General features: G+C 39.1%; 1 protein-coding gene across 1 annotated transcript; it reads left to right on the top strand.

The window, feature by feature from the left end:
* Positions 1-3908: 3908 nt before the first annotated feature.
* Positions 3909-59056, top strand: Mdh2 (malate dehydrogenase 2). The gene is made up of 7 exons (XM_083128606.1): positions 3909-4088; positions 39463-39657; positions 44709-44876; positions 46910-47035; positions 52397-52534; positions 54530-54721; positions 58681-59056. Exons 1-7 carry the CDS (start codon positions 4011-4013, stop codon positions 58807-58809), a joined length of 1026 nt encoding a protein of 341 aa, XP_082984732.1. The 5' UTR covers positions 3909-4010; the 3' UTR covers positions 58810-59056.
* Positions 59057-62771: the final 3715 nt, after the last annotated feature.

Below are 62771 nucleotides of genomic sequence, written 5' to 3'. Positions count from 1 at the left end.
TTTATTTACAGTACTTCTTGGACAAATTATATTATATTTTCAGATGGTTTCATTGTGCTTTTACACCCGCACCAAAATAACTTTGGACCTCATAACAAAAGCACATCACATAAATGTATAGATTCAATATTGTACAAAGAATTACATGCTAATTGTTTATACTTACGGAGGAAAGAAATAATTTCAAATGTGAACCCACATGTCTCGTATATCCAGAAAAATAGAGAATAAAGGTATGTCCAAAACTATTGACAGTCGTACCTTGTTTTGTTCTGTGAAAACCAGGCTACGAGCACATGCAATTAGAGAACAAATTTGCTCTGATCAGCTGGAACAAAAAAGAAAAAAAGAGACAAAAAACAGTTTGTCCAATATAAAATCTTTGTCATATTTTGAAACACTGCACTACCATATGTTTTTCAATGTTCTCCATGCTGAAGTTCTTCCAGTCGTCTGAGAGTAGGTGCTTGTATACCTGAAGTCCTGAATGCAGTAGCAGTTCGGCATCTTTGACACAATCCCAGAGGAAGTTAACCGGAACCATATCTGGTTTCGAGCCACCACCTGTTTTTCCGTAAAGCGCTGTTGTCACTTTTGCCTGCAGTGTTTAGACATCCATTCATTCACTGCCAGGTTACACTCCCAAGGTCTTTATATCGTATAAAAAAGTAGCACAATACGATAACACAACCTAGCAAAGATAACGCAACCGCAACTTCGAGTTCAAAAATCTCTCAAGGAACTGAATTAGCAACATCTCATTTAGTTCACGTGGAGTTGACGAGAGCTGTCGTTTCTTGGGCGAACGCTATTGGTGGGAAAGGTTTCAAGGGACGATTTATTGGACTCCACGTGGACCTGACATGTGGTGGTTAGGGGGAAAACTGATCTTTCGGAACTTTCTTTGAAGTAAAGTGAGGTTTTAATCAGAACGACAAGTATACAGTCGCAGACACTTCTGGATTGTAACAATCCCATTAACGTCCATAGCGAACCTTCTCTCCATATTCCAGGAAGTTATTTGTGCAAACTTCATCAATGCAGCTGCTGCTTATTCCCAAGGCAGGTTTGGGTCTCCCGGAGGCATAGTGGTATCGTTGACACCTTGTAACAAAGAGGTCGTAGGTTCGATATCCATTTGAGGCACATATTGGTTTGGATTCCACTTTCAACTGTAGATCCAGTTCCGATTAGTGCATAAAGTGTGCTAGAAAGACTCTACCTCAAAACTCAAATTGCAGTCAGGCTCGCAGTGGTTTTCTCTCCTTTAGGAGTAGCCTCTATGCTAGGGCAGTTATAGTTTCCGGAGCAACCCCTCCCCTTTCACCTAACTTGTGTCAATGGGGGAAATAGACGAAGTGATGGTCAGTTGCTGCCTTTCCTCCTACTCATCACAGCACACACTCGAAACAGCCAATCAGATGAGGGAATTCTTGGAATCTTCCCGAACTCTTACACTGTTGGAGGCCTACCCTGCTTCAACAATTGAATGATTTTGTAGCTAGATTCCATCCCAAAACACCCTGTATGTTTGTGTGGTATACTACACCTACGATCCATTTAATCCTCTGGGAAGTACAGCATTCAACAACGGAGAACGCCTCATCCTGTCAGTTCACTCCATATTTTTCCAATTTTGTGATGCAGGTTGGAAGATGGCAGGAATTTGGACAGATGTTGACACCACTTGCTGTTGCATTGTATCTTTTTCTGCTTGGATTAGTTCTAGGTCCAATCCCGATTAGCCTTTCTGTGCATATAGTGGCCTTAACAATTCAAATTCATTCAAGGCCTGTTCAAGGAAATGTGGTGGAAATGCAGGGTCTTTCTTAATAAAAATTATTTTTAACCTTATGGGAAAGGCTTAAAATGCATTTTTCAGGTCAAAATAGGGCTTTTAGGCTTAGGCATTTGCAGGAATTTGTAGTTCATTTAGGCATTTTAGTTCCTATAGAATTTCAGTAGAGGCTTACTGTGTACATGAAACAAAGATCTCTAAATAGCATACATCTAGCACATAGCAAAAAAAAACAGAGAAAAGGTATGGACCTAGAAATTCGTTCCATATACATCCCATCTTACATTTTCTTGTGTAAAAACCAGATGGACATAACTCCAATTTATCAAATTTACAGGAGAGAGGGAACAATGTATTCATAGGAATATGTCACTCTTATTTTTCTTTTTAAGAAAGTCATCATTATACTGGAGATATGTGACTCCACCTTACTGCTAAGGATTGTTTGGTTATTCAGAGGAGTTTATTTAAACAAAACTGAAAACTGTATTTTCGGAGTTACATTCATTTGGTTCTCATGGGCTCCCTGCTACCTTGACGGGCAGGCCATGATAGCCTCAATGGGCCTGGAGTTGTGCATCGGCTGAGTTGCAGTTGGAAGTCCTGTTGTGCCATATTGGGATGGTAGAGCTTGTACAGTGGGATCCATAAGTATTTCCGTGCAAATTGTCCATGATTATTTTCATTAATTTTTCTCTTGCATCCTATGTGTTTTTAAGTGATGGATTTTTATGTATGCTGTTGTCAACAGCTTGTTTTGAGTTTTCTTTTAATTCTTGAAGCTCTTATTGGGTCAAGTAAAGTCAACGAACATGGTGATGGACAATTTGCACAGTAATACTAATGGATCCCACTACAGTAGGTATGAGTTATCCTTATCTAATATGTGAAAAATAGAAGTTCAATTGCTCAGTATTGTATCTGTCTGTGCAGTGAGTAAGAGTTTTGTTGACATACTCCATAGATCTGCTACAGTTGATGGCAGCGGTAGACTTGCTGGCATTTCCATTATCATCTTTGATATTTTCCTCTGCTGGTGAGTGTGTGTATCAGAAAGTACTATGTGTACATTTGTCCTTTTAACAGCTTGCTGTCAAGGTTTTTTTCTTCTTTTTAGCAGTTAAATGAATTCATCCATACATTTAATGGAAACACGGTCTGCATACAACGTTTTGCAAAACCAAGTACTCCCTCTGTCCCATAATTATAGTCCGGTATGCCAAAATGGTAGTACAGGAATGACAGAGGAAGAGGCAGATGGAAAGCACAATTTGTACTGATCCTTGAGTAATAAAGTTGTATGACTCATTCCCGTGTTTCATGTTCTTCTTCTGTATACACCAATGTCACAGTTTGAATATTGGGCAATTATTATGAGACAACAAACAAAGGTGTACTGGACAATAATTATGGGACAGAGGGAGTATATGCCCTCTGAAAATTGTGTTATTACAGTACTGGTTATAATATAATGCCATTAGTGGAGTGGTGTGGGTGCACTCACACATGTTTTGCCCGTTTTTTTGGCCTCTATGTTAAGCCTTGTCTACCAAGAGAATATAAGCTCTCTTTGCCCTTTAATTTTTGGCGCCCAATCGTCTCCACTAAATCCTGTTTATAATTACTTGGTCATCGTCTTGGGAGGGCACGTGCCCTCATGACCCTCCCACTAAATTCGTCAATGCCTACTACATGATTTCTTATCTGAAAGGGAAAAAATGTTGATAAGGGGAAATTTTGCCCCTTGTAAAGGGAAACTATGCCCTCAGATTACGGCAACACTGCTTATAAACCATAACTGTATTGCATATAAGAATTCCGAAATCTCGTCCGTCTGCTTTCGGGATCATCATTCATTCAGGGTCTCCCTTTTTTGACAACACTAGAACAACCATGCGTTCTGACGTCATCTTGAATCATCTAATTGTTACGATAAATGCCTAAGTTTTTAGGGTAAGCTAGCTATATTTAGTTTTATTAGCATAAATAATAAATTTTCAATATATTTATGCTAATAGAACTAAACCTAACGTAATAACTTTTTTCTTTGAGCATTTCTCGTCTGACGTCAGAACACAAGGTTGCAGAAATGTTGTACGATAAGGGAGGCCCCACGATTCAAGGTCTTGTGCTTGGTCTTTTCAGGTTCTCTTTGCTGCTAGACCGCTGTTGGGCCACATCTTCTTCGGTGAAAGTTCTGTAGCATTACATAATGTTTTCACGTACATTTAAACCACAAACAGTAGCGGCAGTTTCCAATACTCTGAAGAACTTCTCAACAACCTCACAGGTATTTAGACCGTACTTTTTATTCCTTAGGTTCGTTCAAGTTTAATTGTCCGTACGTTAAGTAATTTAACATGTTATATAATTCTGTTAACCCACGTAACCGAATTTTAAGAAGTCCTTTGGTTAATATTAATATTGCAGACGTTGAAATACAAATCACGGGCAACTTTTTTTCTCGACTGATGCTGAAAGAGCTAGGAAAAGGTCACTTTCAAGGTTATTCTTGCAAATTTATCTATCGTGCTTATCGTTTGGAAGTGCATAATGGGGTCCTTTTTTGCGAAAAAGACAAAGTTCACTTACAATCGTTGAATGCGCGTATGAATTGCAAATATAATTGCGATTCTATTCATTAGCAAATGTTCTACGAAAGACGAATTTAGTAAGTAGGATATAAAGGACTGAAGGTTAGCATGTTCACGTACATTCTGCTTCGTCTTGTACTTAATCCCAGTGGAACTTGTTCTAAAGAAGATTCCTACCCGGTGAAAAGAAATGTAACAGAAAATCACATGGTAGACTGTTTTAGGTGTTTGGTAACAGTCTGGGTACTACTTTACTATAGGGGTGACACCTATAAATAATTTATTTCGCACTTTTCTACATTGCTAACGTACTATTCTGCATTGCGGAACATTTCTTGGGTGAAATAATAAATTTCTGACGAAAATAATGTCTATTTCTTACATTTACGAGTACATACTGTTACTCGTTATCGTACTGGTTCATCGTGCGTTGAGTGTTTTGTCGATTTATGCAGTGGCGTAACCGTGTTCACCGGAAAATACCTAGTTTGACGTTAGCCCCAAAAACCATTCATGTTAGCCCCACAAACCATTTTCCCTAAGGTTAGGTTAGGCAAGCAATTAAAAATACGGTAAAATTTTCGTATCCCCAAAACGTATTTCTTCAATTTTACAGGAGAAATTACTTACCGAAATGGGTTTATTTATACTTTAGGAAGGTCTTGGAAGTTTGCTTTCAACTCGTTGAAATTTTTTTGCCGATAAATCATGTAATTTTCGACATTAATGTCGCTCCGATGCATGAAAGCTGTTCCCTTGATGTCCGTCTACTACGTGAACCAAATATTGGCGAGCGTTTCATGACGTAACAACCGGTCAGTGTTTCCAAATGCGCGGTTTTGTAACTGTGTAACAGTTCTAGAACGTAAATAAACGCGAGTTACTGTTCATCATTTCTGATTACGAACTTGCGACAACATGAAGTGCACAGGATCAGTGGCGTGCTCAATGTGAGGTTGATGGGGGTGATAACCCCCCCCTTTCGCCCAGTATCTCTAAGGCTATTTATGAATGGTTCGTGGGCTATTTATGTATGGTTCGTGGGGCTATCCGTGAATGGTTCGTGGGGCTATCTGTGAATGGTTCATGGGGCTATCCGTGAATGGTTCGTGGGGCTATCCATGAATGGTTCGTGGGGCTATTTATGAATGGTTCGTGGGGCTATTTATGAATGGTTCGTGGGGCTATCCGTGAATGGTTCGTGGGGCTATCCGTGAATCGTTCGTGGGGCTAGCGCCAATGGTTCGTGGGGCTATCCGAGAATGGTGTGTGGGGCTACGAATATTTTTTTCGAAACCAATTTTTAACTATTGAAACCTTTGCGTGGCCCTACTAACCTATCCACGCGCCAATGGTTCGTGGGGCTAGCGCCAATGGTTTGTGGGGCTATCTTTTTCACTATTGAAACCTTTGGGTGGCCCTACTAACCTATCCACGCGCCAGTGGTTTGTGGGGCTAGCGCCAATGGTTCGTGGGTCTATATTTTTAACTATTGAAACCTTTGCGTGGCCCTACTAACCTATCCACGTGCCAATGGTTCGTGGGGCTAGCGCGAATGGTTCGTGGGGCTATCTTCTTAACTATTGAAACCTTTGCGTGGCCCTACTAACCTATCCACGCGCCAATGGTTCGTGGGGCTATATTTTTAACTATTGAAACCTTTGCGTGGCCCTACTAACCTATCCACGCGCCAATGGTTCGTGGGGCTATATTTTTAACTATTGAAACCTTTGCGTGGCCCTACTAACCTATCCACGCGCCAATGGTTCGTGGGGCTAGCGCCAATGGTTCGTGGGGCTATCTTTTTCACTATTGAAACCTTTGCGTGGCCCTACTAACCTATCCACGCACCAATGGTTCGTGGGGCTAGCGCCAATGGTTCGTGGGGCTATCTTTTTCACTATTGAAACCTTTGCGTGGCCCTACTAACCTATCCACGCGCCAATGGTTTCAGTTGCTTTGTTTTATTTCAATCACTTATCGCACAACACTCTTGCTACCTTGCGTTCTGACGTCAGCAGACTGAAGTTTATTTTTAGGCTAAAGGCCTATGTTATGCATATCATTAAAATTTCAGTAACCACCAAACGTCTCTAATTCCCTTATTTTCGTATTTTCCACATTCATACTTACGTATTCTCCATACTAGTACCTAGATATTTTGCTATGAAGAAGGTCGCAACACTGCATAACCACTGATCATGGACTACGCTAGTCAAGATTTCTCCGCCATATCGCGTGTAACGCAAGCAAAAGCGAAGAAAATAAAAATACTCCATATTTCGAAAATTGAGATTATTTGCCTGCAAAAAACGAAACGCGAAATAGAAGAATCCTTACGAATGCAGAATATGTAAGTATCAATGTGAAAAATACGAAAATAAGGGAATTAGAGACGTTTGGTGGTTACCGAAATTTTAATAAAAATACTAGACATGTCATGTTACAGTGAAAACACTGCAAGTTTGAAACACTGACTATGGGGTTTACTGCATCTAACACACGGAACATTGTGCTCTCGTGCAGAAAGCAATTGGCGGCAGCAAAAACAGCATGTCTGACAGAGATTTTCGTAGAAAACAACATGCATTCGCATTAAAATGGATCAAAACTACATACTTGAACTTCCACAATGCTACAGAAAATGATTTCCATAAGTACTTTCTCCTGTAAAAAGGAAAGAAATCTGTCACCCCTATAGTAAAGTGTTACTGCAGTCTGTTATAGGGAAAACACATTTCTTCAATTTTACAGGAGAAAGTACTTACAGAACTGAGTTTCTGTAAACTTTTGAAAGGTCGCGTGTAAGTGTTTTCTGCCTTCTTTCAATTTATTTGGCCGGTAAAACATGTATTTTTCGACATTAATATGTCTGCGATGCACAAAAGCTCTTGCCTCCATTACCTTCGACTACATGAACCAAATGTTCCGTGCGTTCGATGACATAACCCCTGGTCCGTGTTTTCAACGACGCCATTGTTTTCCCAGAACATGATAATTTTAACTATATTTGCATAACCTAACCTAACCTTTCTGTGAATGGTTCGTGGGGCTACTTATGAATGGTGTGTGTATTTATGAATAGTTTGTGGGGCTATCCGTGAATGGTGTGTGGGGCTATGCGTGCATGGTTCGTGGGGGTTTTGAAACCCGGAAAAAAATCTTTCAGGACAGTAGGATTTTTTTGGTTAAGATGGTTTGAAACACTGCATACCCACAGATGATAGACATAGCTAGTAAAGCTTTGCCCTCCATATTGTGAGTAACAGAAGTGAAAAAGCAACTAACAATAAATGTTCGTAATGTGAAAAATTACCATTATCTGAGTGAAAAAAGCAAAATCCCACCTTAAATAATGTTTCGCAATGCATAATAGGTAAGTACGAATGTAAAAAAAAAACTAAATGGATGAGTGAAATGTGTTTTCCCTATAACAGACTGGTACCCTGTATTTTTTCTTATTTTTGTGGAAAATTTGCATGGTGTGTGAGGAGAGATGCATTTTTTTAGTTAGTTGCGAAAATATTTCATTCACTCGGTTTGACACAGTAGAAAATTAGGTAACAGTTTGTGTTTGTTAACACATACTGCGGCATTTTAGCGATCACTTAATATTTTGTTCAATATATGCTATCGTGGTTAGGCTAGGCAGGTTAGGTTTGGTTCCCTTAGCATTAAAATAAAGTCCCTAAGTGCATTCTACTAGGGTTCCGATTTACTTTTACATCCAATTTTCAAGTTGTTTTTTTCAACATAAATAACTTTTTTTTAGTCCAAACAGCGCTCATTACTTGAAGGAAGGTTCAAATTTTGTGTGACAATAATTTCCAAAATTCTACGATAATTAGTCTTTATGCTAGGAGAAATCATAAAACAATCGAACTGGTTACCAAAAACTCTTCTAATTTACTTTGGGTAACACTTCCGAATGTTGGATGGTTTTTTCGTAAGTTTTATACGAGTACTGGAAGTGTTTTAGAATACTAGAAACTATTAACCTCTTAACTGGGTATGACGTAATACTCCGTTCTGGCTCTACTGATTTATAATGGGCATGACGGGATACTACGTTCTCATGTTCTTACTGCTGATATCTGTTGCGTATGACGAGATACTTCGTAAAATTACTTTCTTCTTTGTTTCACCAGATGGCTCTGACTTCCAGACTGTTGTAACCGTTAGAGTTAGCGGGAAGCAACGAACACAGCCCGACATTCAGTTCTATTGCGTATGCAATAATGGCTCAGGCAAATCGGAAGCGACGGAGTGTTTTTCCTGCTGAGGAAATCCGAGATATATTGTAGTTGTAAATCTCGCATATTGTAAAAAGTACAACAAGGACCAATAAAAGAATAAACAATACCTAAATGGTATGCCATGGAGCACAGAAATATTAACTAAAATATTGGTTTACGAAATTCATCAATTTATCAACAAAAATTCCCAGGGCAGATTGGGCTTTCGACGAGGAAATTACCCAGTTAAGAGGTTAAGAGAAGTAAATTTGAGGCTTGGAGAAACTAATGGATTTGGAGAGTAGGTTAACAGTAGCACCAATGCTTCCTAGTGAACAGCCATTCACTGTTTCCATTTACTGGTATCTTAATGACTATTGTGAAAGGAATTCTTTAATAATGCAGGTTTTTGTTAATTTAAAGAGTCCGCTTTATTATAAATGTCAGAGCTGAGAGAACATGTTCTTCCTTTTGCATGGAGGTCTGCTACTAGAATTGATGAATCAATCATGTTATAGCTGAAATCTAACATCAAAATAAGAGAAAGTGTAGTGATTTCAAATCATTTAAGGTCCTCTTTAAGGAAAAGTATCAGTTTGTAGCAAGTTGTGATTTGGAACGAAAAAGGAATTCCTGAAATATTCACAAGAACACTCAATGTGGAACATACATAGATTTTTTTTTAATCAACAAGATTTCAATGGTTTTACGTAATATAAAAGTGGTTCCAGTGTTAGGAAACCACAAATAACTGAGATACTTGATCGCAAAGTATGAACCGCGTTAGCACAAGAAACTACTTTTTCCCGTAAAAAAATCCCAAACAGCAGCAAAACTAAAACTCCTGGCGTATCCTGACATTACTACCACCCCAAATTTTAACTGTTTGCCTAACCTAACCTTACCGTGAATGGTTCGTGGGGCTACCCTTGCATGATGTCAGTGCCAAATTTTAACTGCGCCGTCCACCCACTGTACTCCCTCGAGAATTATGCTCGCTGCCGTATTTTTAACTTCATCCACACATTCCTGCGATATCGTCCACTGCATTTAACACATTTCTTTTTTCGGGTCAACAAACCATCCTCCTGCAACTCGTGGATATACACCTCTGGCTCCTGGCCGAAGAACGCCACGATACTGAAAATGTCGATACACTCCCCAATATGCATTTTCAATGAATAGCACCTACCACACTAAGAATGCACGCCTACCTTGCAAACAAAATCCCAGTACAATGTGACATGAACTGAAACATCGTCTGCAGTAAATCTCACACGGCCTGACGTAACACCAGGATTGCCAATCTTCAATCTCAGATATTTCCAACTCAGCTCCCAAGTTACAGAACACAAATAACGTAACAACGTTCCTTCATATCACATTCAGATGGCAACAATGAAAATGTCATAAATAGTCCCATCAAGAAACACTCATTACTCCACTATAATACATCTAAAGCTAAAAACAACACAAATTGTTCGTATAGAACATAATCGTCATAAATGACACAAAAATCACCTTATTGCGGGGGTATGGACCGTCGACTGTACTGACCTTTTCTTGCATTGTCAACTAGGGGACCCAGGTTCAGTCTCTGGAGGAGTTGGATCACACTTTAACTGTTGGGCCAGTCATGATTGGGCTTACAGGAGCAAAGGGTGGACTTGAACCTCTTGAGGATGGCAGAGAATGTACAGTCTGTCCTTGTACCAAGTGACAGCAATTATAATATTTATTGTATTACAGACATTTGTTGTACTTTTTGTTAGTTCACATACATATGAAGTAGCTAATCAGTGGTGATTTATTCATTCTAGTTTTTTTTTTTTTTACTTTTAACCACTGTTATTTAAAAGAGATTTACCTACGTTTAGGAGGCTGCATCTGCCTCAGTCTTCAGGGTAGCGCGTGTAAATGGTCACCTTGGAAGACCTTCATGTGACCTTGACATGGTCATCTTAAGAAGTTGAGCCTGGCCACTGATAATCCTACCTGGCAACTTTGTATTTAGAGGTCTTTGTGACCGACAGACGGAGTGGAGAGTAGGCCACCAAGAATAATCCTCCAAGGCAACCATTTAGACACGCTACCCTGAAGACGGGGGCAGATGCAAGCTCCGAAACGTAGGTAAATCTCTTTTAAATAACAGTGGTTAAAAGTCCAAAAAACTAGAATATGAAGTAGTTGCAAAAAAGCCTGCTTTTTAAAATGGACTTTTTTTGTCAATAGAAAGCAGACTTTTTACCAATTACAGCTAACCTATTTCACATGAAGTTACTGTTATGAGTTTACAGGTTTGTAGTGACATATTTTACAATTAGCTACAAAGATTTACATGAAGAAGCAGCCAAGAGACTGATATTGGCCAATCCCAGTGGACACACATTGCATAATGGTTCATATACAGTTTTAACCCTAGATTACCGAGGGGGGAGGGGACTTGCAGGCCCACCACCTCTATTTTTTAGATTTTTCAACTGTTTGATTATTACATTAAATTACGTTTTCTGTAGGATGTTGCCAATATTTCTGTATTACATTTGGTCATAGAAACATGAATGTAATGTAAATAGGAGGCAAAATGTACTTGGTGACCTTTTCAGGTGCCATCTTTGAATGCACCTCATTCAAGACACTCATGCCGTTGACTGTACAATTGGTTGGTAATGATGGTAATTATTGCATTTAATAAACTGCACTTCTACAGACAAAAAGCATCAATAAAAACTAGAACTGAGTGTACTGATACCATGAAAAATTCATGCTGATACTTGTATAATTCCAATATAAAATAACAAGGCTACTTACGGAGTCATACTAACTCGTCACATCACTATGCACATATCTAGGAATGTAATTTGGGGAGCCAAGTGTCTCAGAAATATAATAATAAAAGTGTTTCTATTTGATACGTTAATATAATTATAGGTCAATTCGTAATAATATGTAAATTAATTATTTGGTACTTAATTACTGCAATTCGTACGGAGTAATGTTGTATGTAACCACAGACTAAGAAACTGAGCAAAGACAACATTTTGATCTTTGTTTCTTGACTAAAAAATATTGTTATTATCTAAATAGTAAAAATATGCTATAAAATCGGAGATAAAACATCTAATATTCATCATTTACCTTACGTGTAGTTAAGACTGCTAAAATTTGTGTAAAAACAACTGTCATGGCAAGGATATTAATGCCGAAGAAGTAAGAAATTGAATATTTATTGATTAACAATTAACAAAAAGAATGATGGTACGTCCATTGAAAAGTAACAGTTCCTGATAAATATTTTATGTACATTATTGTAAGAGTAGTGGTGTACATAAATCTTTAGAGGCCTCCCCGATAGTGTAGTGGTAACAGTCACCTTGTGATAGATCCCGGGTTCAATACTCAATTGAGTTCGGGTCCCACTTTAAAATGTAAGTCCAGTCACGATTATCCTTTGTGTGCATAAAGTGGACTTGAAACAAAAACTCAGTCTTCCTTAGTACTGTCATTCAAAGCCGTATGTTCCCAATCTAATCTCAGCGGAAATAAATAACTCTCACTGGCAGATACTGCCAGTCACACACAAGACTGAAACAGAAGGGAGGTGGACAAGAAGAAATTGCTGAATCCTCTTCCCGCTAGATAAAACAAGGGTAATATCACAGCTACCTTCATCCTTCTTTTCCAAGATCTCGGCAACTACCTGACCTGGCATTAGCATGGCGGGAGGTTTAAACACATCCACCTATCTTACCACCACAAGCTTCAAGCAAGAATTGCTATTGAATGGTGTATTTCCCACAGACGAAACATTTGACTTGAGTCACTAGCAACAGTTTGCGACAAAACATTGAAGGTCCCGGGTATTTGGTCTCGAAGGAGCACAATGCGACAAAATGCTCTGCCCATCTGCAAATCCCTTGTTCTCAGCGGACCACCTGCACGTGACTTATCACTGTATTGTTTGACAGTACATGTTATATGTAAGTTTGACAGTGCGGTCATGGTTAAAATAGAGCTTGATCCAGAACAGCTAATTGTTCTTGTCCAAGTGAAGCCTCTGCTGTACGATTATTCATCGACTGAGCACAATAATGAGGACAAATTTGATGCATTATGGAATGAAGTGGCACAGGAGATGAATTACATTACGGGAGAAAAATAGGCTTATTAGAAATTATCTTGTAATGTATGAAACACATCTTAAATTGTACAAGAAAAACAATCTTCAGGTCAGTTTGATATTTATTGCTCGAATAACTATGTGGTTGCAGTACGTGAATTAAACTTTTTCCTTTCTTGGTGGGGAGTAGCGTTTAAAGTGAGCCAAATGCACCGGAACTCCATTCTGGCAAAACTCTGTTCCTGCATTGATTAATGCACATACAAAAGTCCTTTCTTCGTTGCATTAATTCTTGTAAAGAATAGATGAAAGGAATAAAATAAAGTTTTTACTATATTTGTCTCCTGTCGGAAATGTAGAAAAAAATAATATATTGCGGTGAGTGCTATTCGTTTCAGATGCAAATTAGAACCTAATTTTCTGAAATGACAGATGTGTTTATACATTTATTTTGGATTCAATAATTATAGTAATGTGCTTTTTTCAGGCAGTACTCAACAGCATGCCGTACCACTAACCTGTATATGAGAGAATGAAACTAAAATAATTTTATTCTAACAAAAGAAGTATGTGTGTGTGAGTACATGTATGCATGATCATTAATATACCACAATATTTAGAGCAGTTCTTATGATACACAATAACAAATAACAACAACAAACCAACTCATACCGAAAACTTCCTTTCCACAACAACGCACTGATAACAATAATTAATATTTGAGTAGAACAGGTGCACGGGTTCAGGAACCGAAAATGAGGCTCTGTGAGGCTTGCCTTAATGGATTTCTCTCGTAAGGCATGAGCCTCATTTTCTTGCAGTGTTGCCAACTCGAACAAGGCGTAGCCTTTTACGGTGTATGTTAATGGATTTCTCTCGTAAGGCATGAGCCTCATTTTCTCGCAGTGTTGCCAACTCGAACAAGGCGTAGCCTTTTACGGTGTATGTGAACGGTTTGCTCTCGTAAGGCATGAGCCTCATTTTCTCGCAGTGTTGCCAACTCGGCGTAGCCTTTTATGGTGTATGTTAACGGTTTGCTCTCGTAAGGCATGAGCCTTATTTTCTCGCAGTGTTGCCAACTCGGCGTAGTTTTTTACGGTGTATGTTAACGGTTTGCTCTCGTAAGGCATGAGCCTCATTTTCTCGCAGTGTTGCCAACTCGGCGTAGCCTTTTATGGTGTATGTTAACCTCACTAGTGTTGCCAACTCACCCCACGAAAATTTCACCAACTGATATTTTGAAGCTTTTCACGGTGTATGTTAACCTCACCAGCGTTGCCAACTCGGGCGAGGCGTAGTTTTTTACGGTGTATGTTAACCTCACCAGTGTTTCCAACTCGTCGTAGCTTTTCACGGTGTATAATTTTTTAGCTTTTTTTTGTGTGTGAGTGTACATGTGTTCGGGCGAGGCGTAGCCTTTTACGGTGTATGTTAACCTCACCACTGTTTCCAACTCGTCGTAGCCTTTCACGGTGTATGTTAACCTCACCAGCGTTGCCAACTCGGGCGAGGCGTAGCCTTTTACGGTGTATGTTAACCTCACCAGTGTTGCCAACTCACCCCACGAAAATTTCACCAACTGATATTTTGAAGCTTTTCACGGTGTATGTTAACCTCACCAGTGTTGCCAACCTCTTACTTGAAAAAGTCACCAAGGTTTTTGTTTTTGGGTCTAACCTAGCCTAAAGCAAGGAGCTGGCAACCTTGCTTGAGGCTTAGCCAATTTATATACTGGCGTAACATACACTGGGCAATAGAGCCGGCAACAAATATATACTGCCGTAAAAGAGATGGATGGATGGCAACACAGTATGTGTGCGTGTGTGTGTGTATAATATGTAGCATTATTAACTAGATTGTGTTGGCAACCCACCTGCAACTAAAAAAGATATGCCAATGTTGTTGTAAGATAAAGGGAGAGACCTATCGTGATTTTTGTAAACCTCTCTCGCGGAAACACGTGCTATACACACGTGCGCGCGCTGGCGCCTCTTATTATTTTCGTATTGTGAGGCAAACAAACAAATAAATAATTGTTGTTTTTTAGGATGCCTGGCCCCTATAACCTCGCCAGGGTGCGTGGTGCCCAACCCAAAAAGGTTCTAACGGCTGCGGCTTTGTACAGCCTTCGAACGTAGAATTGATTGACGTGGGGGCGAATCTCTTCCGGAATGTTTTTTAATTTGTACATCTGACTATACATGCTGTTTATCATCAATTTAGCTGTATTCTGTTTGTCGTCTATTTCGAGCAGTTTGCCCGGCACAAAAATTGATGTTTATCGCGGCGTTATGAATCCAACAGGATACACGTGGAGACCTGCTTTTGTGCAGCCGGTGAGATTTGTGCTCTCGCGATAAACATCAATTTTTGTTCTGCCCAGCACTGTATAGTAGAAAAATATACTAATAGGCAATAAAATCTGAAGAATATTCGTGTCTAGCAAAAATAAGCTAAATAGAATTACACATGCATACAATATTTATTGTGCTTTTTCTATCTACAATCATATTTTTCTTATATATTTTTTTATTTTTTTTATAGGGTTGATTAAAGCACATATTTGAGGAAGACAACACTACCCATATATAAATAAACCCCTCAAACTAACACCAATTAGAATTAGCTTACAAAATTTTTCTCATAAGGCATTTTTTGTTTTGTAAACACTCTACCACCAACAGATCACATATAAATAAACATACCCCAAAAAAATGCGCTCCATGAAAAATTGCCCTGTGTGCAAAAAAACTATATCGAGCAAAAATTTTGCAAGACATTGTCGCACCTGCGTGCCAGGCAAGCATTTGGCTGCCACCGAACTGTGTTCCGGATGCAATAAACATATTACAATTGCATATGCCAAGAAGCATAAGCTTACTTGTTTAAGCAAAAGTACATCTGGGGCTCAACCGTCGACCAGCTCAACCAAGAGGAAAGCGGAAGCCGACTCGCCACCATCCGCCAAGCGCATCAAGACTGTGGCGAAAGCGAACCAGTCTGCTTTCCAGCGTTTGTTAGAGGACTTTCCTTTTACTTCGGAGGGTTCATGCGACGTGCGTAGTTTTTTTGGAGAACGTGCAAGCCCAAATTATTTCCATCCTCAGCGATACGCTTGCAACGCACTCCACCAAATTCTACGCATCGCTTCGTTGCTGGTACAAAAAGCCGTCTGATGAAATTTACAGCTTCTGCCACAACACCAAGGCGAAGACGCTGCATCTGGCGGATGTCGACAACCTCGAGGATATTTACAACAAGTTTGCCGAGGAGCTGGTGGCAAAGCAGGAGGAACATCAAGCCAAGGGCTCGGGGGGTTCGCTGTGTGGCGAGCCTCACGAACTGCGCGTCAAACTTTGCAAGTTTGTGCCTCTCTCTGCCTCCAGCTACGTCCCCTTACCACCTGCTATTGTGAAAAAGAAGGCCGTCCTGAACATTCAGAACAGTGACGCCAAGTGCTTCATATGGTGTGTGCTTGCAGCGTTGCACCCTGTCGACCGGAAAAACCAACCACGCCGAGTTAACCACTACCTACCCTACGAGCCAGAGCTGGAAGATGCGATGGCTGGAATCGACTACCCGGTGGAGGTCTCGGATATTCGCAAGTTCGAGACCCGTACACACAACCCTCGGTTGGCCATAAACGTTTACGGTCTCACCGACAAAAATGTGGTGTACCCCATCCGGGTGAGCGGCGTAGACGACGACGGTGCGCAGGAAATTCACCTTCTGCTCATCAAGGATGAAACTCGCCATCACTACACCCTCATCCGTTCCCTCTCTCGACTTGTTTCGAGCCAACGGAGCAAAGACAAAACCCACATAGAAGTTTGTCGCAGGTGCTTGTCTAAATTTCGTAATCAAAAACAGCAGAATTATCACCGCATCAGAGGTTCCAACATCGCTGCCGACAAGCTCGCTAACCACAAGCTCTACTGCAATGCCAACGAACCGGGGGTGGCAGACTTGCCCAAACCTGGCACCGTGGAGCGTTTCCACATGCACGGTGCCATGGTGGAGCACCCTGCTATCATCATCGCGGATTTCGAGGCCTTCCTCAAACCCCTGTCTACTTGCGATCCCGATCCCGAAGTTTCTTCCACTACCCCTTACCAACTCCACGAGGCATCCAGTTTCGCATACGTTGTGGTGCGACGAGACCAGCACATCGCCCCCGAGCCTTATGTGTACCGTGGTCCCGACGCAGCCAAACACTTCCTCGAGAGGATGGTTGACGAGGCCATCGAAATAGGGAAGGTATTGTTGGCCCCCAAGTCTATGCTCCCACTGTCCCGCGACGATCAACGTAGACATGACGAGGCCATCGCTTGCCCTGTCTGCGTCAAGGAGTACACCACCAAAAACCATAAAGTCCGTCACCACGATCACTTTAATGGTAGGTACGTTGGTCCTTGGTGCAACGATTGCAACCGCAGGGCCTGGGACCCGCGCTTCATCCCTGTGTTTTTTCACAACGGCTCGGGGTACGACTTTCACCACCTGATCAAGCATCTTGGGTACGACAATGCAAGAATCAACGTCCTGGCACAAAACGAGGAGCGTTACATCAGTGTGAGCAAATGGGTTCGAATCCCGGGAGCAGACTCTACCGTCGAGCTTCGCTTCCTCGACTCCCTGAGGTTCCTCCCGGCCAGCCTCGATGCCCTTGCAGGGAAGCTGAGCAACGAGCAAATGCTCATTACCTCTGCGAATTTTCCAAACTTGGACGCCGGTCTCTTCAGGCGTAAGGGGGTCTACCCCTACGAATACATCACCGACTCTACCAAGTTTGCGGAGACGTCGCTACCTCCCCAGGCGAAGTTCTACAGCCAGCTACGAGGCTCGAACATCACCGACGAAGAATATCACCACGCCCAGTCCATGTGGCACGAGCTGGGTTGTCGAACTCTCGGAGACTACCACGACGCCTACCTCAAACTTGATGTGACGCTCCTCGCCGACGTGTTCCAGACGTTCCGGGCGACCGCAATGAACATCTACCACCTGGATCCCGCCTACTTCTATAGTCTCCCCGGACTGGCGTGGTCAGCCATGTTTCTGGTGACGAAAATCGAGCTGGAACTTCTTTCGGACGTGGACATGATGCTGTTTGTAGAACGTGCCGTGCGGGGTGGAATGGTCCAGGTGTCGCAACGGCACGCGCGCGCCAACAACCATCACATGGCTACTGGCTACGACTCCACCCAACCGTCGAGCTACATCATGCACACGGACGTGAATAACTTGTACGGGCACTCCATGAAGCAAAAACTCCCCTTTAGAGGGTTTGAGTGGGCTGATTCTTCCCAATTCGACGTCGAAAGCTTCGACGATTTGAAACATGGGTTCTTCGCCGAGGTGGACCTTGAGTTCTCCGAGAAGCTGCAGGATTTGTTCTGCGATCTTCCCCCTGCACCCGAGTTCAAGTGTCCACCCGATTCCAACCAGAAGAAGCTCGTCATGGATTTCGAACCCAAGAAGAATTACGTCCTGCACTACAAGAATCTCCGGTGGTTGATGCAGCGAGGGGTCACAGTCCACACAGTTCACCGCATCCTCAAGTTCGAGCATTCTCCATGGTTGCGTCCATATATCGAGCTCAACACCAAACACCGCACCGCAGCCACGTCCGAGCTTGATAAGGATTTCTTCAAGCTCATGAATAATGCGGTGTTTGGCAAAACCATGGAGAATGTACGGAATCGCGTGGACATAAAATTGGTGACGAGGAAAGAGCGATGTCGTCAGCTTGTCGCGAGTCCATTGTTCAAGTCTCGAACAATCTATAACGAGCAGCTGGCTCTGATTCACATGAAGCAAGGTGTGGTGAAACTCACCAAGCCCATCTACGTCGGAGCCACGGTTCTGGATCTGAGCAAGCTCCACATGTTCGAGACGTACTACGACATATTACGTCCACACTACGGTCACAACATCTCGCTTCTCTACACGGACACGGACAGCTTGGTGTACCACGTTCGCTCAGCCGACGCATACGGGGATATGGTCACAGTTCCATTTTTGGTTAAGCTCTTCGACACCTCAGGCTATCCTCAGCCGAACCAGTACAATATCCTGGCCCGCAACAAGAAGGTGCCTGGCAAACTCAAAGATGAGAAGGACGGAGACGTGATTCTTGAGTTTGCAGGTCTTCGCGCCAAGGCCTATACCATCAAAGCCGAGGGCAGCGTTACCAAGAAGGCCAAGGGTGTCGGCAGAGAGGTGGTTCGGGAGCATCTCACATTCGAGGACTTTGTGGATTGCCTCAAGACCAGGTCGTCGGTTCTAAGAGCAGAACAGCGCATCCAGAGCGTCGACCATGTGTTGACCACCAACAAGGTGAGGAAGATTGCCCTGGATCCCAACGACGATAAGAGGTGCGTCCTCGAGTGTGGTATTCACACACTGCCGTGGGGGCACTATCGCTTAGCAGAAAGCAAAACCTGCAACATATGCCCATCTTCAACAGAAGATTCATAAAACAAAAAAAAAACAAAAAAAATCATTTTGTTAGTCATTACAAAAAAACTTTGACCGTATTCTTAAATAACCAGCATACCTATGAATCTCTTTGGTTTCCGAAAACAAACCAACATGGAGACTGTACACCACACGACGACAGATCATGAATTTCTACCTTCCATGTTAACTAAACTCAACGGTCTACTGATTGTTCACCTTAACAGCATTTGGACGAAATTGGATGACGATGTAGGCAAGATGTTTTACGTCTTCAACAACAATTTACATTTTTACGAAATTCCGATCGATGGAAAACTTCAAATCACCGTGAATCCGGAAAACGTAGGCGAAATCAAAATATCTACCGGCAAGAACATTTTTCGAATCAAGCACGACAAGATGCTTTCTAACATTACGTACGATGTTTCTGCAGGAGATTATCTTTACGTGGAACTCCTAGGAGATTACGACAAACTCATTCCTCTCTTCGTAGAATTACGAATCGTCTATCCTATTATAAATAACCGTTAACCAAAATGCCTAACGATATTTTCGGCAACACTAAGCGTGTAGACCACGCAGAAGAGATTCTCATGTTGGACGTCCGAATTAAAAAGTTGAGGAGCGATTTGATCGCTTTGCAGGAGACCTTAAACAAAAGTTTAGAGTCGGAGATCGCTACGCTCCAAACGCAATGTCTCGACCCCATTCTGAAAATCGATTCCGAACTGAAAACGCTCATAAAAAATTATGTCGACGTACCTTCTTACGACAACGTTCAAAATATACAGTTGAGCGTGGATAAGCTTCAAAATGATTTGCTCAAATTGCAGCAATTTCAATCGAAAAATGAAGATTTGGAAAAATTGAAACTCGAAATCGAAGAACGAACTTCGGCAATCGAAAAGAATTTCTCTGAACTTCAAACCGTCGTGAAAGATATTGATGTAGAACGCTTGCACGTCGTTGTTTCCAAATTACAAGAAGAATTCGCCAGCACGTTGGAAGAAATTAAATCCAAGTTACAAACTTTGGAAGATACCATGACGAACCTACCATCGTCAGACGAACTGCAGGTCATCGGCAAAAGCGTCGCGAACATAAAAATTCAATTGGAGGCTTATCAAGATTTCGAACACATTCAAACCACCATCGCTACGCTTCAGGCGTCTCTGGAGTTGATCAACGAAGAAATTAAAAATATTCACGCTGAAGCCAGTGCGTTGACGAGCATACAAGACACGTTGAGCACGGTTCAGCAGAAGATCGAATATTTAGAAAATTTGAACGTCGAAACGAACCTTGCTCATTTTCATCACGTACTGGACAACATACAGGGTGACTTGGAAGCGTTACGGACGAGCGTACCTTCGAGCGAAGATTTGGAAAAATTGAAAACGGCGGTGACGGCACTATCCGATTCGAGCGACATCAAAAGTTCATTGAGCGATCTCGAGAGTAGGGTGGCCAATCTCCCCACCTCAAAAGAATTACACGCTTTGAAAAGGAGCATATCACGTATGCTGAAACGACTGGAAACGGAAACGGCGAACGTGGAACAAATTCGAGACGAAATCAGTTCGCTGGTGTCGACGCTGCCCACTTCGCAGAGCGTCGTCGACCTTCACACACAGTTTACCGAGATGCGAAGCATCGTGAACGATCTTACCGAGAAAAGTTCGAAATTGAATCAAGTCGAGAACCTTCAGAGTATCGTCGTCAACATCAGAGATCAAGTTGGAGTGCTGGAATCCACGCAGGAATCGACGCTGGCCTCTTTCGGTGCCAAATTACAAGAACTCAACGAAAACTACAAGCAGTTGAACGTGGAAGTGAAAATCAAACCGTCATTTTCTACAGTAACGGATACCATCGTCGAACATTTGTTACCCGTACAAAATACACTGGGACAGCTTCACAGCAACCTCGTTAGCGTCGATACTAAATTCGCTAAACTGCATTCTCTGCAAGCCATCGAAATCAACAGAGAATCTCCACGTTCGTCGAAGGTAACAAACTGTACATGTTACATCCTTATCATCCGTACTACAAGTTTCTCCTCGATGGCACGATTCAGATAAATGAATTTTCGTACTGGTCTCACGGCAGAAAAGCTAGCGTTCCCACCATGACCCTGATATCGAATCGCGGTGTCCAGAAAGCAGGAAACATTCCTCTGGCACGTTGGAACGAAACGCGCAACATATATGAAATACACGAAGACGAAGATCTCACCGTTTTTGACGTGAGTGCCGGCGATAAGCTGATCATTCAAAACACGAGCGAAGTGCCACCCTCTTTGAATCCCGTCACGCTGGTGCTTCTCTTCAAACGTAATCTCTAAAAAATGTCTAGGCAAGCCATCGTCGAAGAATTGCATAAACCTGCACGCCGCAACTACGAACGTTTGGCGGTGGTGACCAAGGGAATCGACGACCTCTGGCAAAGTGACCTCGTGGAGATGAGTAGCGGCAATCTAAAAAACGTACATAAATTGAACAAGGGCAACAAGTACCTCCTCACCGTCATAGACACGTTTTCGAAATTCGCATGGGCTCTACCTTTGAAAGCCAAAACGGGGACATGCGTCACGGAAGCATTCAAGACAATTTTTCGCGAAAGCGGCAGACGACCTCGGTTTTTGCAAACGGACAACGGTAAAGAATTTTACAATGCCGTATTCCAAAAGTTTATTCAAAAACACGACATTCGACATTACTCAACCTTCAGTCACATCAAAGCCAGCATCGTGGAAAGATTTAATCGAACCTTGAAAACACACATGTGGAAACGATTCACGCTTCGAGGAAATTACAAATGGGTCGACATACTGTCGGAACTCGTCGACACCTATAATGATACGGTACACAGAACGATAGGCATGAAGCCAGCTGACGTTACGAAATCCGACGAGCAGCGTTTAATTTCTACAGTTTACTGTCCAAAGTACACTCCCACGACTACCAAGAAATCAAAATTCAAAATTGGAGACCAGGTGAGGATCAGCAAATTCAAACGCACCTTCGAGAAGGGATTCACAAAAAATTGGAGCACGGAACTTTTTACGGTGGTTCGAGTTTTACCCGGAAACCGACACACGTATATAATAAAAGATAGTCGCGGCGAGATTTTGAAAGGAAGATTTTACGAAGAGGAACTCTCTAAAACAAAACATCCTAACACGTACCTCATCGAGAAAGTATTGCGTAGAAAAGGTGACAAACTGTTTGTCAAATGGCTGGGACTTCCGGAAAAAAGTTGGATCGACGCGAACGAAGTGATCTTGTGAGTACGTGGAACGTGGTGAAGCGTCTACCGGATTCGGAAAGTCAAACAAAAAAAAAGAACGGCGAGTTGCTTCCCGACAGCATCCGCTGCCTGATCGTAGGTCCTTCGGGGTGTGGGAAAACAACACTGCTCGTGGACAATTTTCTCCTCGCACCGAATTGGTTAGATTGGAAGAACAGGCACCTCTACATATTTTCGAAAAGTTTGGAGCAATCCAAATACCAGCAACTGATAAAACTGTACAAAGGTCTGGACATTGCAACGTTTGCTTCGGAAATAAAACCACTCGACGATTGTCGTAAAAATTCAGTCGTTGTGTTCGACGATGTTATCCTGGAAAATCAAAATGAAATTCGCAATTTTTTCACGCAAGGTCGTCACAAAGGAATAGATTGCTTCTTCCTAGCTCAAACGTTTTCCAAAATTCCAAAACAGTTAGTACGCGACAACGCTAATTTCATATGTTTGTTTCGTCAAGATCACACCAACCTCAAGCACGCGTACGATGACTACGTAGGCGGAGACATGAACTACAATCAATTTTCGGAACGCTGCTGCTCCCACTGTTGGAACAGTGACGATTTCGGATTCGCGACGATCGACATGACGAGGAAACCCAACGACGGAAAATACAGAAACAAAATCAACGACTTTCTAAACGTTGCAACGTTGTGAGAAACGACGTGTATAAATAACATTATGACGAAACGAAAAATCGAAGACGAAAATCTCAAGCTTCGCGATTACCTCGCGAAACGCTTCAAAGGTTGGAAATCCGAGAATCGCGGATTCTACGAAGAGAAGAAACGTCAAGATCAACCTGTGATCGACGCTATCAGCGATCTAGGTAAAGAAATTAAAGGCGTCACGGAACAAAATAAAAATTTGATCAACGAACTCGTACCACTTGCAGCTAAAAGTTACACCGTACCCACGCCCATTTCGAGCATTCCTTCGACGCCGTTCGAACTGAAGGACGTACCGGCACAACGTCGAGCCATAGGTAGCACGCCGTCGTCTTTGGATAAGATCGAGTTGGGACCTTTGGCACGAGACTACCTGAGCACGGGGAAATTTGACAAAGATGAAGTGTTCGGATTGTATCCGAGCATGGAGAGCAACGAAGGCGGCGGTGTGGTTTGGAAGATTGGAAAATCAAAGGTGACCTTCGAAGGCAACGACATTAAAGTTAATTTAGGCGAGAAGGATAGTTGGAACAGGTATCCGGGTACGGTGGGACTGTGGGAACTCGTTGCCAAAAAGCAGCCGAAAGATTACACCGACGAAGATTACCAGAGTTATAAGGAAATTCTAATCATGACGGATGCCTTATACCAAAACAACGACGCTACGCAGAATAGGGTGAAATCCAGCAGCGGCGAGAAGTACAGGAATCTCATCAAACCGATATGGAACCAGGTCAAAACAGGCAGCGGCGTCAAACTCTACAACACCCTGCCCAAAGAGTTTGTGTGGGTGGACGACGTGCGCAAGCTCATAGACCGATTGTTGGTTATTGCAGGAGAGGAGAATACAGGCAATCGTAATTTCTACAACGAGAAGGTTGGCATCGTGGACATGATCAGCACCAAATTTTCCAATTTCATCGTGAACGACGACAAAGGCATAGGTTACCTCATCAAAATCATCAACACGCTGCCTCCAAGATTCTGGAACGTGGCCGAAGGAAAGGGACTCGTGAACGACATCATCAACAAGTTACCTTTCGAGATGCATTTACCCGGCTACCAGTACTGCGGACCGGGTACCAAACTCGAGAAAAGATTGAAGAGAGGAGACAAGGGTGTAAATCCGTTGGACGCCGCATGCAAAGATCACGACATCGCCTACAACACCACTCGCACCGATCTGGACGCACGTCACGAAGCAGACAGAAAATTAGAGCACGCAGCTTTCGAAAGATTCGTTAGCAGAGACGCTTCGCTGGGAGAAAGAGTTGCAGCACTGGGCACCACCATCGCCATGAACACGAAACAAAAATTTGGATGGGGTGTGTAGAAATAAAAAAAATTCTCGAATCGTGAAAAAAATTTCTTCAGTATATAAATAACACTACGTAAAAAAAAAACTCCAGTTGTGCTTGCCATATAAAAAATGTGTAAACAATCACTAGACGCCCAAGCATTAAAACAAATGCTAAATTCATCAGTCGAATATGTAAAAATTCGGGAATTGGAAGTGGACAAACCTTACACGATAACTTCCGGTTCAATTGTTTCTACCCAGTATGGTCCCAAGGCGCGTCTGTTGCTCAACGCACAATACAGTCTATTTTTACCAGATCGATACGCTGACATGTTATCCGACGAGAAGCTAGCTATTTTAATCGAGAACAAAACTCGAATCGTGTACAAGGGTACAAAGGAACTTCTTGGTAAAAAAAACAAAGCACGTAATAGAATTTGTGTAACGGTTCTGCGCGGAGTATATTCTTGAAAAAAAAAATTACACGGAACAAAAAAAATCTCAGAACATTTATATATAAATAACATACCGAAAAAAAATTACACAAAAAAAAATCCTAGAACATATATATAAATAACATACCATGAAGATAACATATAGAGCATCAACATGAAGCCCAAAGGTGACGTGTACCAGATACCATACTCCAATCTGAAAAATCTAGGTGCCCTCGATGGTTTACTCACCAAGAAACAACGCGAGAAGAAACGTTCTTGCTTGACGAAAGGACACGGAATGAAATTACTTCTCAGCACACCTCAATTGAGACGCTTGCAGCGTTCGCGGAAACAGCAAAAGATCGGAGGTTTCATATTCAGCATCCCGGCCATCCTAGCGGCATTGGGGGCTGTTGGAAGTTTGGCCGGGGGTAGCGCCGCCATCGCGAAAACCGTCATCGACTCGAAGAAAAACAAGGCGGAATTGGAAGAACAGAAACGTCACAACCTGGCTATGGAGAAGAAAGGGAAAGGTATAACCAAAAAACAAAAAAGCAACCTCGATGCTTTGAAGAAATATAAAAAAAAGAAGCCCTGTCCAACTTCGATATTGAATCTCTGATCGAACTGTTGGGAATAAGGAACTTTAGGGGTGTTTTCATGTCCGATTCTCTACCCTCTGCTGTGAAGAAAAAAGAGTATGGCGTGGTCAACCTGGACAGTTACAAAAATCCTGGTACACATTGGATATGCTACCTCAAAATTGACGATAACAAAGCATTTGTTTTCGATTCGTTCGGTGGCACACCACCTGCCAGGTTGGTGAAGTATCTCAGTGTTGCCAACCTCTACTACAATGACAAACGCATCCAGGGTTTCACCGATGTTAACTGCGGCCACCTATGCCTTTCCGTTCTCGCATACATGTCTAAAATAAATAACCCGTCGGTGGAACATTTTCAGAAAGCATTGTGGAATCTTAAACACAATGGGCGTGTCCCATCTCACGAGCGAATCTTCAATCTTGAAACTCACACTGCACGACGACATCGTCTACCCTAAATCCGTAGCTCTGCGCGCATTTTACAGCATGTACCTCATACCTAACGTCACGCAGCACAACAACAAAATTAGCGTCGGAAGCGAACACATCGTCGTCACGCCAGGCCAATACAATCTTTCCACTTTGCAAGCTCAGTTACCCAAAGGCACGTATTTTTCTCAAAATTCGGTCACGCACAGAGTGGAAATCGTGTCGGCGACGGAAACCGTGGACCTGGGTACCATGGGTGAACTTTTAGGTTTCGAGAACAACACAAAACTCGAAGCTGGCATCAAACATACGGCAACCAACATTCCTAAATTTTTGGCCATAGAGACTCTAAACGTTCACTGCAACGTGGCGGAAGGCATGATCACGAAATCTTCGGACGGGGGGTTGCTGGGAAGTCACAAGCAGACAGGAATCATAGCTACGTTCAAACCCAGTTCCGAATTCATGGAACCGATCATCTACACACCCTCTTCGCCAATCTATTTTCCAGTATGCCGCAACCGCATAGACGACATAGAGTTGGTGGTGACAAACGAGAAAGGAGACGTGGTGGATTTCGCAGGTGCAACAACCACTGCCATCGTGGAGATCAACGTATAATAAATAACACGCATAGTAAAAATGGAGCAAATCGAAAGTTACGAATTGCAATCTTTTCCTCCCAACCGTCGCACGTTCGCCAATCTCAACGAAGCGAACAGGGAGATTGAATACGACGTGGACGTAGGCGACGGCTTCGTTCATCCTCACAGAGCGGACCTCTACCTTCAATTCGACGTGGTGAAAAAGGATAGCGGAGACGCGTTTCCGCCCAATGCAAATTTGATACTCGTGGACAACTTCGTGCCTCATCTGTTCTCGCAGGTGGAGGTGAGGAAACACAACACCGTCATAGACAGAATAGACTATCCAGGCATCACGTCGACGGCAGTGGGAACTTTGAAATTATCCAAAACGGACGCCGCATACTACCAGGCAGGAGGATTCGAAGCAGGGACCAAAATATCGACTAGAAGTCACACGGTGCTCTTTCCCATGCGTCTGCTGCCGGGATTCTTCTCGGACTACAAGGAGATCATGTGGAAGGGAGGATTGCGCATCACGTTTCGAAGAGCGGCCAACGACAACGACGCGCTGATGCGATACACCAACTTGAACGCCGACGGCACGCCGATAGCCAACACATTACCTGAAGCGGCCAAGTGCGTCATCCGGAGCATGGAATTGAGAATGCCGATCGTGGAATACGAAACAAACTACGCCCTCAAGTACAAAGCGGAGATCTTGAAGAGTCCGCAGGTACCGATTCACTTTCACGGTTACCAGTGCGTGCAGAAGATGGCGTTGGGAAGTCACATGGAATTCGACGTGACGACGCAGTTCAACAACATACAGTTCGACATGCCAGATTTCGTCGTGGTGCTCTTTCAAACCGGACGCGATAACAACCAGGAAAAAAATTCCAGCAAATTCGACGACTGCAAGATCAAGAACGTTTATCTGAAGAATGGACGCAACGAAGTGTTCCCGCGCGAGAATTACAACCTCGACATGACCAAAGACGATTACCTCAAACTTTACGAAGCTTACACCTCTTTCAAACGTGTGACCGAGGGAAGCATGGACATGTACTACACGCCCAGCGAATTCAAAACCCGCAGACCCATGTCCGTCATCAATACCACGAAGAGGAAGCAGGTGGTGGTCAACGATCGAACCAACATCAAGGTCGTCTGCGAGTTCAACAGCCCGTTGCCCGAGGACACCGTGTGCAGTGTGATCCTGGTTGCCGAGAAGTCCTTCGTCCACGACGTGAAGAACGAGAGGGTCACAGAGCAGTTTTAACAAGTTTTTAACATTTTTTCTTGCACAATAAGAAATTTTTGTACTAGCACAATCAGTTTCAATGGCACAATACGAAAATTTCACTAGTTCAAGATCAGTTACAATATCAATTTCATCACTTATCAGTTACAATATCTTTTTTTGCACTATAGCACGAGAAACAAATCAGAAAATTTGCACAAAAAAATTTGTTGTTGTTTTTACACGAGAAAATTAACAATAAAATTCTTTTTTTATTGTTTCAGATGCTGTCGAAACATCAAAAACACATACACATACAAAAACACTAAAAAATAAGCATGCAACTTTATTTGTAACACACACATACATTCTCCATCTTCATCAAAAAAATATTATAATAAACATAATTATTTTTATCTATCACACAATAAAACTCTATATCCAAAATATTACAACATCAAATAACACTAGAGTCGTTAGTACACGTTGCATGCATTACGGAGGTCCTCTGTAGGGTTTCATGGAAGTTTGGGGGAAAAAAAAAAACACGTGAAACTCTACAGAGGTGCGGTTATCTAGAGCCGCAGCCGTTAGAACCTTTTTGGGTTGGGCACCACGCACCCTGGCGAGGTTAGGGGCCAGGCATCCTAAAAAACAACAATTATTTATTTGTTTGTTTGCCTCACAATACGAAAAATAATAAGAAGCACCAGCGCGCACGTGTGTATAGCACATCGTGTTTCCCCCAAGAGAGGTTTACAAAAATCGCGATAGGTCTCTCTTTCTTTATCTTACGGCAATGTTGGTATCTCTATCTTTTTTTTTAGTTGTAGGTGGGTTGCCAACACAATCTAGTTAATAATACTACATATTATACACACACACGCACACACATACTGTGTTGCCATCCATCCATCTCTCTTTTTTTTACGGCAGTATATATTTGTTGCCGGCTCTATTGCCCAGTGTGTGTATGTTGCGCCAGTGTATAAATTGGCTAAACCCTTGCCAAGTAAAAAAAAAGCTGTAGGTAAATATTAGCAGCATTGTCGGTTGTTTAACTCTTCCCTCTCTCACCTCTCTTTTTTTGTAAAAAGCTATGGCAAAAATACCAGTAGGTTGGCAAATTGCTTTATGCAATTAATTAAGGCAAGCCTCAAGCAGTGTTGCCAGCTCCTTGCTTTAGGTTAGGTTAGGTTTGGTTAGGTTAGGTAGGTTAGGTTAGGTTAGGTAGGTTAGGTTAGGTGCAAGCCTCAAGCAGTGTTGCCAGCTCCTTGCTTTAGGTTAGGTTAGACCGAATAAAAAACCTTGGTGATTTTTTCGAGTGAGGAGTTGGCAACACTGCAAGAAAATGAGGCTCATGCCTTACGAGAGAAATCCATTAAGGCAAGCCTCACCGGTTAGGCTAGGCTAGGCTAGGCTAGGTTAGGTTAGGCTAGGCTAGGTTAGGTGCAAGCCTCAAGCAGTGTTGCCAGCTCCTTGCTTTAGGTTAGACCGAATAAAAAACCTTGGTGATTTTTTCGAGTGAGGAGTTGGCAACACTGCAAGAAAATGAGGCTCATGCCTTACGAGAGAAATCCATTAAGGCAAGCCTCACCGAGCCTCATTTTCGGTTCCTGAACCCGTGCACTTGTTCTACTTATTTGTTTTGCCGGAAGCAAAGTGACTCATGTCGTGTAGCTTCGTGTTGTGACTCGTGTCAGATCCGGTGTGCGGCTGGCCTAACTAAGCAGTTACAAGCCTTCATGGTCACGTTTGGGTTCAGCTTTCATTTTGATCTTGCCATCTGCTTCCCAGGAGGGTGGGTTTTTATCCAGTGTTTCTAGGAAAGTCTGTGGAACTTCATGTGCTGGTCTCCCAATCTGTCACAAGAAAGGGTGAACGAACTTTTAAAAAGGTGAAATATTGAGATGAGCTGTTGCCTTTGCCTGCTTTTGGTATTGGATGGTATTGGTAAAAGAAAATCAGCCAATACTGTGAGTTTTAGTGAATGATGAAATATATGTGAGACACTCGTGCAATAATTGGTTATTTTTTTTAATAGTAATTTTTGTAATTATTATAATTAATAAAAAGCAGCACATATATAATCAGCAAAGGAAGCAGTGATTCAATAATACAACTGTTTCTTGAATTCTAGTGATAAAAAAGTGTGGTCCTGTGGGTTGCCCCTGGTATGTAAGTTTCTTGTACAGCATGGGCAAGCCAGGGTTAAAACTAAACGTGTAGTCCTGATGAGCACATATGACCATGAAATGGGCTTAAAACAAGCTTTTACGTGTTTGTCTCAATTTAACTGTTGATGTCATAAAATATGAAACAAATATTAATATCAAAATATTTGATGTTTCAGAACAATTAAGTCTTTACTGTTCACTACACATTTGCAGAAGTGTACGTATTACGTGAACGTATGTATATATCCTGTTTAAAGGAGCTTTGAAACTGAAGCGACACATGGCTCCTGGAAACCAACCCTTAGAAGTAAATGCAACATTTCGAACAGAAGCAACATAAGCTGCAAGTGTCACTTGGCCTGAACAATTTTCTCAGGGAACTTTCAGACTGAAGCAATAAGTGACATGTGTTGCTTGGAAGCAGAACCTCCTCAGTAATCCATTCAACCTTTCATGTCACTTGCATGTTGCTCGGACTACACTGTTTTTCTCAATGGCATGCATCATGCCGCTTTGGTCTGTTTTTACATGCACGGTGAATATTTTGCTTTATACTGAAGGAGACTGTGCTGCTTGTCATTCTGAAAGTTCGTTCAATGGTGCACATCATATCACCTTGGTCTTGTTTCTGCATGCGTGGTGGGTGTTTGCTTGCAGACTAAAGGGGTCACTTGTCACTTCTATGTGACATCCACCACTGTCCTGTGTTGATTGATTCAGTCTGAATGTTCTCTATACTTAACAAGATTGTTAGCTACTTCATCAGACATTGAGATTTAATTTAGCCTGTAAATCACAGACAATACATTGCAAGTACTGTTGTTGGAAAAAAGGCTGGCTTTTTGATAGAAGGTTCCTTTCATAATCATGAATGGGCCTTTGGAGTGGAATAAAGTAATGTTGTTGCCCTTGTAATAAGGAGGGGTCTAAGGTTCAATCCTCAGTGTTCAGTGCGCTTCGTATCTCATTTCAATCTGTAGGTTCAGTCCAGATTTCTTAATTTTTTGATGCCAGTCTTATATGGTTCTGCTCCAGTTTTAGTGCAAGTGTTTTTCAACTGCTGGGCTGCAAAAGTTCCCTTGCACCCAGGGGTTAATGACTGATTTAAATCTAATTTTATATTTGACATCAAGTCTATACATAATTGAACTATGATTGTGCCATAGCTGATGTATTAATATTAATTAAGGGTGCATATTAATTTCCATATAAACTTTTTTAAAGATCAGAAATGCATTTGAGTGAAATAGTTGGGATCTGGGCATCAACTTGTAAGAAATAAATTTACTGGGCTGTAGTCTCACAAAGGTTGAGGGTTTTGCAACAAGCAGCCAAAATGCATCACTAGTTGCTCCGTGACCAGGTTTTGCAGCCATTTAATCAAATTATACATTATGTACTGGAAAGCCAGAATACAAATATGCATTTTGTACTGAACACAAAATTTAATGTAAAGAGCTTTGATACTAAATTTTCAAAAGGTAGAATAGCATAGGTTTTTCCAATAAGAACGATATGATTTGACAGTGAGATAAAATAACTATTTCAGATACAAACTTTTTTGTATTATTTTGAAGCATAGTTTATTACATTATGTTTTGAATAACACATCATTTAAGTGTCCACCTCGACTTCGTGCACACGAGTGAATTCGATGAACCCAATTTTCGATGACTTTGTGCAATAACTTGGGCCTAATGTCACAAGTGTAGCGTTCGATGTTCAATCTTAATGCATCAAGGGTTCATGGTCTGTTTGCATAGACTTTAGATTTCAAATAACCCCCCAAAGAACAATGTAAAGGAGTTAAATCCCAACTTCTTGGAGTCCAATTAACAGTTGCATTTCTTGAAATTATCCTTTCACCAAACTGTTCTTGCAATACGTCAATAGTGGCATTAGCAGTGTGACATGTGGCACAGTCTTGTTGGAACCACATGTCCTCCAAATCAATTTCATCTAGATTTGGCCACAAAAAATCTGTTATCAATCTGTACCGCTCACCAGTCACTGTAACTGCATCTCCTACCTAGTGTTGGAAAAAAACTGGTCCGATGATGCCACCATGCCATAAACCACACCATACAGTGACCTTTTGCGAAATCGAGGGCTTCTCGTGAATCTCTTGTGGATTGTTTTCACACCAAAAGCTACAATTTTGTTTAACATATCCACTTAACCAGAAATGAGCTTCATCTGAGGAGATAATTTTTTGCCCAAAATTATGACCAGTTTCAAGTTCAATAGAATGTCTATTTTCATAATTTTGTTAGGATAATTGTCATGTGCCAGTTCCGACGACACAATGAAAAATGCAAGGAAGAAATGTTTCCCCGAGAGCGACAATAGATGGCAGCACGCCATATAAAGAAGAGCAGAGTTCATTGTAGAAACTAGGAGCGGAGAAGAGCGATTATATATTATAGTAAATGCAAAATACATAAAGGAAGAGTATAACAATTATAGGAGTAAATAAAATGTTGTAAATAGCCAATTAAGATAATTAAGAATATGCTCGTATATGAAACAATGAGGAAAGTTAATAAGTGAGCAAATGAATTCAGAAATGTATCTCCTTTCTGATCCTAGTGATCAAAATTTGATATAATACCTCTGAGGAGGAGAACATAGTCAGCTTTTGTGTTTGTCTGTCCCTTGGTGGCGCTGTGTCAAATTAGACGCCCTGAAGCACTTACGGTTGCGCTCCTTATTAGACGCACTTGGCCATAGGCAGCGCTTGCTGTTAGCAATCCTGGGCTATTCCCCTTTTGATCGTTACATAGGAGGTGGCGCTACTGTCAGTTTAGTCGCCCCTAATCTTTCTATAAGTATAGCTTGTGTCGTTTGTATAATACCAAAGAAGCGGGGGAAGCGAGTGCATATATGTAATAAATAAGATTACGCTTTAAAAGGAAAAAAGACGAATTAGAAGAAAGAAAAGGAGAATAAGCCTTTTCCAAAAATAGAAGAAAAAAAGAAGCCTTTTCCAAAATCAATGATTGAAAAGAAGCCTTTTACCAAAATAGAAGGAAGATAAGAAGAAGCCTTTTCCCCAAAATTGTGAGAAGAAAAGAAGAAAAAGATTTCCTTTCAATTATACATATATTTATAAGAAGAATATAACAGGCGTAAATTTGGAATCAGCATATATATATATTTCAATGTATATACAAGCTTTGCTATATATTTTCTCTGTATTGTGTACAGTTTTGAGAATATACAGTAGATCCGCATTTAACTATATCCTCTTGGCTATAAAATGCTTTCTTATTTGGAATTCTCGAATAAAGAACCTATCCCCTGAGATTAAGATATCTGTAGCCTTGGTATAAGTTTATTTTAAGAAGTGCACTACAGGGACATTGCATAATAATCAAACATTCTTGAAGCGTGTATTTAGCCATGATGAATTGTCACAAATGACAACTAGTGACAGTTACAACATTTGGAGCATAGTTGCCAGTTCATTTCAAAATCATATTCTTATTGGAAAACCCTTTCTCTTTTTTTTATCATGTAAGTAATGTTCGTATAACAAATTCAAACATCGATAATTGTATCATCCTAATCATGCTGTTAGTTTCTATTAAATACACATACAAAACTACTTTATTTATGTGAATATGTTTATACTACAGATATATATATTTAATAAGCCTACCGAAATATGAAATAACACTGAATGAACCACCCATTCAAAAAAGCCAACTTTTTTGAAAACACTGTTTATGTGTTTATGAATTTCGTATCGTAAATTGTATTTTATATTTAGGAATGAGTGTCTATTTTATAGAAGGGAGATAAACTAAAACCATGCAACAGGAAAAATACTGCCAACTCCTGTGTTTTCATTGATTTGACACTTTAGTGAAAAAAGCCACGGAAAAAACTCACCCCCCATTTTTTTCGACCACTTCCAACTCTAATGTGAAGGCATAACACCCAAGATAAGATATTAGTGGAATATTGTCATGAGCTGGTTTTATTTTTAGTCTATATGCATCTAAAACAGTAGGAGTTTCAAATGCATGGAAATGTTTTTAAAAATTCATGGAGTGAGAACTGTTCCTCGTAGATTTGGTTTGTTTTATTTTGGATTAATAGCAAAGACTTTCACAGGTGGTACAGTATTGATATTCAATCTTATTTCAGGTTCAATTAGGAAAAGGATAATTTACTTGGTCCTGCAGCCCCCACATTAAACTGAAGTGAATAGAAAAATTTTGAAGTGTAGCACTACTATGTACCTACAACCGTGTTAAGTAAAGTTAAAAATTGTCCCAAGGTTTATCATTAAAAAAATAATTAAAATGTATTGAGCAGTAACAAAAAGTAGCATTGCCAACTGGGTCATTCCACATGTAATCACCCAGAGCAGGTTGCTGCATAGTCATGGATTTGCTTCCAATTTTTTTACTGATAGATACTTGGTGCAATATGACAAATATGCAATATTAGACTTGTCCAACAAATATGTTGAAAGTTACAAATTTTTGAAAATTGATTAACCATTTTTAAAAATTTTCATTTTTGTTCTAACCCCTATGCAAGGGTAGTTTAAAGCCAGCATTATTTTTCTACAACTTGACTTCGTTTAAAAATGGTGGCCATTTTTGTCTCATGACTTCCTGCATTTTTGGCCTTTGCAAACAGTTGCGATAATTATAACTCGGCTAAGAAATATGATAGAAAGCTGTAGTAAAAAACATTGTTTTCAGTACATTTCAAGCTTTATTTTATGTCTGCACAATTTCTGAAAATCTTGTTGGACAAGTATAGTATTACATATTTATCATATTGGACTAAGTATCTATCAGTAATAAAAAATAGGAATTAAATTCATGATTATGAAGCAACTTCTTGTCTTTGAATCTGGTGATTTCGTGTGGAAGACCCAACTATATATACATAGTGTATTGGTTCTAGTAATAGCTATGTATCTTAGCTACTTAAAAGTTAGGTACTACAGAAGACCACTCTTAGAGAAACAATTATTTTTTGTATTTTTTGAAAAATCAGCAAGAAACTATAAAAAACTGAAAAATGTATTTTTTAAACTTTATTCTTCTGTCCATTTGACCCCTATTTACTGCGCAGTGAGGTGAATAATTTCTGATGGTATTTACCAAGCTTATTAGATTAAGGTACTTATTTGCACATAACATGTGTTTTTTAGTATTGTATTATCAAATTTTTTTGCAATGAATTATTGACCTGTTATCAACAAAACTGCATGGTTGTAGGACCCTAAGATTACTAAATTTTAAATTTTTTATTCACATCTGTTCGTTGCAGTGGCTACAAGTGCGCTTCCAATAGGATTTTTTTGGTAAAATTATTATATTTTTTGTTTAATTCTTTTTTATGGGAACTAAATACCAGTATTATAATTTCTCCCCTTCCCGGAAGTGACACTGAGTTTTCCTTGTAAAATTTTTTGTTCAGCAGTGTACATTTGAAAAGCATTTGCTTGAGAACCCTCCCATCCCAAGAGATTCCTGAATGCCAATCTTAAAAATAATGCTTGTGGTTGATTTTTGTGCATTGCTATTGTTCACTATCTAGTCAACATTGCTAGGTACAGTAGTCAAGTAGGACAGGCTATTTTTCTGTCATGTTTTTGCAGTATATGGATAACCAAAAGTAAATAAACTTCACTTGTAAGTCACCAGTGTGTTAGAAACGGTCGTATTAACATTAAAATTTAGTTTTGAAGTTCTAAAAAGCAGCATTTGACACCAGGACCTAATACCCATTAACATATTTAAACTGCTAAAAAAGACTCCTCTTAGTTGACAAACGAGTGACTAGGTTTGACCTAGTCATCATATTCATACGAAAATATGATTGGAACATGGGCTAGTTCCTGATTTGGCAAACCAGTGGCGCAGGTACGTTTTTCATTTGGGCTGTACAAAATTCAGCCTCCATATATGTGTGTATGTGTGTGTATATACACCACACACTACTTCACGGGTACCTATATCTAGGTATAATGTGAAGGCATGGTAAATATTCCATTTTAGAACAGCAAACACTAATTTCCTGTTTTTTAATGAAAAATCTGCAAAATAATTTTTATTTATTTCTCTTACAATTTATGGTTATTTTAAAAACAAATTTTGAGACGAGATAACAATTCCAAAACACATAAAGTTCTGGACCTTGTTCTAGCCCCATTTTGAATTTAACGGAACGGAAAATCAGGAGTTTGATATATGAAAATTGCTAACAAAATACATCTGTTCATTTCAATGCAGTTTTAGATTAAAGAGGGTAATACATAATTGGGAGTATGGTAAGTAGGATTCCCCCTCCTCTATCTTGAGCTATCCCAACCAGGAATAATCATCTCCCACCCACTGCACATATAAACCATACAATTCCACATATATAAAACTTATATAGTTCCACTCTTGTGTTGTAAATCTAATCCAAAATGTACCAATATCTACACCTGAATGTACATGGGGGTTGGTTCAATGCCATAAACCTAACCTTAACTAATTAGAGAAATCATTTAGAAGGGTTAAAGCTACTTTTTGTTTCCTTGGACCCCTGTTGCATTCCTTTCATCCAGAAAAAATATTCAAAAAATTGGATCAAGTCTAAGCATCACAGTGCCCTTGACAAGGCAACTGGCAACCAACAAAGGTTTTCTTTCATCATCCTGATGTATTACTTGTTTCACACAAGTTAACATAAGTTTACAATGGCATTGCACTATTAACTAGTAGCAAGCACAGTGTAGTAGAATAAGTTTACAGTGGTTTGCATTTCTGTGGTAAGAAAGATAATTCTTACATGTTATAAACAATAGAAACTTTTATATTGAGCAAATTGAAAATAGGTTCTTTTAACAGTAGCACCTTGGGCCTGTCAAATTATCTAAGGGGGTACAATTGGATTTAAGGATTTAGGGGAGTACACTACTCCCATTCAAAAATTTTGGGGGCTACAATGTACTCTTGTTGCTGCACCACTGTGTCAACCTTTGCCACAAAGTTCCTGAATTAGCAGCCTTTGCCACAAAGCTCCTGACCTGGCAGCCCTTTGCCACAGAGAGTGCTCAGGTAATCTTGGTGGCCATAAGTTTAGGAAATTATCCGTTCCTCAAAGACACTTTGGATCAGCACCAAGGACTCATTTGGTGCATGGCACGTGGAGACATCCTGTTGAATATCACCTTGACATAGCTCTGTCATTCTCTTGCTCAACAAGCACCATGAGAATTCGTAGCGTGTGTACTGAATTTTCACAGCAACTGAGACAATATGGCTAAGAATGCTACCAAATTCTTCACAGCTGCACACACTGTTGAGAATGTATAAATCTCCCAGGTGTCCCACGTCATGTAAGACTAACACGGAGCATTACGGTGCATTTTTATTGAAATGAAACTTGAATGAAATGGGTTAGTTTTATATGAATCACCCTGTATATTATTTTCTCCACACAGAAAATATCAAAGCTGTCAAATGGTAGTGGCATAAAAAAATTAAAGGACATTTGAAACCATTGTTAATTTGCGGAACACAGTACTATTTGAAAACTTCTGAGAATTGAATGTAAACAATGATCACCAAGCTGTACGCTGTGTGACAGCCTTTGTCAGTAAGTGACTGTGACTACGTGTTTCAGATTGTTGGGTCTGGAGGGAGGTGGAATAGATTTTTTCCAGTTACTTTGGACACCATAATACTGCAACTCTAAAATTGCATAATTAAGGTACTCACGTTTGCCACGAAGCTGTTTTACATTATTTTCTATTAATTTTGGTAGCCACTGCCACCATCCTCATTGGAATTCGTTGTGTTTTTGCATGACGCATTTTTTTTTTTTTTTTTCCTAAATCGCCGCTGGGTGTGCTGCTGTCGCCTGTATGACTGCTGTTCACCGGTGTTAATTGCTGCAGTAACTGAAGCCAGGCATGGTGTGCCTGACCACTATCTATCTATGTTCAGTTGGATGGTGGCAGTGGCCACCGAAATTAATAGAAAATAATGTAAAACCGCTTCGTGGAAAACGTCTGTACCTTAATTATCTATTACCGCATCTCTCATTCCCATAGTATGAATACGATTGCATGTTTAGCTCTAGTCCCTACCCCAACATCATTTTGCCGAGCATTGTGGCAGAGTGGTTAGCAAAGCATGCTACGACGCCAGGGGTCCCGGGTTTGAATCCCGGCCTAGTTATGGGCATCGCTTATGCATATTTTCCTTTATTAATTTAATCGTAACATCACGATTAGACTTGGCAGAAAAGTGATGTAAAATAAACCAATTCAATGAGCCCTACAGAATTTTGGATCTTCTCTTTGTTCCCCCTCCCCAAGGATGTATTTCGCCCCCCGGAATCCCCTCCCGCCAACACCGAAAGACTTGCAAAGTTCGAAACTGAAATAATGAAAATTTACTTATTTAGCATTTATTGTATAATTGGGGGTTATTTACTTCCGTCGAACTTAATGGAAGGCAAGCATTATATTTATTTATTTATGCTGGTATTATCCTGCTGAAAACATATGACTGGCCTTAGGAGAGCACTACGCATACATGTAAAAATGTGTTACATATTTATAATACAAGATTGGATTAGATTTTACATTTACATTGGATGTAAATGTAAAAGAGAAATACTAAATACATTAAAGGGTACAATAAAATATACATGATAAATACATTAAAAGTGAGATATCATATGGCTTTGAAGGACAGTGTCAAAGAAGATTTATGCATAAGATATTAAATCAGAAATTTTGCTTTTCATCAACTGGATCTAACATCCTTTTTTGTTATTCAGTAACTAGAATGTTTTATACAAATATTTTGGTTGTCTTACCTACCCATAAGCTAGATAATGAATATTTACTATTATATACCTATTCTTATACCTTCTACCTATTCATGTAATAATAATACAGTATTAGTTAATTTATGCATTATGAATAAATATATTAATTTTATTTGCATAAAATATTCAATCAAAAATGTGGCTATTTTCCAACAGTCAGTGGCGTAACATAGCTGGGGATCCCAAGGTAAAGGGGTACAGTACAGTCCCGATTAGCCTTACTGTGCATAAAGTGGACTTAAAACACCAAATCAACCATTACATATGAAATTAAAGGGAAAACTGTGCAAAATTTAGAATTATTAATACAAACCTTAGTTAGCTATTAAGTAACATATTGTTTCAAACCTATTAGTTTTTGTAGTAGAAGTTGGATTTTGTGTGTGGTGTCTCCACTTAATTTAAATTTCATTACCATATGAAAGCTAAATTAATTGTAATTTCGTTCTAATTTTCTCATAGATTGTTTCTGTATTTTAAGCTCTGAAGTATCATACTTAATTTCTGAAACAAATCTTAGTTTGAAGAATCTATTTATGATAATTTTCATAGCTTTTCATTGTTCCATAATCCTACAAAGTAAATAATGTGCATGGTGTCACACCCATCACAGACAAAATTACTAATAGTATTTTTATTGTATACACAGAATAATGCAAAAGTTGCAGTATGTGGAGCAAGTGGAGGAATCGGGCAGCCGCTCTCCTTACTCTTGAAGCAGTCTCCGTTGGTAACTGAACTGAACCTGTACGACATTGTTCATACACCAGGTGTTGCCGCGGATCTAAGTCACATCGAGACCAGAGCCAAAGTTACGGGCTACATGGGTGCAGAGAATTTGAGGGTAAGTTGAATTTTACCATTTTCATGTACTTTGAAGTATACATTATTTGTTAGTCTCTCCACATTGTACTAAGAATACCCATGGGTGTCGGCAAAAAATTTTGTTAGTGGGTATCAGGTTATTTATGAAACTTCAATAGTAGATATAATAACTACGAGATCAGATTTTAAAGGGAGAAATTTTACTCTAAAAAGGACAAATAAAGGGAAAATTATTACCAAAAAAAGGAAATGAAATAACACTTAATTTTATTTTTGAACTCTAAAAATATTTTAAATGAAAGCACAATATAACAGTTGGGCTGAAAAGTTCGTAGGCTAACATAGTAAAAAATATTTTTTTGACAAAATTCGATTTTATTATTCAATATAGTTGCCTTCGAGGGCGATACAACGATTATAGCGGTCATACAATTTTTCGATGCCATTTTTATAGTACGATTTCTCTTTAGCCTCAAAATAGGCCTCAGTTTCGGCGATTACCTCTTCATCAGTGCTAAATTTCTTTCCAGCGAGCATTCTTTTAAGGTCTGCAAACAGGAAAAAGTCACTGGGGGCCAGATCTGGAGAATATGGTGGATGGGGAAGCAATTCGTAGTCTAATTCATATAATTTTGCCATCGTTTTCATTGATTTGTGACACGGTGCATTGTCTTGATGAAACAGCACTTTTTTCTTCTTCAAATGGGGCCGTTTTTTCGTGATTTCATCCTTTAAACGCTCCAACAACGCTATGTAATAATCGCTGTTGATGGTCTGGCCCTTTTTGAGGTAATCGATGAATATAATACCATGCGCATCCCAGAATACTGATGCCATAACCTTGCCAGCCGACTGTTGCGTCTTTCCACGCTTTGGATTCGGTTCATCATGTGTAGTCCACTCGGCTGACTGTCGATTGGACTCTGCAGTGTAGTTATGGAGCCATGTTTCATCCATTGTAATATATCGACGGATAAATTCGTGTTTATTACGGTTGAATATCGCTAAACATTGCTCCGAATCATCAAAACGTTGTTGCTTTTGATCGATTGTGAGCACGCGCGGCACCCATTTTGCACACAGCTTTCGCATGTTCAAATATTCATGCACAATTTGTCCAACACGTTCCTTTGATATTTTTAAAGTCTCAGCTATCTCGATCAACTTCACTTTACGATCATTTAAAATTATTTTGTGGACTTTTTTGATGTTTTCGTCGGTAACAGCCTCTTTGGGGCGTCCACTGCATGCATCGTCTTCGATGCTCATTTCGCCTCATTTAAATTTAGCAAACCACTTCTCAACGGTTGATTTTCCTGGTGCAGAGTCCGAATAATGTTTATGAAGCCAAGCCTTGGCTTCAACAGTATTTTTTTTCGCCAAAAAGCAATGCTTTATTAACACACGAAATTCTTTTTTATCCATTTTTTCACAATAACAAAAGCTGCTTCACTCACAATGCTATATCTCACGAACTAATTATCCGGCAGCTGTGAAATTTATACACGTATCTTTTGAAGGTTAGTACTAAGTAAAAATCACATGGATTTAATTCTAGTAACGCCATCTATGAGTCAGCCTACGAACTTTTCAGCCCAACTGTTATACCATTCATTTATAAAAAGGGATACATTACATTTCGTATGAAGTAAAGTAAAAAATGCAAGAAATTTGATGTTCCTTTTCATATAAAATATTTTTAGTGGAGTGCAAAAATAAAATCTAGTCCTTTTTTATTTATTATTTTTTTTAAGGTAAAGTACAACAAATAATCTTACCATCTGTTTCAATGAAATCTTCCTTGACCACATTCCATAGCTTGCTACCATTTGTACCTAGCTTAGCCATTTCATTGACACTCGATATTGTCATCACGGTCACGCAGTAAAGTTAAAACTATTCTAAAAAACTTCACAATAAAAGTCTAAATCTAGGAGAGAAGTATGCTTTAAACTCAACAGGCATGCAGTTTACATTGCGTTTATTGTTGCTTAAGCCCAGATTACATTTTTGGAACAATTACAATCACAGCAAAATACTCCACCTTCGAGAGGAGAATCTTCTCTCTCTCTCTCTCTCATATCTCTTTCATTTCTCTCTTCTTCCCAACCATCATGGAGGGAAGGTAAGGTAGAAGGTGCATTTTGGAAAAATATGACCACCGTTGTTATTAACCTCAGTCAAGGTAACAGCAATGTTACCAGATACCCTAACGCACACAAGTTCCATAATTTTGCTAAAGCTTCAACCATAAGTCTTCTCAGTTCCATTAAATATTGCTTTTTTTTTCGGAAAATCTTTCCTACACCATCCAAATGAAATTGTGTCTCGTCAGGAAACCAAACTTTGTTCAGTGTTCCGTTTTTATCCTCTGCCCAATGAACGAATTGTGAGTTTTTATACCACGGTAATCTTGTATGGATACACACGGAGATCATTTTTAAGAATCCGTTGAACGGCGAACGCACAAGTTTGGGATGATCACGCTTCAATTCCAATACTGTTCCTTCCATTCGAAGCTTTTCATGCCATTTGTAGATCTTTTTTTAGAGGGGTCCACCAAGTATGGAAATGTGCATGCCTCGGAGTCACAACAATGCTATTTGTTTCGGCAAATAAATAACACAGTTGCTGATCGCTGCTGCATTGTAAGTCTTGCTTTGTCAGTCATGCTGTCTACTCTTGCTCCCTGGCGGCAGCATCATGAATTATGCTTCACATTTCATAATGCGACTTTTCCAATGACTACTGCAACTGCTCTTGACGCACATGATTTCTCATCTCTGAACCAAAAGAAGTAAAAAACAAATGGGGGGGGGGGGTTGAGGGGTAAAATGCCACTTTTCTGTTCTCCCTTTTCGTAGTTATCTTTACATACATTTACCATGGGAAGAAAATGGTCACTAAAGTGCTTTTTTGTAAGGAACGGCTGATATTCTGTGGGACTTGATCTTCATTCTGTCCACATGTATTTGTGATTGTCCCTTCATTAGCCAAAACTGACCGAAAAAGGATACAAAAACCCAAATGTGAACTAGACAAAGGTAGGTGCATTAGAAAAGCGATATTTCGGTCTAATAAATTCAAACAAATTTGAATGTTTTCATGGCTGTTCTGCATGCGAAAATTAATGTGTTGGAAGAATATAAATTATAATTAAGGTGAAGGGTGATAGTTTGGCACCAGGTGTGCATTTATATCAATATTGTTCGAATGGGCTCTGCTACTAAAAAAAAATTAAAAAAAAAATACTGTGTACAAGAGAGAATGAATTTCTCCCCATGGTGCAAGTGGAAGAGTTTTTTTAAAATTGATTATTAAGCTAGATACACTGTTTGAAACACATAAGAATTTTCATAATCCCATGTACAGGCAATGGACAAAATAATATGAATACCAATGCAATTGCAGAAAACTTGTATTAGTAGGGGGTTGGCTCCCCCTTGCCTGAATGACAGCTTGTATCCTACGTGGGATAGACAAATAAAGGTCCTGTACAGTGTGAACTGGAATACGTAGCCACTCCTCGCACAAAACAGTCTCAAGTTCCGAAAGTGTCATTCGAGGTGGAAACCGATTACGATCTTTGGCCTCCAAAATACCCCACAAAGGCTCAATGATGTTAAGATCGGGGGACTGTGGACACCAGATGAGATGTTCTACCTCATCACTGTGCTCATCAAACCATGCATCAACGCACCTAGCAGTGTGAATAGGGGCGTTATCATCTTGGAAGATGGGGCATGCATCGGGAAACAAAGTCTGAACCATGGGATGGAGGTGGTCACCCAGGATGGTGCAGTACTTCTCTGCGTTGATTCTCCCACGCAGGACGACAAGTGGGCCAACACCATTCCAAGATATAGCCCCCCAAACCATCAGACCCCCCACCATGTTTCAATATCAAATGCTTCAGCAGGAGTTCTCCACACATAAACACGTCCTGTGGTCTGAAATAATGTGAAAGACGATTCGTCTGACCATATCACATGTTCCCATTGCTGCTGTGTCCAATTCTTGTGCTCTTGGCACCACCTTCTTCGTGTCACTGCATTACGTGGAGTCACCAACGGTTTGGGGATGGCAACTCTGCCATGAATGTTCACAGTATGCAGCCCCTTTGAATGGTTTTCGCTGATACAGGGTCCTGGAGGTGATTGTTCATCTCTGCGGTTATCTGGGACAGTGTTGTCTTGTGCTTTCGAGTCACTATTGCTTCAACACACGTCGATCCCTGTTGGATAACTTTGTTTTTCGCCCACTATTCTCCTTTGCAGACGTTGTCTTTCCATGTTGTCTGTAGGCTGTCAGAACAGTTGACACTGTGCTCCGTGCTACACCAACAAGTGTAGCTGTTTTTGTCACAGATGCTCCAGCAAGGCGGGCTCCTATGATCATGCCTCTTTTGAATTCTGAAAGGTCGGACATACCTGCATTTGAGGGATAGCTGACTGCTCGCATGCAACTCTCACACCAGCTTCTGATAGACTGATATGTTTGCTTTCATCGCCACTAGATGGTTGAAATCTCTGCTGAGTGTTGTTCCTTTTCCATGACGGCTTATATAGGCCTTTGCAAACCAAGGTGTTCATACTATTTTGTCCATTACCTGTATTCCTTATGGAGGAAAAAATGCAACAGCTTCAACTTCAAGTTGCAGCTAATCAAATGCAAGTTACAACTTTTCCACCTGACAATCAAATCTTTAACCTGTCCTCTATCCGTTCATGTGTTTTTCTGTGCTATCCGAAGTTTTATACTCCCAAGAGAACAAGTAAAATAATACTTCCATAAGTGTAATACTAAGTTTTTCCTAGCATGGGGAAAGGTCTGGGGGGTGGGGGGTACAGTTTAGTGTCCTTGCATCTGGATGGACACTAAATTGTTCCTCCTGCTGTTGAGAAAGAATATTAGCACACCTTCTTTTTCTGAACAACAAAAAAAATACCCTTTACTTTCAAGTTATTTGAAGCATGTGTGTACTTAAGTGAAGTTCTATCGGTTTTCAAACTCTGAAATTGTGGAATTGTTTGATTTGATATGATTGCCAATGTTATGTTTCTTTTGAAGGAAGCCCTGAAGGGTGCTGAGGTGATCATTGTGCCTGCTGGCGTCCCCAGGAAGCCTGGCATGACCCGTGATGACTTGTTCAACATGAATGCAGGAATTGTTCGTGACATTGCAGTCGCTGTCTCAGAGGTCGCTCCTAAGGCTTTGCTTGGGATCATCACAAACCCTGTAAGTACGTGCCATGCGCCTAACTTAGTTGGTCAGTAGTTACGTTAATGAGGCAATGCCTTATTTTTGTAAGACTGGTCATAGGGGAAATGTCATTTTATTATATTTGTTTTAATATTTGGAAACTGGTGTGAATAAAGTTTTAAGGCAATGTATTTGCCAGTAATGTTCAGTGACCTCTGCACTTGGTGTCACAACTGATTATGGGTAATCTTTAAAGCATCAACCCTTCCTTCCCCCCTCCACCCACATCTGTTTTGATACAGATGAAAATAATTTACCTATTTCAGTAAAAGTGATAATTTATTACAATACCTGAATTTTACTGCTGCATCTGCAAATATCTAAATCCTCATTGAAGTTTCTATTCAAAAATTAATGATTTGCATCTAATGTTATGATAGATCAATCCTCACTGTCACATGTAGATAGAACTGAGATCCTTTTGGTAGATCGAGAAGATGCAGTTCCATATTTGGTAATGGGGTAGTCTCAGCATCTCTTGTAGCCACTGGCGAGCAGCACCTTGTACTATGTACGGTAGGAACTCTTTTCTTTGCTGACTGTTCTATCCTAACTTGTCAGGCGAAGGGTTATAATTAATGAAAAAGGTTTTTATCTTGTGCTGGCAGTTTGCAAACAATGTTGGCTGTTTATCGCTATTATGTTTCGCCATTTCTCTAAGTAACCTAACTTTAAGTCTCTACAATGCACTGCAAATATAAATATATAATACAGCATATATCTATGTAATTATATCAAAAATGGCAAAAATTATTGTAAAGTGGCTCGCTTTTGTTGAAATGTATTTCTGAAATTAATATTACTTGCTTGATTCCTTTTTAACTTATATTCTCTTTCTGCTTTTTTTTTACTCTACTTCTTTAAGTGGTGCTATATTCTGTCATCGTTTTTGTTATATTTATTGTTGAGCTTGGTATAATTGTTGGATATTGCATTAAGTGACTAGCACCAGGTGTTTAAATTTATTCAATTGCAATCAAACTTTCGTCTGCTATATGGTCTACTTTCTACCGGGATTTAATCCAGGCACCATGTTACGAGCTAAGGATCTGTCCCAGGGCTGGTCTCTGGAGACACAAAGGGGGTGTTAAAACCTTAACCATACCAGATTTCACTCTGTCTTTGAGGGTAGGACCCGGTGACCAATGGGCAGCGAGTCACAGGTCGAGCAGTTAAGTCGGAGACAAATAAATGGTTAACTGGCTGAGTTTTTATTGTGAATAATAGCACTCCAGTTGACTAAAAGAGAGAAGTTAGGGGTGGAGGAAATAGCACCATAAAAGGGCAGGTACTTATCTCTATCCTGGACACTGGAAGGGTTGGCTTCTCCCACTGGGTGGCCTGAAGGGTTGCCTATGGACAAGGCCCGGCCTGGACCCCACGGCCTCTGACGGCCCTGCAGTAAACTCTCCGTGCCCAGCAGCAGTCGCTCATTTTGCATCTTTGCTTGGATCCCTGACTTACTTGGCCTTTCCTCTGTTTCTCCTCCTGAAGCAGGTTGTGTACCCCTTTTATAGTGATCTTGGGAGTTATGTAATACTTGGGAAAGGTTTTCCGGGTATGGCTGGTAACGCTAGGGAAAGAGTCAGTCTTGAAAGTCTGAATTTGTTCTATTGTAAAAACGGAAAATGTGACTTGCAAGGTTCCTCCCCCTGGACTCTTCATTTGCTATTTCATTGCAGTAAAGTTGTTTTATTTTATTAAGTGTTAGATTTTACTGTTTGTTTTTCACAGCTAAATGTTAACTGAATCACTTGCTTTCATGGTTTAATGCTATATTACTTAGCACATTTTATATTTAATTGTTGGTGTGGTTCATACAGGTTGTTTCCAAATAATGTACACAGAATTAGTGTATCACACCATGTGAAGCAATTGACGTTGATACTTCCTGGCAAGGCACAATGTTGCCCATTTTCCATATATGTCTAGGAACTAACTGTGAGTAGTAACTGATTCAAAATAGATACTTTGGTTGCACAGCGTATGAATAAAGTTTGTGTTTGCAGGTGAACAGCTGTCTGCCTATTGCCTCAGAAATCCTGAACAAGGCTGGAGTGTATGATCCCAACAGGGTGTTTGGGATATCCACGTTGGACATTGTGAGGGCTAACACCTTCATTGCAGAGTTGAAGGTAAGCCATTTGAATCTCCTGATTTCCTTCCATTCTTAAAAATTAAACGCAGAGATGATACACGTCATGCTTTTTTAAAACATATTGTGCCTCAACAGTAGCGTACGCAGGATTCCATCAAAAGGGGGGGGGGGGGGTATTTCTAAAACTGTTAAGCCACATTCATATTACCAGTGTTTTATTATAGTTGACTTACTACTACTATTACTAATAATGCTGCTGCTGTTACTACTAATACCACTACCACCACTACTACTATTAAGTAGTAGAGATCTACATAAATATACTTATGAAAGCAGTAGAACGAAATTACTTTGTAGTCATTCTATTTTTAACACCAGGTGCATGTCAACTTTATTATGAAATAATTTTCTAGTTAACGGTTATTTGTATGTAAAACATTTTTAGTATGAAGAATATCCATGAGAATATATTAAAACAAATTTAAATAATCAAAGTATGGAACTCCCACACCAGGATGATGATGAGGCACGATGTAGAATTCACTCTCACTATATACATATAGGTCAATTTCACTGAGTCTATTTTTGCATTCAAAAGTAAGTTTAAACCAGTAAATAAATCAAATATGAGGGTGGGCTGAAAAGAAATGCCTCCTATTTTTTGACTGTGTAAAGACATTTTGGGATTTTGAGCAACCATGCATTGTACTCTTCAGACTTTCCCCGTTCTCCATTCCAAGTTTCAAACTTCTATCACCAGGGGTTGCTGAACTAGAGCGAGGAAAATGGCTGCATGTAACCATACTATGTCGGTGCACCTGAAACTGCGTGTGGTGACAGTTTCTATCTGCAGATAATGTGTGCCCCAATTGACATTCATCAGAGAATGAAGGCTTTTTATGGCAATGAATGTGTCACGTCAGTACTGTATGATGTTGGGCTGTTCATGCTCACAATGAAAATCCCTGCTGAGGAACTCTCAACGTGTGTGACAAAAAACTTCTTGAGTGGGATTGACCAGGGTGCACAGACAGGACTGATAATGGCGCGGACTGCATAATCAAACTATTCTGTCTATAACGGTACTAGACCACGTACCCTTATAAACAAATAAAGCAAATAGCTTAAACACTCTTATTTGAGCAAATATTTATTGTTCGGAAGAAATCAAATCTAAATTTTTAAACTTTTAAAAATTGTATTAATCTGAGTACACTTCTGAAATGGTCAATATTGGCTTAGTAATTTTGGGTGCAATTGATCAGCAATGTACTTACGGTAGGATTGCTATGAGCATAAAAACATCAATAAGTTTGGATTTACTAGGTTTTTGTGCTTATGTGGTTACGCACACATATTCCATGATTTGAGATCGCATTCTAGCAAAATTAAGTTGTTTTCAACTCAAAATTGTATTATTTATTTATTTATTTATTGAGAAAATTTCAGATACAGCACGTAGCCATTTTACACTGAAATCAGTAACAATGAAAATAACAAAAAAGAACAAAAATAAAAATAGCAAAATAAGACAAAATATTAATATAAATAAGTCAAGATAGCACAATTAAATATTATTTAGCAACATATCTTCTGATGGTTGACCAAAAGGCATATTCTGTGGAAAATACATCAGCACTTGATGGGAGGTCGTTATATTGAGTGGGAAGTCTGTGGAAGAGCGATCTTTTTTTAATTTCCAGTCTTGGCTTTTTTGTGTAAAATAGATTTGTGTTGCGTGTTGAGCGCATAGGCACTCGAAAGTGGAATTCCTGGAGGAGCGTGTTGCAACGGATTTTGCCATTGACAATTTTGTAAAGATACCTAAAATCGTTCAGTAAACGGCGCTGATAGGGAGTCTGTAGGTTTAGAAAGACCAGGAGATGTGGTGTTGGAAAGTTGCGTAATGAGGGAACCCTGTAACGAACTATATCCAGGAAAAAGTTAAGAACAGAATCAATTCTGGAGAGCTGAGTGGGACATGCCATGGACCAGACGGGAGAGCAGTATTCTATTATTGGGGAGATGAATGATTTATAGTACAAGGTGAGGGCTGAGATGTCACTAATTTCGGTGAAACGGTAGAGTAAACCTAAGAGACGCATAGCCTTTTTTGTCGTGCCTGTAATATGTTCTTCAAATGTGAGCTTTTGGTCGAAAACAATGCCTAGGTCTTTATGAGAGGATACTGCTTTGATGTTATTGCCAAAGATGGAGTAAGATGACTTTAACAGATTCTTTTTGAGAGAGATGGTGAGAGTAGTACATTTTTCAGGATTTAAAGTAAGTTTCCATGTCAGGCACCATGAAAAAAACGTTATGTCATTCTGGAGAAGATGAGCATCGTTGGAAGTGGAGATTTCTCTGAAGATCTTACAGTCATCTGCGAAGAGAAGGTAATTACTAGAGGCGGCTGTGAGATGGTCGGTAAGGTCATCAACGAATAATATGAACAATAGGGGTCCTAGAACACTGCCCTGTGGTACTCCAGAAAGGATGGGAAGAAAGTTAGATAGAGTTCCTGGAAGGACTACACGTTGTTGGCGATCGCTAAGGTAATCTGTGAGCAAGTTTAGAAAGTTACCATAAATGTTGAATCTATTGCATAATTTATGAATCAAAAGACGATGACTGACAGTATCGAAAGCTTTGGCTAGATCAAAATATATAACGTCCAGTTGTGAATTGTTTGAAATACATTTCATAGCATGTGAGAGAAAAACAGACAGGTTCGTAAGACAGGAACTACCAGAAAGAAAACCATGTTGATTTGAGCTAAGGTACGGAGAAACAAATTTATATAGCCTGTCTTTGATGATTTTTTCACAAATGATGGACAGAGGAGAGAGTAACGAGATTGGCCTATAGGAAGAAGCACGGTTTTTGTTGCCATTTTTGTGAATGGGAGTGATGTTAGCTTGCTTCCAAGCGTGAGGAAAGACGCCCTCCGAGAAACATCTATTCAGAAGAATGCAGAGGGGATAAGAAAGGGATTCCCCAGTTTTCTTCAGGAACATGGTGGTGATATTGTCCGGTGCTAGAGCACGGTGAGCTGGGAGAGACGACAACAGACTTTTCACTTCATCGGTTGTAGTGGCAAGCTTTGTTAGAGAGGAAGAACAGACTGATCTTACGTTTGGCAACGTTGCAAGGGGGCAGGCGGACAGAAGTTGCCGTGGAAATAAGCATTTAAGAGTTCAGCCCTTCGGTCACCTTTCGCACTTTCACTATTGTGTGTAATTTCAAGAGGAATTCTGCTGTTGTTTCTTCTCGAGTTTATTAGACTGAAGAAGTTCTTTGGATTTTCCTGGATTGTTGCATTGATACTGTTTATGTATTCTTTGTATTTGTTTCGGAGAAGGTACTTTGAGTGCCGTCGAAGAACAGCGAAAGTATTGTAAGTGTGTTCACTCGGGAAGTCCTTCCAAACTTGCCAGGCTCGATTCTTGTTAGCCAGTACAGCACGCACTTCGGAGTCGAACCAACTTGGAAATCGGCGAGATGCTATTCTTTCCGAAGGAACAAGGTCGTTCACCGTTGCATGAATGGCAGCTGTAAATAGCTCACCTGCGTCGTCGACTGTCCCGTCTTCCAAAAGCCCCCAGGGGAAGCATTCGAGGGTACGTCTTATCTCCTCAAACGGTGCTCGGTTCCATAGGTGGCGCTTCTTCTGGATCGATGGGCGATGACCTCTTTTAGTAGGTGGGGGGATGGAAATGGACACGTCCAAACTATCGTGGTCAGAACTGAGGAGATTCTTACGCGGCGTAATGTTTACATTGTTCAATGTGGACACAACATAATCTAGATTACTGTCCTTCCTGGTGTTGAATAAATTATGCTGCCTTAGCTTTAAACCAGAAATGAAAGTTTCGATGATAAAATGATAAAAATTACGATTTGATGTAAGGAGCACCGTACGCAGTAATCCTGAGTAGGTAAAGTTGATAATAATTGCCAACTCTTAGTGAGGGAAAAATCTATGTCCCACAGAAAAAACCTTTTTCCCACTAAAGTTAAGAAAGCTTTGTCCAACATTTAATAAATTTAAAAAAACAATTGAGTAACTAATAATGTGGTTTATTGTGCAAACAGTATGTTATAACAATATTCATGTAAAAAGAATGTACAAAATTTTACTCTCATTATAAAATGTTTGCAAGTTTCTATTCGGTCATCTTTAAGATGAAAGGACTTGTAATATAAAGTCGTTAATTTTGATAGGACTGAAATCAGTCTGAATCTTGTTTATAACGAGATCAAATTTGCCACATTTGATGTCACGGTAAATTTGTAATGTACATGTATGATTTGTATCGATAAAAAACCCGCATTGGTAAGTCGGGAAATAGAAAAATTTGAAATTCGTGACATGAACTGGATATCCATTTAGTGTTGAAATCGGACTTTCAAATAAGTATAATTTGACGGACTAACTTGGCAAATAGGATCGATAATTGACAGAACAAGTGAACTTTGTGAAAGCAATTGCATATTACACTCATCGTGATATATCAAGTATTATTTATTGTATTTATGGTCAACTGAAGCCCTTGGAGTTGGAATTAAAAAAGACTCCACTGTATTATTAAAATATAATTTCCTCTGCAATGGCAGAAGTTAAACAATATTTGTAGATTAGATTTCACTTTGACTTTCAACAACGTCCAGAGGTTTAAATCTTCATTCATCTTTTATTTAAAAGTATACAATAATTTTGTTGCTGAAACTGACAAATGCAGTGCTTCTTCAGCAATTTTAGCATATAATACATGTAAACTCTCCTATAAATACTAAGACTGGCTGGTGTAGAAATAAGTAGTCATTTGAATGTGCTTAATTATATACACCACTTGTGAACAGAATGAAACAGATCCTAGCTTTAGAAGTTAGTACATATTGTGCTTCTACCAGTGAGTGTGTGCACAATTGTGGCCATTTAAGTGTTGTCATTTTGTTAGTTGTGGATAGACTGCAACATTATCACTTGTACATATGTGAATGCTAATAGCATATGCCAGGAGTTCGCAAACTTTTTCATCTCGTGGTGCCCTTAGCGTTTCAAGATTTTTCTGCGGCACCCAAGACACAATGTAGGCCTATGTAACACTTGCAATGCTCAGTTAGTGTGGTTAGGTTTCTTGCGTTTAGTTAAAAAATAAACACACATTTCAAATTCAGAAACATTTGATGTGTAAAAAGTACTAGACAAGCACATATTTGGAACAATCGTATCATTGATTGAATATATTTGAACATTTCGTGGTGCCCCTGTAAATGGCATGCACATTGGGAACCACTGCCATATGCGCAAAGTAGAAGGTGAACTGATCTGTGATGAAATAGATTAGGATTTGGTGGAGCCACAATATCATGTAATGTGCAATTTGTCTTCCAGGGCTTGGATCCAGCACAGGTGAATGTTCCCGTCATTGGAGGACATTCGGGAGTGACCATCATCCCCCTCATCTCTCAGGCCAATCCATCTATAGATTTGCCAAAGGACAAGCTCAAGGCTGTCACGGAAAGGATACAGGTAAGCACTTGATATACAGGGTGATTCATAATTTCCTCCAGGGTTTCAAACATTTATAGTACAAGAACTATAACATACAGCAAAAAGGTGCATATCGGTACATAAGGAATTTCCAAGTTTGGCACACACCTTACAGTTGCTCGATATCTCCATCCCTGGTGGCATGGCAGACATGAATCCTGAAATCTTGCAGGTGCAGCCAGAATTCTTTCTTGTACCAAGAAGCTTCTGGAGTGTGAGTGAGGTCTCACACATTGTCTTGCCTGTAGGTGCTTGGTTCGATATTTTGTATAAATCTACATTGTACTGTCACAACCAACTCTCATTTAGCAAATTCTAAGATGCAAAATGCTTTACGCTCACCAATCCATGCTAGTCTCCCTGGATGTATGACTTGATGTCATATAAGAGTACTCGCGACCGCCATTTTGTACTTGAAAATCCTTGGTTGGCATTTCAAAAGCATCATGAAACTTTAATTTTTAAAATTGTTTTGAATGCAATGGATGAATGGGCAATATTTCAGAATTGACTGAAAAGGTGCAAGGGCAAATTGCAAATTTGTCAAAAATTACTAGTCTAGTTTGTGATCAGGAAATAATTGAACATCTTGAAGTATGCGAGGTAATAATTCAAGATCTTTCAACAAGGCCTCCAGTTACCACATTGCCAAGTTGTCCTAACGTTTACCAACATTCTCAGGTTGTTGATAGAATGTCACATGGTATTCAAAATGTTGGGTGGTTTGCACAAAATCAAGAAGATTCATGATCTTTCAATGAATCTGGTTCTGAACAACAAAGAGATCATGTGTGATCAATGCAGAAATAAACGTCCTAAGGTCAGTAGAAGAAAAGTAGAAAGAAATAAAAATAATGTAAGTCTCATCACAACCTAACCATGAATGTTGTAATCCAGTTGATAAGCCTTGTCAATTTAACTCTAATCATTGTACAGAAATGCAAGATTGTAACGAGTCCCTGTTACATTCAACATTTGTGCCTGGTGTTAATAGGCAGAGTTGTATAATTAAGTGCAAGGGCATGGACTAAACTAGAAATTATGTAAGACTGAATGAACTTAACATGCGTAGCAATAATTAAGGGTAGGATTTCCATGAGAATTTTTTTTTTTTTTTTTGGTAAGGGTTGTGTGTTCCCTAGATAGAAATTCATATTATGAAGAAACTTATTAAATTAAGGTGGTTTTTAAGGGTCATTTCATCTATTTTGATAGATTTTGGGTCATATTGAGCATATTTTAGCTTTTTCAAGGAATTTACAGCCATTTTTGAAGTTGTTCCATTTTTTACAATTATACAGCATTTTATTTCCCAAAAATAGTGAAAAACAGTCTATTCTAATGGAATGAAATCAGCAAATTGACTTTGGCCCAAAATAACTGAGAAAATATTTGCTTATTGTTGAATTTCTTCGAAGTGTAGATCACTGTTATTTTCTGCAACATTATGAGAACTACCTTCCTCCCCTATTGCAATGCAATGCAAATTTTCTCTCGATACTACAGAACTTTAGCTGAATGGCATTGTTTATTGTAAATATGCTCCTCTTTTGTCAGTCGAAGTAGAAAGAAGCTTTTCCCGGTACAAGGCTTTGCTGGCTGACAATAGGTAATCATTTTTATTTGAAAATTTACAGAAAATATTCATTGTACATTGCAACTCGAGGCTCATAAAGTGAACTAGAAATTGTATGGGAAAATGTCAGAATATACTAAATATTGATGTTTGAAAGAGTTCAGTTGTAAGGGCATATTTTTCAAATTATAGTGCAATTTTTAAAAAAATTTAGGGTCATAAGAGCATTTTTTATTTTGCATATTTTGGCGATTTTAAAGTTATAAAAATCGTAGCCCTAGTAACAATAATACTAGAATTTAGGTATTGCTCCATTGTGTAGGTGATATTGAACAAAATTCAAGTGATTTAAAGGAAAAGATGAACTGTTTGTTTAATTGTAGTTGTTTGTCTTGCAGGAAGCAGGCACAGAAGTGGTGAAGGCGAAAGCAGGCGCAGGCTCTGCCACCCTCTCCATGGCCTATGCAGGTGCTAGGTTTGCCATTTCCTTGATCAGAGCCTTGAAAGGAGAACCCAACATTGTTGAGTGTGCCTACGTGCGCTCCAATGTCACAGAAGCTAAATATTTTGCTACTCCTCTTCAGTTAGGGGTAAGTGTTGCAATTTGATTATTTCCCACTACAGTTGGGCCGATGCCTAAGTTTCAAAAAGTATCTGTTGGAATTTATTTGCCGATACCTGCTGATACTTTTCCGATATTTTGTCCATTCGCTGAGTCAGCAAAACTTTCACGGCATCTAATTATCCTGAACATTATGCAAAAGGTGACGTATCTTTTCATTTTGAACTAGTTTTGCGTGAAAAAAAAGGGAATTTTGTGATAATGTAACATATAATTTAATATTATGATGAAATTCCCAAACATTTTAAGCCTACCTCATTGGTAAAGTGGTTAGCACAGCATGCAATGATGTCAGGGGTCCCAGGTTCAAATCTCTGCCTTGGGATGGGTGTTCTTTGTGTGTCCCATCATCACTCATCTTTACAATTAGCCAAAAGTGGCAATAAAGAGACTTCAAATATTAAGTAAAAATCCTGGTGAATTGATGCATATAAGTAGTGAAATACTTATGCACTATTATGAACCTATATTTTGAACAACTTTTAATTATGTTCAAAGTACTATCTGCTCAGCCCTAGTTTTCACATAGTGCACTTTTCTCTGGAAGCTTTTTTCTTGCGAGATATTCAAATTACAAGTGTTTTATTAGGTCTGAGTCTATACTCTCACAGATACTTCAAAATTGTAATTATTACATTGTTCAAAAGATTGATTTCTAGGCATGGAACATCAGCATCCAATATATCTATAAATATCTTACATTTAGGAAGCAATGTTAATTGGACATGATCCATTGTTTATTGCTTTAAGCTATACTTTTTGTAACACGTCTTCTCTAGTCTTCAGGTGAAATCTCTTTTGCCAATGGTGAGATTCAATTTGTAGTAAAGTCACAGGTCTGTCCCACCACCAGCAAAATAAATTTTACCTGAAGACAAGAGAAGAGGTGTTGGAATAAGTATAGTTTAAAGCACTGGACAATGGATAATACTAATGTAGAACTGTTGCTACTAATGTTAAAATAATTATATTTAGTGCAATATTCTGCAATTTTGTTGTACATTTTATGGGTATTATACACTACAGATATAAAATTCTGAATGGTCCTTGACATGTTTATAAGTATTGGTCAAGTTTTCATATCGACCCTTCGCTATTGTTTACTATTAGTGTGTAAGTATTCAACTCTACTGTTTGATACTAGAGTTTGGACTACAATCATAAATAAAGCAGTAGACCTATATAAAAACAAGCTGTATCAAAATTTAGCTTCCAGTCTGAAAATCTGCAAAAATCTGGGAGTTTATTATTTCTGAAAAAGTTGTGGAAATGTCGGGGAAGTTTACTGCTTTGGAAAAAATCTTTATAGTAAAGTAAAAACAAGTTTTTGAACAAAAAAAAAAAACCCACAAAGAACTGTACTTTAGTTTGATATACTGAATACTACCGGTAGTTACAGTAGAAATTGCATATTAAATGTTCTAGGGAAATGGGCCATATTTTATACCTTTCAAAAAACAAAATATGCTCCAATAAGTGTGTCTTGGCATTGGTTGTTTGGTTGATATTAGGATTAATACATGTATTATTGAATGCTACTATAATTATATATTAATGTTATAATTGTTGTTTTTTATAAAAAATAAATCTTAGTTTACAATAAGTCAGTACATGGCAAGTAACACAAAAGCTCACCCCTGATGCCAATTACTTTTAGCACGTGAAGTGAATATTCTAAGAACTTGGTTAAGTGGGATTCTTATACAGTTGTTTAACTACATTAATTGTCCTAATGACTTGGTCTGAAAATTTTAGTTCTTTGTGTGGAAAAGTCGGGGATTTTTGGTTTTACAAAGTTGTAGACACCCTGTATTCAATTCTGTGTTAATCTATGGTAACCATTTTTTTTTTTCAAGTATGTCATTGATTTATTATTTTTGCAAATGATTGCTTTCTTTGAAATTCTATAAATAAAAAAAAGCTGGACCAATCGTGATAAAATTTAAATATGGTGCAGGCAGAAAGGTTTGAAAAACAAGCCTTAATTTTCAGATTTTTAAAACTTGATCAAAAACCTGTTCTTATCAATTTTGTGAAAGGATCTTTTCTTAGTATTGGGTAATCTTACAAATACAATATTGGTCTTGTTTTGAAGCTTTGCATCTGTTTTGAAAATCCATTGTCAATACATATTGTGCAATTGATTTATAGATTTTTTTTCACTGAGTAAAACTATGTGTTGAATGTGGAGACACTACATGCACTGACAGCCTGCAGTTTCCACTGTTCAATGGACATCACTGTGTATACGGTGTTGCGATCTGTTTTTTTATTTATAGAATTTCAAAGTGAGCGATCTTTATTTTTTTTAGTTTTGCAAAGTTTAGTTTCCCTCATAACAAAAAAAAATTGAAGGCATACCATAGATTAACGCAGAATTGAATAAGCTAAATTTTGATGTCTTTTTTTATATAGGTCTACTGGTTAATTTTCAGTTGGAGTATCTATAATTTTTAATGAGATAGTAATTACATGCCTTAATTTATGAAGATTTTTGCTTTAAAATATTCAATAATTACATCAGAATTACATGTTATGAGAGCACCAAATTTAGTTTTTCGCACAAAAGTGGTGTAGTTAAAAAGAAATTTTGGATAATTTCTAGGATAATTACACTTGGCATTTGTGAAGTCCATGAAAGAACAAAATGCTGGAAAAGTATCAGCTGGTATCGGTAAATAAATTGCAAGTGATACATAAGTTCAGTTTCCACTTTGTGCACAGATAGGTTAGTGGACCTACAGTTTAAAGTGGGATTTGAACCACTATGTCTCCACTGGGTTTTGTTAGTTTCTTAAACTTGATTATTTTATAGATGTGCTCTCGAACACTTAAATGCTTTAACATTTGACAGATTAATGTATCTGTATTGACCAATATAGACATTGGTTTATTGGTAAAATTATAATCTTATAATTTAGTGGAAAATTATGCAGTTATAATTTTAATGGATGATCTCCATGCACTAATTTTTGAAGTAAATGTCCAAATATGCAACTTTTTTTTGCATTTGAGTCAAATCGAAATACATTCATGTTCTTGAAGGACCATTTGGAATTTCTAAACAATGCTATAAAAGAAAAAAAAATATTAAGAAGTGATTAGTGTGGCTGCTGGTCTTTCTTGCCACAGATGTTCAGAATGTGAAGTATTTTAATATTTGCCTATTGTAAAGTGCAGAAATGTGTGTCCATTAGCCTCTACAAGATCATTGTAGAGTGTTTGGAGAGAAAGATGCATAATTTGCACACTGAATTTCTTGCTTTTATTTAAATCACAGTAAAAGAAAATTTAATATGATGTGTAAAATAGCATTTTTCTTACCTCCCTCTAGTATTAACCTGGGAGGTTAGATTAAACTGTTTAAAAGTCTACAACAGCAAATTATTACACAGAGTTCTTATTTTGACAATACCAATATTTCACTGATATAATATTGTGCTATTGTTAACTCTGGTTTTCAAAGTCTATTTAATTTTTTAAATTTTCAAAATTAGTTATTCATTTAATAAATTCCCCATTGCAGGTGGTGTTGTAACCACCTTTACCCTCCAGAGTTGTCCACAGGTACTCATTGATTTGAGACACCCAGAGCCACTTTGTGGGGACAAGGCCGAAAAAAAATTCTGGCCTTAGATCACCCATCTTGGGAATGAAACCCAGGTCTCCTGTGTGGCAGTCAGATGCTGTAATTTGCTTGTGTCAATTTAGTGATAAGAGTACTGATAATATTTTTAGCTCTATTCACAGTACTCTAAGGATATATCATAGCATGTACCTCGTTTGAAAGTTTCTGAACTTGTATTGTCCATTTGTAGGATTTATCTGCCAAGTAGCTTTCAATGTTATATGAATTTATACTGTTACTGGTGTAGCAGTTAATTATATAGTATATGAAGATAACTAATATTTTTTGTTATTAAACAGCCTAATGGAATCCAAAAGAACCTAGGACTTGGGCAGCTGAGTGATTTTGAATCTGAACTGTTGAAAGCTGCAATTCCAGAGTTGAAGAAAAACATACAGAAAGGAGAGGAGTTTGCAAACCAGAAGTGAAGTAATCTGGTGCGAATGTGAATAAGAAAAGTTGTAGATGAAAGCTTAACAGACAATTGGACTCCAGTTAGATTAGGAATTTGAATGAATGAATGATAGTGATACATGATCAATTTGATTGAAACTGCTTGTACAGTAGCCTTAAGAAAAATAAAAAACATACATACCAGTTGTTTATAATTCAAGTTAAATTAAATATAATACACTAACATTGTTTTTGGAATTAAAATGCTCAGTGATTTTCAAACACTTTATTTTGTAATTTAATATACATAGAAGTAAATAATATCCTTTCACCAGCAGAAATACAATAATAGTATATTGTGAATATTTAATGCAATAATGTTTCTAAAGTAGGGGTAAAAAGTTGTTGCCATGACCCAATTATTTCTATTCTATATTAATAAGTAGTTTTATTCCACATTTTCTCCATGGACCTTCTGCATATGTTGTGCAAACCTATGAATAAGAAAGTTCAATGTTATTAGTGTTTGTGGTGTAAGGAAAACAAATCATAGATGGTAAAGTAAAAGTAAAATGCTCCCCTGTGCTTAGCACCATGTCATGAAGGCGTATAGGGGGTATCATAGATGGTATGATCTAATTTATAAACATCCAACTTGTGTGAAAATATTAATCTTGCGCTTTAATGATTTAACTCTATGAATTTAGGATAATTGGGACGACTTAGTTTCAAGTAAGAAGAGAAATCTTGCTCTGGTCTGACATAGCATGCATGTTACAACATTTGTTGAAACTATAAGAAACAAAAATATTGCCATCTGCAACATGTCACACATACTGTAGCTACGTACAAATTTCATACTTATATAAATATTGGCAATTACAAGTGAAGAATTACTTTTTACCATGTTTTACTCCCAACCTTCAGTAATGACACTATTTCAAGTCAATTCTGAATATTCAAAATATAATTAACAATTTCACTTAGTCCAAATTCAGAGGCTAGTGAATATTGCTGTGCAAATTGTCCATGACTATTTTCATTAATTTCTCTTGCATGTATATTTTGAAAATTCTGTGTTTACTCACTAAATATATTCACAGTATAAAAAAATTATGTGAGTGAGTATAATGGTCATAAACCTCCTTGAAGACATTTCGCGAAGCTACACTTCTTCAGGTATTTCTTTTCAGTATATAAAATACTTGTCATATACAGGGTGGCTCAAAAAGTCACTTAACACCTCCAGTACAAGGCCACTGTAGCGTGCAACGTGGAAATGGTGATGACCAATCCTTCTCAGGCCAAGGGGGAACCACATTGACACTACCCACTGCACTAAACAAATTTTAAGGCATTTTTCTAACACCTCAAAAAGGAGTAAATTGGTACAAGAATTCAGTCATATCTTTTTACTGGTTAAAGATACATCGAAAAAAAACCTTCACCGTTGCATTTCTCGTGAAATTCTAGCCTGATTTGATATCATATCACCCCCTTCCCATTTAAAATTCTGAAGTTGAATTCAAGATGGCAGACATCAAGATGGGTCATCACCATTTCCATGTTGCGCACTGCAGTGGTCTTGTACCGGGAGTGTTAAGTGACTTTTTGAGCCACCCTGTATATAAAAATAAATCCAGGATTAGGTAAAAGAGGGTATTGGGATATGGAATTTAAAATTACATGAAGTTAAAAATGCCATGTAGGCTAAGAGATAATTGTATTCAGAGGTGGGTTATGGATAAGGGAACTGATGATGTGACAGCCTGAGAGTTCGTTCGGTGGTTCCATTTAGTATCAGGATATGATTATTTCTGTTTCAATGGGAAAATTTATAGACAGAATGAAGGACTTGGTATGGGCAACCCTGTTTCGGGAATAGTTTCCAGCATATTCCTCCATTTCATTGAGAAGGATTCACTGAGTTAGGTTAACAATGATATTAAATATTTTTGTAGATATGTTGATGACATCTTGGTTATCAGGGAAAAAGAAATATTAGATCGTATTTTCAAAATCATGGGAGAACAAGGCGATAGAATAAAATTCACTTGTGAGATAGAAAACGAAGGAGTAGTTAACTATTTGGACATGAGGATTGAACAGGTTAATGGCAGGTCTCGGACCTGGGTTTACCACAAGAAGTTGGCAGGGGACAGATATATCCACCAAGATTCTGCACACACAAAGGGAATTAAGAATAATCTATACATGAACTTTTACATTTGGGCTGGGAGGCTTTGTAATTGTAGGGAGGAAAGAGAGATAGAAGAAAATTGGATAATGAAGGTGGGGTTAAGAAATGGTTATAAAGTAGAGGAAATAAGGAGAATAAAGAGTGGGACACTTAAAGTCTTGAATAAGGAAGGTGGAAAGAATAGGATAAGTAAGAATAACGAGGTAGGGGAAATAGAATACAAATACGTCGGCATCCCATATGTAAAAAGGGTGTCTGAAAAATTTGATAAGATTCTAAAAGACTTCAGGTTAAAAGGGGGAATGAGAGCTCCCCGAAATATAGAGGAATATTTTACTGAATACAAAAAGGATGGAAAGGGGCAAAAAGAAGTCAGATGAAAAGGGCATGTATAAGATAACTTGCTCTTGTAATAAAGCATATATTGGACAAACAGGAAGAAAGCTTGGGAATTCGCTGGGACGAGCATGACAAGGATATTAGGGAACAATCTCCGAAGATCGGACTTTCTGAACATGTTTTAGAATTAAATCATAAGGTTAGAAAAAGAGAAGTGGTAAAAAGAGTTCATAAACAACCTGATATGAATGTTCACGAAGCTGTAAATATTTGTGTTGATAGGGGGAAAAAACTAAATAGGGATGATGGTAACTTGAATGAGGCCTGGATCAACATGTTTAATCGGTGGGGGTAGGGGAAAAAAAATATAAATAGTGAAGTCTCTCTTAAATTCTATGTCACGCCGGAAGTGACCTGCGCTGCTTCGGAATCTGTGGAGTTCTCATTGGAGGGGATGTAGCATTCGTACGCTACAGTAGTCATTTATTCTCTATGGTAACATGGGTACTCCGTTCTTTTAGAATTATCTCTCAGCCTACATGGCATTTTTAACTTCCATATCCCAATACCCTCTTTTACCTAATCCTGGATTTATTTTTATATATATGACGAAGAATTTTATATACTGAAAAGAAATACCTGAAGAAGCGAAGCGTAGCTTCGTCTGCAAGGAGTTTTACAACCCTTATACTCACTCGCATAAGTTTTTATATACTGTGCTTAAAAATGCACAGGATGCAAGAGAAATTCAATGGCTTTTTTTTATGTCTGTCAACATCTTGTTTTGAGATCTTATTTCTTGAAGCTGTTATTGCCTCAAAGTACAAACATGGTGATTGACAATTTGCACAGTAGCACTCATGCACCCCACTGTACATCCAAAGTAAATGTCTAGATAACACCACGCTGCAGTCCTGCTTACTGCTAAACTTTGTATCTCACAGTCAAAGAACAGGGTCCCCACTTCCACAATAACAGTATGTTAACAGGTATTGGAATAACCAAAATCGATACTTAAATTCCTTCACTTGATGCAAAGCCCCTCTTTCTTTATTTGTAAAAGTGTTTTCCTGCCTGGGAAAAGGGTTGATAACATATTATCTCCACCCTCAAGAAATTTTAATTCCTCTATTGGGAAACATAGCATTTCAGGTTTAGCATATACCTAGTAGTGAACTTTACAACAGAAACTTTTGCATATTCATTGTGTAGTGCTCTTAAACTATACTCATTAGGGCTGCGCCGATATTGATACTCTCACTTGAAAATTGCAATAATTAAAAGTTGATCAATTCCCACCACCAGCAAAAGAAATTTCATCTGAAGTAAGAGAATGGATAATGTCCAATTAACATTGTATGCAAATTAAAGATCATTTTGACTTTCTTAATTTTTCTGGGGCATGCCACTGCTATCTATATATGTAACTACATATCCATACATGAAGTGAGAATCTAG

The sequence above is a fragment of the Lepisma saccharinum genome, chromosome 9 (genome assembly GCF_977018435.1).
Source record: "Lepisma saccharinum chromosome 9, izLepSacc3.1, whole genome shotgun sequence".
NCBI classification, from domain to species: domain Eukaryota; kingdom Metazoa; phylum Arthropoda; class Insecta; order Zygentoma; family Lepismatidae; genus Lepisma; species Lepisma saccharinum.
Note: the sequence above shows the minus strand (reverse complement) of the source record. Positions and strands in the feature narration are given on the sequence as shown.

What these genes read in the sequence shown, in the direction of transcription:
- Mdh2 (XM_083128606.1), top strand. Translation starts at nt 4,011, where the DNA reads ATGTTTTCACGTACATTTAAACCACAAACAGTAGCGGCAGTTTCCAAT. An exon ending in TTGGGATCATCACAAACCCT is followed by an intron (nt 44,877 to 46,909) that starts GTAAGTACGTGC and finishes TTGTGTTTGCAG; the next exon opens with GTGAACAGCTGTCTGCCTAT. An exon ending in CTACTCCTCTTCAGTTAGGG is followed by an intron (nt 54,722 to 58,680) that starts GTAAGTGTTGCA and finishes GTTATTAAACAG; the next exon opens with CCTAATGGAATCCAAAAGAA.